Source organism: Benincasa hispida, chromosome 11, assembly GCF_027475165.1.
Source record: "Benincasa hispida cultivar pf3 chromosome 11, pf3_genome.v1.1, whole genome shotgun sequence".
NCBI lineage: Eukaryota > Viridiplantae > Streptophyta > Magnoliopsida > Cucurbitales > Cucurbitaceae > Benincasa > Benincasa hispida.
In genome coordinates, this window is record NC_143488.1 from 35,273,556 (window position 1) to 35,345,644 (window position 72,089).

The following is a 72,089-nucleotide window of genomic DNA, read 5'->3' on the forward strand; positions in this document are numbered from 1 at the left end:
AATGGAAACAAATAGAGGAAAGAGATTTGCTAACCCTGTTTATAAATGAAAGATACCAACTGACAAAGTTATAGAGAAGAATTCTGTTCTATACATGAAGCCTCATTTACTGCCTTTAAAAAGGATTCAAATCAAGAAGGCCCTTTGAAATGGATGAAGTGTTCTTCACCGTGATCAAACAAACAGATCTGTCAGTTAGAATTTGTCAACCCCTTTTTGCTTAAGGTACTCTTTGGCCTCAACAATGTCCTACAAAAGGAATTCAAGGTGAGATGTCTGCACATCTTTCAGTCTTAATATTAATAGATATAGAAATTCAAACATTCCACACACATGGAGAGAGAGGACAATTTGTTTTTAAGTACGACAAGTGGAGTCCAGGGAAATTTAAACCTCCAGCCTCAAAGGAGACACTACATACCAAACACTACATACCAATTACCTTGAACTATACTCACATGGTAAGATAGGACAATTTGTTGTATGATATAGAAGTGCCAAGTGAGAGCATTTCAATCTTAGATAGTGTTTTGGGCGTTGAGTTAAATTTTGAAGTTTGGAGACTGGAGTTAATATGTTGGGAGTTAAGAAGTCCGCGTTTAGGGTGCAGAGTTATTTAGTTAAAGTTTTTTTATAAATGTGCAAAGTTCAATAGGTAACCTCTTGAAGTTGATGAAGTTGAGTTATTTAACACAAATTATGAAGTCAATGAACCAAACACTCTCTTAAAAATGCCTTGGATATGGAAACTCAAAGAATACTCGAAAGAAAAGGAGACAGAGAGAGAGGCTATTTGTCGTATGATACTAAAGTGCAAAAGTGAGAAAAAAAGGGACGCAGTACCTTCTGTAGCAACAGTCCTTCTCTAGGGCAAGTTGGAAATGTCATGAGACCGATTCCAACCATCAATAGACCATAGCATCCTAGGGAGACAATAAAATAGATGGGTAGCTGGAGTGACAAGAAACGCAAAGCAAGCACCATTGAGTGTGTAAAACGATGAAAATAAATATGAAGGATTTAAGAAAACAATGACTGGAATGCTAACTCACCAACCAAGCATGGCCATGTGGTAATATAGATGTCTGCAAGAGGCCAATCCACAGAGCTGATACGGCCACTAGTAATGTCAAAATCTTGACTATATGCTTCATTGGTTGATGGTGAGAAAAGTTGCCCAAATCTCAATCTCAAACAAGTAGAGAGCAATTACATATGTCAAAATGGATCGTTATTCTTGACTAACTAGATCAGAAACTGAGCAGCTAACTTCCTTTCATGGCTAAATATGGATTCTCCACAACTTAGTTTATTCCTTTAAAAGTCCACTTAGGGCAACACACACAATGTAGATCACCAATTATAGCAGGCTTTTACGTTATTGATGATAAAAGATTTAGAAGGCTAAATCATTATAACACACAATTCAAACATAAGACTAAAAAAGCCCAATATAAAATTAATATATATAGAACAATATTAAGATCATGAGTTTTTCTGAAGCTTGTAGGATTTTCTTTGAAAAACAAGTTGACACCAATGTTATGCCACAATATAAAACTTTTTTTTTTCTTTTGTGTTCAACAACATATAGGATTGGGGGATTCAAACCTCACATGCTTAAAACCAATTGCTAGCAGTGCAAAAAGCAACATAAACTTTAGATGCTTGAGAAGAAGAACCAAAAAAAAAAAAAAAAAAAAAGAAAAGAAAAGAGAGAGAGGCTCCTATGCTAAAGTCAGCAATTTCTCTTCATGTGAAACGCTGTGTTTAGACACAAGCCACTTGCTAACACTAAAATAAACGGCCACTAATCCTTTAAAATGTCATTGATATTTATTGTTCATGCTCACGCCCTCCTTCTCTCCGTTAATGGTTGATAGATAATAGATTACCACAAAAATGAAACAATATACAACATTCCATCGCACTAAGTGTTCTGAACTCAATGACCCACCTAAAGTCACAACCATCTAGTGCAGAAGACAATAACCATTAGTACATTTTTGTTCCATCTATGGAAAAAAAGAAGAAGTGAAAACTACTTTGCCGAACTATTAACCCCTAAAGTCTAGCAACTGGAATTAAAGAGGAAAATTATATTTCAAAACAATTTCGATTGCCATCAGAGGGGATTTCATAAAAATGTTATTTCACTGCTCAAAGTAGCATGTTCCATGAACTCAAAGCACTTGCGCAATGTCCCAACATCATTTGGCAATTCAGAGAACTACTGACCAAAAAAATGTAAACCCATTAAGAATGCTAAATGAAAACAACACTCGACATGCTTGACAGCACCAAGCCACCAATCACCTATGGATTATATCATTGTTATTTTCTTGTTGATCGACACATTTGAATCAAACTAGAAGATCAAGTGACAGAGGAAGAGACTAACGAGGGAAGAAAACTTACCAACCGTCGGCTGTAATAGGAAAGAACGGATCTAATGGAGATTGGCGGCCGGAAACCCAAAAACGACCGGAAAAAGATAAGAGAGCAGGCGGAGAATCGAGCGAGAGAAATGAAGAGCTGCGTAGAAGGAAAAAGAGAAACCCTAGCAGGAAAGAAAAACGTGAAAAAGGAGCCATTAAAAAGGGAATTTGGTACGGATGGGTCAACTTTGGAGGTACATTCAAAATTTGGTCTGTCTTTAAAAAACACTCGAATTTTAACTTTATGATGATATCGACCTGGTGTAAAATGTCCGCTTAGTCTTCAAAACTTTCAAGACATGTGCATATTCCATTTTCTCACTCGTTCATTTCGTTTCACATTCATTTCTCTCGTTCATTCATCTCGTTTTTGTAATTAATTTCCCGTCAGTTTGCATTTAATTAATAGCTATTGTATGATTTTCCAAATACTTCAAAAACCTCACAATTCTTTCAAATCAATTTAATAAAAAGTGTTGTGCATGCTAAGTCCCATTAAGATAACAATACATTTTGACCGAATCGGGTATCATTCGTTCTCATAAAATGTTCTCTCTTAAAAAAATCCACAACATTTAGCTGCAAAGTATCCCGAAAATACGAATTTATAACGTTCTAATTGCTGTTGAATCAACACATATAAGAAATTTCACACTCCAAGTAAGTATAAATATGCATTGCATTGTTTCTCTTTTACTTAAATCGTACGAGTCATGATAGGAACGATTTGTTTGAGAGTTGGTATTATGCTACTATAGATAGGCGAGAGGAAGAAACGAGAGAGAGGCTAGTCCAATATGAGGAAGAAAATACCTTGTACAATATATTAAAAGAGAAAAATGAACGAGAGTAAAAGAAACGAGAGGAAGAAGCGAGAGAAAGAAACGAGAGGAAGAAACAAAAGTTTTACAGAATCTAAAATTTTAAATTTACTCGTTTGTGTATTGAAGGATGGATGAGAAGCAATTGTGTTGTTCGATATGGAGGGTCATGGGATGAGAAGGAATAATGCTATAATGGAGGATGTTTGAAGGGCATCCTAATGCCAATGACATTAAAGTATAGTGAATTGAGAGATCGATTGTTTAACCTTATGCAAATTAATTCTCCAAAGTTCAACTTGATAATGAGGGTGAAATATAAGTTGGATTGTGAATGTCCTCCTGTATTTTTTTATGAAGGACCACGATGTTAAATTTCTACTTTTGGAGTTGGATCGTAACAGACCATCGATATTCATAAATGTTGAGAAAATCCATCAAGTGGCAGAACTTGATGACATAGAGGCAGAATGCGAACCAATGTGTGTGGGTGATATTAATAACGAACCAGATAATTTTCCATCGGTGGTGTCAATAGGAGACAACAACATGAATTCATGGGATTTGTATACTCATGGCCAAAAGTGGTGCCGTAATGAGAATGTTGTGAACGAGAATCTTGTGAAATGAGAATGTTGTGAATGAGAATGTTGTGATTGAGAACGTTGTGAATGAGAACAGTTTGAATGAGAATGTTGTGAATGAGAACCTTGTGAATGAGACTCCGGCCACTAAAAGGGGTGGTTCTGTCCTTATTCCGACCATGATTCTCCATAATGACTTTGGTCATTTTACTGGTAATGTGCATCGGAGGACTGAGGCAGTAAAAGAGAGTTGTCCTCCTGAAGTTCGACCGTCTGCGAGTATTGTGAGAAATGAAGACCTAATCATGCACCCGTAGCTTCCATCTGAATTGGATATTGAGGAAGGCCAAATTTTCTTTTGCAAGAACAATGTGAAAATGAGGTTGTCAATGTTGGCCATGAAGAATAATTTTGAGTTGCGTGTTAGGAAATCAAACAAAAAACTATATAATGTCTGATGTATCCACGAGATATGTAAGTGGGGAGTACGTGCAATTAGAATGGATGGTTGTGACATTTTCAAGATCAACAAATATACAGTTGCCCACACATGCTCGATTCAAGTCTTTAATCATGACCATAAGCAAGCTTTCTCTCGTTCTCTCTCCTTAACATTATATAGAAATGGAATCACGTGCAAGAAATGAAAAATGTAAACCATAGTTTGTACTAGTGTTACTTTAACCTTTGGAGGTGTAGAAAGGAGCAAATGAGATAGTTCACTAGTGGAAGAAGACAGTATGAAATTTCTTGGCGTCCGACAGTACAGAAATCAAATCACATGCAAGTTGCGGCGTTAGATTTCAACTGTACTAAGAGAGATAAAAATATCATACTAAGGGAGAGGAAAGAAGATGAAGTGAGAGGAATTAGGAAGTCTAAAATTTTAAATTTAAAACGTTCGATTTCATTTTATAAAGAACTTGATGAATGAAAGAGAGGAATGAGTGTGAAACGAGAAGAACGAGTGAGAAAATGAGATGCACACGCATCTTCAAACGTTTTGAGGACTAAACGGACATTTCACACGCGGCTGACATCATCAGAAGGCCAAAATTCGAGTGTTTTCGAAAGATGGGCCAAAACTCGAGGGGGCCTCAAAATTTGATCCATCCGTATGAAATTTTCCATTAAAAAGTTATTGATGTGATTTTTATTATTATTTAAAATAAGGGTAATTATTTTAAACGTAAACTGTAAAACAGTTAAAAATATTCTCAAGTATAGCAAAATGTTGCCATCTATCAATTGATAGACGACCACGATAGACTTTAGTGATAGAAGTCTATTGTACATTGACATTTTTACTATATTTGTAAATAAATGAGTTCATTTTTTTTTATTTAGAAACCGTCCTTAAAATAATAATAACATTTTAAGTTATGAAATTAATTTTAAAAAATTGTCTCTTTTGTCTAACATTAATTTTTACAATTACTTTTAATTTAAAATGAATTACAATTATTTAAAATAATAAAAAATATTTTAGAGAATTTTAAACATGTTCTTTAAAATCGAGAACCATAATGTACTCTTTGAAAATTCAAAGACTAAATACATATATTTTTTAAAAATTAGCTAATTAAAATGTTATATTTAAAAATTCAATCACCAAACACACAAATTCTTTGAAACTTTGGGAAAAAAAGCAATTTTCTTACTCTTGAAAATTGAAAAGCTTCAAGTAGAATTACAATAATACCCTCGTACCTTTCCATTTTCTTTTCTTCTTCTTTTTCTTCTATCATCATTTTTTCTTTTTTGCAACATGTGAAAATGGTATTCTTTGACTTCCTATAAAGATGGTATCTTGCATTACAAAGAGATTAAATAATATCCTTTTAATTTAAGGGGTTATTTGAGCACATGTCGTTATAATAGTGTCATAGTGTGTGATTATTATAGTTTGTATTTGTAGTTCAAACTATTTCAGTTTGAATTCAAATATGGAATACAAACGATTTTAATTTAGGTTTCAAAAGTTTATATTTGAGGTGTAAATTATTTTAGTCTAGGGACATGTCTAGTCTAGATTGATTAGAGAAAAAAGTACTTTTCAAAAAAATTATTTTTATTTAAACTATTTTGATTAAAAAAAAAAAAGAAAAACTATTTCAAATAGTAAAATTATTGAAAATATAGCAAAATTTTAGAACTATCAATGATAGACATTGATAGATTGATAGTTCTAAAATTTTGCTATATTTTGTAAATATTTTGATTCATTTTTCTATATTTAAAAACCATCCTTAAAAAAACTGTTTAAAAATATATTTTGGAAGTGTTTTTAACAACTATTTGAACGGTTGTCAAATATTTCATTTTTTTTAAAAAATGATTTATCTTCAAAATTAAACACTTGAAAAGTTAAATTAAATACACATAAGTTAGTGTTAGGAATGCAAATAATTTTAATATGAGTTTGGATTGCTAATTTATTTAACATGAAGATCTTAAGTATAAGTTTGGGGTTGTTTTGCCAACAAGAGCGTAGTTCAATTGACATAATGTTCATATTATCAACCTCGTGGTTTGAGGTTTGATTTCCCATTCTACACTTTAATTACACTACCTCTTAAAAAAAGTTTAGGGTTGTTTTTTACTTTTATTATTATTATTATACAATTAACTGATGATACCTTAAATTTCCTATTTGGTAAATGGAAATAAAATGATTTGTTCTACTAATTTATAAGAAAAGAAAGTTCGAGTTGCAGGGAAAATAGGGGACTGGCATGTGCTAATTTGAACTTCATTCCAGCTTTCCTATTTCATTATCTTTTCTTCTAAGGCTTGTCTTGAACTTTGCCATAATTAGTGACCCGTTTGATGAGCTAAGCCCTATTTAAGTGAGGATTAGGTTTTATTTGGTTGTGATTTAAAACAAACTTTTTGTCTTAATTACCTTGATGTGATATTTAACAATTATGATCGTTGAATTTGTCGCTTATTAAGGAGAGATAAGTCATTATACATACTAGAATTATTTTACCTTGAAATCTGTTGAGCTGTTTGAAGACCTGTAATAAAATGAGTTTGTAATGTAATGTAATCTAAAGTTCATGTTTGGATTGAGTGTTTTGGACCCGGTTTGTAATACCAAACTCATTTTGTTTCCACAATTTTCAACTCAATCCTCTTTCCCTCTGTTTTCACGCTTTTCGATTGCATTTCTGTTTCGTCTTTGATTTCTCACTCATTCTAATACCCCTCATATTTTCAATAATTCTGTTTACATTCCAACCTTCCAAATAGTCCATTTCATTTGAATTAATTATCTTTATGCTTAGCTATTGATTGCACGTATAAAGTATTTGCTTAAATTTCCATAAAAACAAGCCCCTACCTAAAACTTTCACCTTTTTAAATACTCTATACTTTGTCATCCTATATGCGATTTTGCTGTTTTTAAATACACCATAATTGTACATGAATAAGTGTATGCATGAATTAGTATAATGCTAAATGTTGATTTCATTAGTTCATCTAAAAATTTACACTTCATACGTTTTTTGAATTTTACGGTACACTTTGATATTTAAATTAATTGATCTTGTCTTGTATTAAAATTTATTCAATTTGATATTAAAATTTATTGATCTTATCCGATTTTAAGATTTAAATTAACTAATCTTATTTTTTGTACTAAAAGCAAAAAGTTAATCTCATCTTATTTTAAAATTTAGATTCCATTTGAGAATTTAAACTAGCTGATTTAGTACTCTTAAACAAACAAACAACTAGCTGATTTAGTTGTTGGGAGATTTGAAATACCATTTATGATTTAGGTGTTGAGTCCGCTTAGAGTTTAATTTAATATTAAAATATTTGTTTTGTCATTCTTAAAAAGGTTTCTTTTAATCCTTACTAGTTTGAGTGCAATGCATGTGTTACGTAAAGTTTAAAAAATAGAACTTTGTTGATGTCAAATTTTGGTCAAGAGAAAGCGCACTTGCCCTCCATATGACAATAATGATAAATTTGTAATTCAGGGAAGAGAGAACCTGCAAAACAAAGAAAAAAAAGACTCCAATGCTTAAGTCAGTAAGAGAATTATAGAATGAAGAAGAAGTTAGAAGATTAAAATAGCTCATAAGAGACATAAAAGGTGTATTCATAAGGAAACTTGACCTAGGTTGTTCTCTAGGATTTCGAATCGCCTTAGGATAATTTGATGACCTATAGGGCTAAAAGGAGGGCTTAGTTTTACGTTCAACTCAGGTTAGCCTCGGTCGAGCATCTTGTTTGGGCCATATATTAGGCCCAAAGCGTTCCCTCGAGTCGGGGCATGCATAGGCATTTGGGAAGGCTCGGCCTCGGCCAAGCAGGCTGGCTTGGGCCAGACCCAAGTCAACCCTCTTTTCCTTGGCCCATTTTGGTCCTCAGTTTCCCCTTTTGGCTCGTATCATGCTTCTTCTTGAGACATTTGTTGTTCCTAAATGTCAATTATACTCTTTGGTCCAAAATTACCCAAACAATTAGCCCTCACTCTCATGTTAGGTCTCGAGATTTGACTATTTGTTATGAATTAAACATTGTAGGCCTATGTTCGACTCGAGAACCGATGTCGTTAATTCAACTCCAAACCGAAACAAAAGAAAATTTGTATATATACCGAACTACTCCTATCACTATAAAGACATAGTAACAGTTGTAAGTCCAAGTCGATCCGCATGGAAGCACAATTTGTTTCGTTAAATTAATTTTCTAACTAGAGTGGTAAATGAGGGGTTTTGTGTGGAAGAGATATATGCATGAAATTAAAAATAAAAAGGTAAATGTAATCTAGAATAGAAGTCTATCTAATTTCTAGAGCAAGAGAGAGTTTCCTATGCAATTTCTTTCAATAGGCATCAATTAATTATACTGAATCTGTTAACCCCTCAACCTATTAGAAATCTAATAACCCATTAGCCAAATTTGATATTAAACCAAATTAGCCCTAATTCAATTTACAACTCTTCCTTCTTAGCGACATACAAGTTAAAATTGAATTGCATTACGAAAGGGTTCAATTGTTGAGACATACTACAAGTCGAAAAGCCATATCTTATAGCATGATTTATTTGAAAAATATTATATCAGAGCATACATGAGTCTGGTCAGAAAAGTCTAGACTTCACACATACGATCCTAATATGCGCAACTAAATCAATCAATATATGCATATGCTATGGCGATTTTGCAAACAAGAACTTTGATAAATTAATTTGTCAGATTAGTTTATAAAAATTTCATTAAGATTCAATCAAATCATCCCAAAGAGTATACAACAATTCAATTAAATAAATTAGAAAGCCTTTAAGAAATTAAACATTGGGGTTCTTGCTCAAAAGAAATTAGATAGGAGTTACCTCTTAATTCATAGACAAATTCGAGATATACATCTAATCCGTCGATTACAACTCAAAATAAAAAGGAAAACTAACCTAAAGATACTAAATTATAAAGGGAAATGAAGAAGAATAAAGGTTTACTTTGGCCTCCAAAATTCAGCATTTCTTTGACCTAAAACCGAAGGGAGGTATTTATAGAAATCTTCGCAACATTGCAACACTCGATAGAAAAGGGCCATGAGTGTCAGGGAAAACGTTGCAACGCTGAGTATTCTATCAAAAACTCGATACTCGATGCATGATGCTCCTTTACTCGATGTTGATGCTCGATTACTCGATAACATTTTACTCGATTATACTCGACGACCTTTTACTCGATGATAATCGATGTAGATGTGTTCAAAAACCCGGTAACCCGACCAACCTGAACTACCTAACCCATACCGCAAGGGTTGGGTTGGGTTGGGTTAAAAATATTAAAAAATATTAAATTCGGGTTGGATCTCGTGTTACCCCATTTCATGACCAGGTTAACCCGACCCGACCTGAATATATATATAAATAAAAGTTAAAAAAATAGTCAAATTAAAAAAAAACAGAACCGGTGACCCAACCCGGCCAACCCAAAAATTTTGGGTTGGGTTGGGTTGGGTTGACCCTCCAAAAAAGAATTAATAGGGTTCATTATTAGCCAACCCGAATTTTTGGGTTGGTCCACAAAAATCTTCCAACCTGGCCCAACCCGAACTATGTACACCCCTAACTCGATGGCTAGTTATACTCGAGGGCAATTTACTTGATTACTCGATAGTTGATTATAACTGATTATACTCGATGCCATTAATAAAAATATAGAATACTCGATGGAACTCGATGGCAATTTGGTAATTTCAACTCCTTTGAAACCCAGATGCTCAAATCAACTCCAAATTGCTTCAAATTAACCCCGATCGGCTCCAAATCGCCCATTCTACCTCTTGGTTGCTCGATACCTACAAAATAGAAAAATAAATACAAAAAATTCAATAACGAGCCCGAATTAAGCTAGGAATAATAACTCTTTTTGAAAGCTATCAACCTGACTTGAGAGTATAATCTCTTCTATCTTATGTTGCACCGATGACCCTGTAAAGTTAAGCTTCTGATCAATGTCCGTGTGAGGTACTCATAGATTGACCAATCAATCTTGTAAGATTCATATTGGGTACTTCTTTAGATCTTGTTAGAAAGATGAAAATCGATTTCTTTAAGATTTGTGGATTGTCTCGAGAAAGATGAATATTGATTCCTGAGAGGTGAAAAGGAAATCTTGTTAGAAAGATGAAAATCAATTTCTTTAAGATTTATGCACCATCAGAAAGATGAAAATTGATTTCTGAGAGGTGAGATGACAATCTTGTCAGAAAGATGAAAACCGATTTCCTTAAGATTTGTGCACCGTCTAGAGAAAAATGAAAATCGATTCCTAAGAGGTGGGAAGACAATGTTGCCAGAAAGATGAAAATCAATTTTTTTAAGATTTGTGCACCATCTCGAGAAAGATGAAAATCAATTTCCTTAAGATTTATGCATCGTCTTGAGAAAGATGGAAATAGATTCCTGAGAGGTGGGGTGACAATCTTGTAAAAAAGATGAAAATTGATTTCCTTAAAATTTATGCACCATCTCGAGAAAGATGAAAAAAGGTTTCTGAGAGGTGAATTGAATTCTCATGTAGCTTTTTATGCCTTTTATGGGTGCATATAACGGTCAAACAATAATGGGATCCGTTGAGCACATACTAGATGAAGGAGAAATTTCCTTGTGGTCGGCCTTGACCATCTTGTGGTCAGCCTCAGCCTTGTCCATCTTAGATCTAGCGTTTATTGTTGCTTCCTGTTATTATTTTTTGGGTAACACTGGCCTCAATAGCCCCCAGTTTTTTGTCAAGCTTAAGGTTATCTTAAAGAACTCAATTCATTTGTCATTCCTTGTTAAGGATGAGCTTTCAGATTGCAACCAAAACATTTGAATGCATGATGTGTAACTCCTAAAAGAGGATGAATCAATCTTTGCCTCGACCCCAATCATATAAACCCTAGAACTTGACTCCCTAAATAGCATGCTTAAAATTCATGAATGTTATGGTTGTTGTTATTGTTGTTGTAAAGTGTTTTAAAGTATGCCTAGTAAGTTAGTTTTATTTAGTTAAATAGGAGTAGTGAAAAAAAGAATTTTCCTAAGTGTTTAAGCTTCCAAAAAGAAGGAATCAAGTAGTTATTAAAAAAATGTTCTAAATGTTGGAAAAGGATGCTCTCGGGTCTAAAAGAGTATTTTTAACACTTAGCCAAAATTTTGAGTAGCTTTGTGATTGGAGAAGCTAGGTGTGGAGATTTGGTGTTGGCAAGCTTAGGCGATGAGCTTGGTGGGCGAGATTGATGTGAGGCTTCCCAAGGTGTAGCATGTGAGAGAAGGCCTAGGCGTGAAGGAAATGTTAGGCCAGGGAATTGGCATGAAGTAGGCGATGGCATGAAGTGGTAGGCGATGGCTTGGCGGTTAGTTCGGCGATGGAAGTGAGTTATGACTGTGAGACTTGGGCTGTGAAGTAAACCATCTTACATGTTGGTATATCGAGGAAAGAAGTTTATTAACTCTTATTAGTGGGCCAAGTGGCACAATTAGGAGCCTAAGACAAGGTTTAGTGGCATGAGGTGGAAATTAATTAGGCAAAGTAGCCATGCAAGGGCAAGTATAAATATAGGTTGGAAAAATGGAAATGGTTTTACCATTTTACATGTGCCAAAGAAGAGATTGTGCAACCAAAAGAAAGCTCAACCAATGAGAAAGAAAACCTAGGGCTGTCGAGAGGAAATTCCCACGGATTGATGGTTAAATCTCGAAGGAATTGAAGGGTGTTATAATATTTGGTTCATCTAGAGCAAGTTGTGAAGATTGATGACTTCTGAACTCATCACGAGGAATTAGAGGCTCAATTATTGAGGCAGCTGAACGGGTTGAAGAAGCTAGTAGGTGGACTAGGAAAGAGGGGGCAAGCGGTCACCCTAGGCGAGTGCCTATCGCACGCCCATGCCATTTGGCGAGCAATAGACCCATCATCTGTTAGAAGAGCAACCCATTGCCCAATGTCCGTGTGTGCCTTTGACGCCCAATTGTGGGTGTAGCTGCCGAGCACGCTTTCGACTTAAGCGCCTGTATACATGTTTTGCTGCCCATGAAGGGGCCATCTAGCAGCCTGTGTACACGTCTAAAGGACAATGTGTGTGACACAGCACTCGCCCATAGTGTTAGCATGCGCCATCTAGCCCGTTGGTGTTCCTATGATGCCGTGAGCCTAATTTTGACATAGTTTTGGATTCTTGGTGTGGGCAAGCTATTGTTAAGACCCGTAGACAATATTATGGACATAATCCACCAAGACACATTAGTGAGGGCCTTTAGGAAGAATATAGGGTCACTTGAATAAGAAAAGGAAAAAGTGACTTGTAAGGCTAAGTTAGTTAAGTCATTTAAGCTCAAGGTGAGCAAACATTGTTAACCTAAGGTTTCCTATTTATTATGACAAGCCAAATAGAGATTGGAAAGGCCTATAGACCTTTGAGAAGCCAACTTAAGACAATGAATGGCAATGTTTTACAAAAAGAGTTTCTTAAAATATTTTCTATGCATACTTATGAAGGATTTACTCTAAGCACTCAAACCATAGTTATGAGTGAATGAATGCCTTATTTAAGTCATATGTTGGATTTTACTATGATGATTCAAATACACTAATGTTGGTACAAGCATTCCTAATATTCATGAGTTTCTTTAATGTTATCTATTTAATGCTATGTTTTATGAGGAATGTTGAACTATTTTAAAAGCAAGATATTTTTTTTAATGTAAAGTACGATTTCAGTACCCTAGTTATGAAACCCCATACTGAAGGTAGTGAAGGTATCCGAGACCCTGATACTGAAGAAGACAAAGGTATTTAGGGTTTTCTTTCTTCCATGATGCTGAAGGAGACGAAGGTTTCCAGGGAAGGTCTTTGGGATCCACTTTAGCACACATGAAAACTTTGGCCCATGTGTTAGGATGTTATTAGCCTTTAGGGCATCTCTACATGCATGTATGATTATTATTGACGTTGTTGGTGATGTAAAAATTCCACCTCAACTAAGTTTATTGATGTTGGGAATATGAGCAAGGGGGGCTCCACCCAATTAAGGTTTAGTGGGTACAAACTTTATATGATTCTTTTAAGAGAAATGTGAAGAGCATGAAATGTTTACAATTTTTTGTTTTGAAATAGTCACTCACTGGGCATCCCATCTCACTTCTTCAAATATTTTTCCTCCCTAGGTAGCGGTCAAAGTCCTGAAGTCTAGCTTACAACTGCCAGTCTGCCACATGATAGTAGATCCTTGATAGACTTGAAGATTCCTTAAGTCTTAGTTATGTCCTTGATGGTTTTGAAGTTCATGTACATACTAGTTGGGAAGAGTAGAGTAACCCTAAGTTTGTGCGCACTCTGTTGTAAATATATGTAAATATGTACTGATGTGTTAAGCCCACTGGGAATGAGAATATCTTGTGTTTCACAAGTTTGAGTTGAGTCGCATGTACTATAACTTCCATATACTTGTTTATCAGGTGTTCTAGAAGCATGGAAACAGGTTACAGGTTCTAGTTGGGTAGTAGGTGTCATAAGAGGGTTGACATCTATTGTCTTCACGTCTCTTTCTAGATTAAAAAGATAGTTTGGGAGAGGGTGTGACAAACCATCTTAGGCTCGACCTCGACCATTTAGTATGTGACCTCGGCCATTTAGTATGCGACCTCGGCTGAGCTTGGTCTCAACTACCCATATATTGGTCGAGTGGCTTGTCGTTTATTTTGTTTAGCATTCTTTAGATGACATTGGCTTTAGCTTATTTGCTTTGGAAGCCCCTAGCTTTTTATCAGATTTGAAGTTATCTTATGAAATTAATTTGATACTTGCCTTGGAGATCTTATTCAATAGGAAGCATATTCCCCATAGCTCTTGTTTTTTGTTTGATAGGGAGGCATATCCTTTGTAATTTATGCTTTTTGTTTGATAAAGCATATCCCCTGTAAATCTACTTTTTGTTGGAAGCATATACCCTGTGTAGCCCCCTACACAAGAAACATTTTACTTAAAGAAAATGTTTGATTGAGTATGAAGTTTTAATATCTTGATGAAAAAAATTCTTCGTAAAATCAAGTTGATTTGAAGCTTGGTTGGTCGGCTCGGCCTCGGTCTCAGAAGGTTAGCATTGGCTGGTCAATTTTAGGTGGTGGCTTTTCTTTGATTTAAGCTTCACATGTTTGTCTTTTGGTTGTCTCGTCATTTTGCAAGGTTCTAATTGATTTGTGGTCTTTGGTGATGCTCCACGGCCTCAACCTCAACCTTATTTCTAGACCTTGAGCAACTCAACTTTCCATTGGTAAGATTAAGCCTCTGCCTCAGCTTTGAAAATTTAGGATTATCACAACTTTTAGACGTTAGGATGGGGCTGGTAGAGATTTTTAACCCTAATGTGCTTAAGGTCGGCTTTGGCCTCAATTACTTTCCATATTGCGTATAGTGTATTTAGACACATATGGATGGTGAAAATATTTTACTTTGATGCACTTAGGGTCGGTCTCTGTCAGCCCTCTATGAAATTTTGATCACAAATTCATATTCCATTAACAATTTTGAGCCTAAATCTCGACCTTAACTCTCTACTTTGATTTGGTCTCTTCAGCCTTAGCCTCTGCTCTTCATTCCAACCTGGTCTTCTTGGCCTTAGCATTGGTTGCCTCAGCCTTTACCCTTTGCTTCAACTTGGTCTCCTCGGCCACGATCTTAGTAGTCTCGACCTTTACTCTTTGCTTTAGTTTGGTCTCCTTAACCTCGACCTCAACCAAGGTCGTCTTTATTGGATTTTATGTCCTAAAACTCGCAGTTTGTAAAATGATAAATATTTTCTATAATCAATATACTTATTATTGATTTCATAAATTGTATGAAAGTCTAAATCCAATAAACTAAGACCCATGACTATTGTAAAAGTACTTGAACTTTATGTGGAGACATAAGAGTGGATCAGGTTCGAGTAAATAGTCAAAATCATCTATGGTACATGAATAAAGGTTGGGTATCTTATTCTGGTAACACCATTGGATGCGGCCTACTCTGTAGTTGCTACAAAGAGTTGTAAAGTGCTACATATGATGTGATCCTAATTCGTACATGTTATGACATGAGAAGTGGGGGCATCCTATACAATGAGTTTACATAAGATCAGAACCAAGAAATAAGTCACTCTTACTTTATAACGCTATTTACTGTATAAAACTGACTATTTCACTTAGATGGCCTAGGTAACTCGATCTTAATCCTAAGCTAACTATGAACTCATGTTTATTCAGGATTGCCCTTAGATTTGTATAGGTGAGGGTTGGCTCAACAACACCGGCTAAATAAGACTCCCATTTCAAGGGTAAGACAGATAGATAGCTGGGGACATAGGATGCAAGACGAAGTTCACACTTACCCAATTTAGGGATAGGAGAAAAGTTGTTCTCTCAAGTACTGAATCTAGGTATTGAATAAGGGGCCCCACCCTCTCACTAGGCTGAGAGAGTTTGGTTTAGTGATCGGATCACAAACCAGTTGTTCATTAGAGAATCAGTAGGAACTTAAGGAATAAGACGTAATCTCGGGGGTAAAACAGATATTTGACCCAGCCATTATTACGAACAACCTGTGAAGGGTCGACTTGCTGATTATGGTTAAATCATGTGGACATAATATATCTACAGTGAGGGGAGTGCAACTATGGGCTTTAGTAGAGTGACCCATTAGTTAACGAATGAGGATTAATCTGGTCTAATGAGTTTAGCCAATTAATCTCGGATCGTTGGAGCCTATGATCTGTAGGTCCGTGAGGTTCCCCTATTAACTCGTAACGGACTAGCTCTAGAATAGCGTGATGAGTTAGTTTGAAACGTTCAAATTAGAATTAAGGGAATTAGTAATTATATGAGATATAATTATGTGTTTAATTTGAGAATTAAACGGAATAGGAGAATTTATATATTTAAATATGATTTAAATATATAAAAATGGATTTGTGTAAAAATTAATTTAATATTTGACATTAAATTAATTAAGTTTTATTTAAAATTAATTTATGAAATTAATTTTATTTTTCAGTTTTAAAATCAAAATCAATTTTAAAATCAATTTTTGATTTTTGGGATAAAATTGAAAAAGAGAAAACAAAACACAAAATGGAAAAGATTGGTTTTCCATTATCCATCTTTCAAGTTGCTCACAAAAAATGCATTCGACTTTGCCTTGTCTTCTCCTTTGCATGAGCTACAACTCATGCAACTCTCTCCTTTGCATGTTGATATGCAATATAATGAAGAGTTTGGCATGAAATTCGGTGATGCAATCTATAGAGAATTTTAGAGAAAATTCGGGTTGAAGAAAGGGTTCTTCAACAAGATTACTACAATCAACATTTTTCCTTCATCCCTTGATTCAAGCTTGTTTTGAGTTCCACAACTCAATCTAGAGCACCAAGAGAATAGTGGGGAAGATCTTGAGGTGGTCTGCAACAAGATTTGGAGAAGGAGCTTTGAAGAAATTCTACAAGAGGTATGTCTTGAAACTCACTTGTTTTCTGTAAGAGCATGTTTTATATTTTGCCAAAATTAGTGAATTAAAGTGCTTAGATGATCCTTGTGCTTTCGCTGTTTCTGATACAATCCTACAGTCTTGGTTTTGGGTTGGACTGCTCAGCATAGTTTGTGTTGGGGTTGATGCCCTAAATCTCGTGGTTTCATAGTTTGTAAATCATTTGTACAACGAATTATTTATTTAATAAAATAAAATGTTATTTTATTTGACATCTAGTATGCGTTAACCTAAAATCAATAAACTAAGATTCTATATTATTTAGTGTAGCTTAAACATGTATGTAGTGGCATACAAGTGGATCATGTTTAAGTAATAACTTGAATGGTCTGTAGTAGATGGATAAAGCTGAGTACCTTATCCTGGTGACACTACGGTCCACTTTGTAATTGTTACAATTGTTGTATAGTATTACAAATAATATGATCCTGATATTTCATATGGAGACATGTGAGTGGAGATATTCTATACAAAGAGTTTGTATAAGACTGAACCATGAAATGATTAATCTCTCTTTATAACACCGTTACTTGAAGAGACTTGCATTTCATTAGGATGACCATAGGTGACTTGACCTTAATCTTTAGTGAGTTGTGAACTCCTGCCTATAAGGGCGGTCTTTTGATCTGTATGAGTGAGAGTGGCAAATATTTTGACTCAATATGCTTACCATTCTGGGGATTTGTCTAAGTGGAGAGCTGGGAACATAGCTACATAAGATGGTGTTCACTTCTTCCCTTTATTAGGGTAAGAAAATAAATTGTTCCCTTAAAGGCTAATTTCGAGTTTTGAACAATGGGGCTCCTCATTCTCTCACTGGCCAGAGAGGGATCTAGTTATAGTTGAACTATGACTAATTGTTCATTAGAGGAATCAGTAGTACTTAAGAAGTTAGATGTAACTACAGGACTAAACGATAATTTTGATCCAATTGTAGTTACGAGCAATTTGTGAAGAATCAACTTACTATTGATTGGTTATATCTAATGGACACGAAAATATATCTACAGTGCGAAGAGTGTAGTTGTTTGTCTTTAGTGGAGTGATCAGTAGATAATGAATGCTGATTAATTTAATTAAAGAATTTAATTAATTAACCTCGTATCATTGGAGCTTCTAATCTGTAGGTTCACAAGGTCCCTTACTAGCTTAATAAGGGTGTAATGAGAATCAATTAATCTTGGATTAATTTGAATTGTTCAAATTAATTAAAGAAAACTAATTGTATGGGATGCAATTAATATAATATATATTGATACATTATAATATAAAGTATATTGAAAGAAATAAATATTTGAACATGATTCAAATATTAGTTATATGAATGAGATTCATATAAAAACTGTAGGTTAAAATTAATATAAATATGATTCATAATAAAACTATAAGTTACATGAGAGAATATAAAGTTAGTTTATATTATATATGATATAATATAAACTATAGGTTATATTATAAGTGATATAATATATGGTTTATTTTAATTATACTAATTTTAATATAATTAAATCTAAAAGGGAGTTATTTTACGTGGTGAAAGGTGTTATGGAATAACTCCCCTCATCTTTCATATACAGGACAATTCATAGAGGAATAGAAATGAAGTAAGTTCATACGTGAAAAATAGAATTGAGAATTCTCTATGCATTTTCTTCCTCTATGTGTGGAACTCTCTAAAAAAATATTTCATTTCTCCCTCACACAAAATTAACAAGGCAAACCCACAACTCTGCTTTAATTATCACCTTGAGAATATTGAGGAAGACTTGGTGGTAGTGTCTAAGTGAAGCACTGATATTTTTATGTTCGTGGAAGAAGTGTTACTGAGGAAATTCCCTGTTCGTGATCACTAAGAAAGGAATACGTGAAGATTGATTTTGTTCAAGGGTAAGTGTTCTCTTTTCCTTTCCTCTACATTAGTAAGCATGCTTAGTTTTAATGTTTTTCATATTGTTCTTCTCTATTTTAACTAGTTCTAAAATCAAATTCATTAACACAAAGGCAATCATTTGCTTTCGCTACGGGAATTCCATTCCTTTAGTTGCTTCACAATTTTGGTCCATTGGTCCTTCTCTCATCTCCTTGGTAGAACACTTTCTTTTCCATAGATGACACCAACTGTTGATGTCAAATTTTGGTCAAGGGAAAGCGCACCTGATTTTTACGTGACAACAACAGTAAATTTGTAATTTGGGAAAGAGAGAACCTGCAAAACAAATAAAAATGGCTCGATGCCTAAGTCATTAAGAGAATTATGGAATGGAGAAGAAGTCATAAATTTAAGATACTTCATATGGAGACATAAGGGGTGTATTTATAAGGAAAGTTGACCTAGGTTGTTCATTAAGGGTTTCCGAATCGTCTTAAGATAATTTGATGACCTACCGGGCCAAGAAGCGGGCTCGATTTTATGTTCGGCTCGGATCGACATCGGTCGAGCATCTTATTTGGGCCATATCTCGGGCCTAAAGTGTTCTATCGAGCCGCGACATACGTAATGCATGCCCCATTAGGCATTTGGCAAGGCTCGACCTCGGCAGTCGAGCATGCTGGCTTAGGTCAGGCCCAAGTCAACCCTCTTTTTCTTGGCCCATCTTGGCCCTTAGTTTCCACTTTTAGCTCATATCATGCTTCTTCTTGAGATCTTTGTTGTTCCTAAATTGCAACTATACCATTTGGTCTAAAACCACACATAACAAACTTAATTATAAATTTTTATGACAATTATTTATTATTTAAAAAAAATACTTTTTTTGGATGCTTTGATTAGCTAAAATTTTAAAGATTAAATTTAAACCAAAATAATTTTCTAATTTTTTCATTTATTTGGATTGGGTTATTTGATTATTCTCTTTATTTTAAACTTTAATTACTTAATTTTAAACTTTAATTTAAACCAAGTATCGTTTTTTTTTTTTAAATTTCTTGATAATCTTATATATATATATTAAAATTAATTTGGATGATATAATTATCCTTTTAATTTCGAACTTTAATTAAACTAAAACATTATTTTTCTATTTTTGTATCAAATTTCATAATAATTATTTCTTGGTATTTGATTATCTTCTAATTTCATTTTTTTTAAATTCTAAAAAATATTATTTTTTTTCTATAAAAATATAATCCCAAACTTAATCTATTTTGATTCATATTTTTTTTAAATTTTAAACTTTATTTCAAACTTTTTAAAAAATTAAACAGAGAAAAAAGTACAAAATAATATAAAAGAAATAGTAAAAATTATTATAAATCTCTGAACTCATTGGTTGACATTTACAAAAATTAAAAAGTGAGAAAAAACTACAAAAATATAAAATAGTCAATCACTTTCTTCTCTATCATTGCCGATTTCTAAATTTCTTGAACCTTGAGAAATTTCATGAACCTCAAAAATAAAGTCTTCTTATCCATCATCTTCAATATGTGAGGCGTGTATAAAAAATTCTAGCAATCAAACCATATTTCTAACTAAAACCTATTACTACTGAAATTAAGCATGCTTTGGATGCAATTAAAGACATCTAAAATATACAGTGTGGGTGAACGAACATACGAGTATACGCGATTAAGTTGTCAGTTTAATCTAACTATATGCTCATTCTATAAATTTAATCAAAAATAGGAAAACAATAAGTAACAGAGAAGTCCAAGAAGGATACATCAAAATCTCATAAAATTCATAGAAATCGACCAATAAACCTCAAAATCAATGTTTGGGCTTTCAACTATTCATCGATTTCAAATCTCAATGCCAAAATCTACAATTAAATTTCAAAATACAAAGTAATCTCATGAGTTTTGGCCAAATTAGGCTAAAATTGAGCTTAGAGCTTTCAAAATCGGACTAACTCTCCTCTCCCTTAACCTAAAGTGGAAATAATTTCTTTTATACCAGTAACACACCTTGCAACGCTGAGGCAAATGTTGTAACACTTTTAATCGAAGCGTAACCCTCAAACGTTGCGACGTTGCCTGAGACGCTGCTTAAATCAACAGGCGTGCACACGTTACTTGTCATTCCGTCAAAGTCCAAAATGTTGCAACGATTCATGCAACGTCACAATGTTGCGTGAAACCCTTGCTACTGCCTTCTAGTGTAAAGGGCAGCGTAACGGACGATGTTGAAGCTCTGGGTGCATTTTGGTCATTTTGCCTCTTTAAAGCTTTGGGTGTCCAATTTCACTTCTAATAGCTTTAAATTAACCTCGAATGGCTTGTAATGGTCAATTCTACCTCCTAGGCACTCAAAATCCAAAAAATAACATATGTAACACATTAAATAGCAAATGGTCCTAAATTAAGTTAAGAAAAATAATACTTCTACGGTGCTATCAAACACTTCCAACTTAAACTTTACTCATCCTTTTACAATACAAACAAAATATAGACATGAATCTTATGTTGCAAATGATTGACTCGAAACCCAAAGTTGAAGATAACTAAGAATTCAGAAAGATAGGGCAATTCAAATGTATACAATCAATTAAGAAATTTAAAACTAATTCTCTATCTCTTATGTATGTGTGTTTTTAGCCAATCATATCTAGGTCTTTACAGCCCGGAAAGGTTTTATTCAACCTTCACCTCATTTTCCCCCATACTGGCTTGTAGGACTAATCATTAAACTTCCTAGACTCAAGTTAGCAATGTAAAACCTAAGGGAACGAAACTTTTTTTTTTAATTATTTTTTTTTGCCTTTTTCTTACTTACACAAAAGAGGAAGCCTTATCCAGACTACTCTACCTTCATTTTGGTTTGCCCACATGGGTTACGTTAAAGACATCCAACTACAAGCAACATATCCTTTAAAGGTGTCGAAGCTTACTCATTTCTCAAGGGCACTTTAGCACAGAGGGAAACTATGGGTGTCATAGCTGCCCTAGGTTAATCATATCCTTAAGAAAGAAGAGTAATCCCTTTAAAAAATATCAGACAAACTTACTTTACATTACAACATGCTTACCTCTTATTTACTCTAAAACAGGCTTTTACTTTACAAAGCAAGAGGTTGGCAAAAACTAAGCATGCATCACTAAGTTGAGCTTTAGTTACTTAACAATTATCACCTGGGCCTTTTGAGGTGATACAAGTATATAGATCAAATAACCTAATACTAAGCATTCAAAACCACAAATAAGACGGCTACATGCTCAAAATATGCTAGGGAATCAAGAAAAAATTTTAAATTTGGCCAAAAAGTCATGCATACATTTTTGTGAATCCTAAACAATGTGAATAAAGAGTTACCTAGAGCCTATCACAAAAATTCATCATCACATTACATGCAGTACAAAAATCACATCATCAGATAAGCCACAACGTTCGAGCTCAAGTGCTTAAGAACTTGTCAGACATGCATATACAACTTGTGCCCCCAACCTAAAACAATACATTGTCCTTAATGTATCTCTAATCTAAGTTCAATAAAAATAAAAGACAAGGGAAGAGTGTTGGGTTTTATTACCTAAAATTCGTGGTTTGTAAACAATAAAACTATTCAGAAAATTCAATAAGTTGTTATTGAATATATGAATTGCTTATTTCATTTTAAAAATACATCAAATAAACTAAAAGATCCATGACTATTACATGAGTACTTGAACTTTATGTGGAGTCATAAAAGTGGATCAGGTTCGAGTAAATAGTCAAAATGATCTATAGTATATGAATAAGGTTGGGTGCCTTATTCTGGTAACACTATTGGATGCAGTCCAATCTATAGTTGTTACAAGGAGTTGTAAAGTGCTACAGACGATGTGATCCTAATTCGTACAGGTTATGACATGAGGAGTGAGGGCGTCTTGTACAATGGGTTTGTACAAGATCGGACCACGAAATAAGCCACTCTTACTTTATAACGCTGTTTACTATTTAAGACTGACTATTTCAAAGCGATGACCTAGGTAACTTGACCTTAATCCTGAGCTAACTATGAACCCCTGTTTATTCGGGATTATCCTTAGATTTGCATAGGTGAGGGTTGACTCAACATCGTTGGCTCAATAAACCTCTATTTCGGGGGTAAAACTGGGTAGATAGCTAGAGACATAGGGTGTAAGATGAAATTCACTCCTACCCACTTTCAGGGATAGTAGAGAGGTTGTTCCCTTAAGTGCTGACTCCGGGTCTTGAATGAGGGGTTCTAACCTCTCATTTGCCCGAGAGGGACTCAGTTTAATGATTGGATCATAAATCAATTTTTCATTAGAGGATCAGTGGGACTTAAGGAATAAGAGGTAATCTCGGGGGTAAAACAACCATTTGACCGAGCCATTATTATGAATAACCTGTGAAGAGTTAACTTACTAATCATGGTTATATCGAGTGGACATAATATATCTACAAGGGGAGTGCAACTTTGGGCTTTAGTGGAGTGACCCAATAGTTAATGAAGGGGTTAATTCGGTGTAAAGATTTTAGCCAATTAATCTCAGATCGTTAGAGCCCATGATCTGTAGGTCCATGAGGTTCCCCTACTAGCTCATAAATGAATTAGCCTTAGAGTAGCGTGATAAGTTAATTTGAAACGTTCAAATTAGAATTAAGGGAATTAGTAATTATATGTGATATAATTACGCGTTTAATTTTGGAATTAAACGAAATTGGAGAATCAATTAAATATTTAAATATGATTTAAATATTAAATTCATGAATAGGGATTCATGATGGAGGAAGTTGTGTTAAATTAATTTAATATTTGATATTAAATTAATTAGAATTAATTAAAATTATTTAATTAATTATTCAATTATTAATTTTATTAGCAAATTAATTATTGAATGAATTTTGTAAAATTAATAAAGTTTTCAATTTTTGAAAAACAAAAATTGATTTTGGAAATTAATTTATAAATTCAAAAATTGAAAAAGATTAAAAATGGAAAAAGTGGGATTTCTCCACTTCCATTCCAACTTGTTCACCCATTTTCCACCATTTACTTGAGTCAAATTTTCAAGCATGAGCTGCTGTTCATGCAACAATCTTCTCTGCATAATAGTCTTGCAATAAATAGAGAAGATTGAAGTGGAAATTGAGCATGCAACTGATGCACTTAATAAGTTTTTGCTAAAGAACTTAAAGGTTGAAGAAGGTCTTCTTCCTTGGTGCAGTAGTGTCTTCTTCTCTAAATTTCCTTTATTCGAGCTTATTTTGAGTCCCACAACTCAATTTAAGGCACCAAGAGAATAGTAGGGAAGACTTGAGATAGTTCACAAGTTGATTTTGAGAAGATTTACAGTTGAAATCGAGATTCAAGTGGTTCTACAAAGATATGTTATGAAACTCTCTTATTAGTTTATGAGCATACTTAATTTAAAGCCAAAATTAATGAATTAGAATACTTATTGATCCGTTGTACTTCCGTCGCGTGTTCTCTGGTTCTAACAAACAAAATACCTCCCCTGTAGACATTTTCGTGCAAGACCTTAAGGTGACAATGTAGGCTCACCTTTCAAAATGATGCCCTTCTTCTTCTAGGGGGATCCCTACAAAAGAAAAACAAGAAGCCAATCTAAAAAGCAGTAAAGGAAAATAGTAAAATTTTCACCTGGCACCCTCTAAGAAGGGAAAATTTTTAACGTCAGTTGCTCGATGTGAACCGTCCTCCTTTCAAGGTACGAAGAAATTCTCATATTTCTTCAACCCTTCTTATTTGAATTGACATAACACTCCATGCTCATAAGAAACTCCATCTTTTGAAGGGCATTGGACAGGTCGAATTTTATTTGTTTAGAATATCGGGAAAAAAGGAAAAAGAAAGAATCAAAATATTCAAGGGACTCTTGCCAATCCAAAGTAGAACAATACTCTAAATACTCTTGAGAACAAAAAGAAGAAAACTAAAAAATATACGAAATATCAGAGGTTAGAACAGGATGAGGTTTTTCAACCTCTAACTCTATCACCTGGTATCGTTCAATGAAGGCTCATGTTATTTTTCTACCTCGACTATTGGGGCTGCCCATGGCATGGGCTCCTTGTCATCCTCCTTATCATCAAAGTACATTACCTCATGATGGGGCATTTCGGTAGTCTCAAGGTGAAAAAACTACAAAGGGAATTTCTCTAGCCTCTTAACTGATTCAACAATTTGAGCTGATAGGATAAACAAGAATACAACGGAAGCATTCATAATCAATAATCACTCTAATTACATTTAATTTGAGTTCTGTGAAGTATGCAAAACATATTATTCAGCAAGAGGGTTTCTAGAAGACAAACCTTTGAAAAATCCTCCAAATCCAAGTTGCTCTTCACGAAATCTCAGCTTCAAATCCTCAGTGAACCACCAAGAAATCTTCTCTACTATTCTCATTCTTGAATTTGAGTCATGGAATTCAAGATTGAAGTAAATTGTGTAGGGATTTAAGAGGGTTTCTACAAAAAACTAATTTTTGCAGTAGTTTTTAGGAAAGAATCAGCTTCATCATACCCTTCAATCTGAAATTGAAGTGTTTTTATCTCCATCCTTCATGCAATTGATGGTACTTAGTGAAGGAACTCTTATTCAAAAGTACCTACGAGTGGAAGCGGATCTTTCCAATTCATTGTGACAGAATTACCGCAAATACATTCAAAACATACTAATATGCATTCATAATGCTAAAGAGATCAAAAGAACATACCAGATGAAGATTTCTTCTTCATAGCAAGTCAAAAACCAAATCTCTATCTCGAACAATCACCACTTTGACAAAAGGAAACAGAGAAGACAACAGCACTCAGAGCCCTTCGTATTTTTGGAGTGAGAATCCAAAGTGTGGGCTTTTTTCGGATTTGGTAGAGGGAAGAAGGAAGAGAGACCATACATAACGATCAAGCAAGTGGGAGATGAGGTCGTCTATCGCATAGACAAGGTGCTTGTCGTTTAGGTGAAGTATACGATCATGTAGGAAAAAGTAAGTGATCGTCTAAACAATCGTGTAGGAAAAGGTAAGCGATCGTACAAACGATCGTGCAGGAAAATGGTGAGTGATTGTCCAAACGATCGTGTAGGAAAAACTAAGTGATCATCTATACGATCGTTTAGTAAATATCGGGAGCTAAATGATCGCTTAGGAAAAGGTAAACGATTGTTTAGTTAATAGCGCGTGACGGTGTAATCGGTAAGTAATCGTTTAGCAATATTGTATATGCAAGCGATTGTGCAGGCACTATCGTATAGGCACTGATTTTTAAACGATGACACTATCTTTAACACAATGTCCGTGCGCATATGACTCCTGCACGTTGTCAGCTATTTATAATGCACTCATCCGTTATTTTTTAACAGAAGAGACGTCATCCCATTGCCTTTATAACCGTCCAATGAATGTGATCTTATCATATTCATAACATATAAATTAATATCATATATTAATTATAATATTTTCCTCTACTAGATATAAATCATATTTATATCCAATTTCTTCTAAATTAATGTATCTCATACATAGAGTTAATTATATCATATTTAATTAACTCTTCAATTATATCATATATAATCGAACTCCCTCTTGTCAATTTGAACATTTCAAACTGACCCAAAAACTGATTCTCAACTTGTATCCAAGCTACCAAGGGGACTTTATAGACCTATGGCTCGAAGCTCCAACGGTTAGTGTATAGTTGACTAAACTCTTTAATCATGATATCCACCATCCGTTAACTGCCAGACATTCCACTAAAGACCGACAGTTGAACTCTTCTTGCCATAGATATATTTCTATGTCTATTGGATATAACCAATCATCAGTACGATGACCCTTCATAGATGCTCGTAATTATAGCAGGCCAATTTACCGTTTTGCCCCTGTAATTATATCTTCCTCCTTAAGTACTACTGATCCCTCTAATGAACAATACAACATAGTCCTACTATGTGTGAAAACCTCTCGGGCCATGAGAAGGTGCGCTGCACCACATCGTTTAAGCCCTGGGATCAGCCCTTAAGAGAGCAATCTATCTACTTGCCCCTACTTTGGGGAAGAAGTGAACTCCATCTTGTGAAGCTGAGTTTCTAGCTCCGAAATCAGATGAATCCCCAAAATGGTAGGTTTGAGTCAGCGTTCTGGCCACTTGCATCCATGCAAATTAAAGAACCGTCCTCAATGGCAGGAGTTCTCAACTCACTCAGGATTGAGGTCATGTTACCTATGGTCATCCTAGTGAAGTAAAGTCTTAGTCATGAACGGTGTTATATGAGAAGACATTAACACTACGAGGTCAAGTCTTATACTAACTCTTTGTATAGGACGCCTCGCTCGCATGTCCATTACACGAATGATCAGGATCAGACGATCTGTGACAAGTCACAACATTCGTAACAATTCCACAAAGCAGGCCGCCTCCGTAGTGTTACCAGGATAAGTTTTCCCTCCTATATCCATATACTACAGACTATTTTTGTTGTCACTTAAGACATGATCTACTTGTATGTCACTACATACATGCTTAAGTTACATAAAGACAACCATGGATATTAAGCTTATTGGTTTTTGGTAAAATATAAATCATCTAAATGTGCAAAGTCAAGTAGTGAAATAAATATCATTTATATTATACATCACAAGTGTTCGTACAAAGTTGTTTACAAACTATAAGACACGAGTCTTTAGGGCACAAATCCCAACAATCTCCCACTTGTCCTAAAGCAAAGTGAGGAGTACAAGTAAACAGGCATAAAACAATGAACTAGGGCATAAAATCCCAGTGCAACAAAATCTCCCACTTGCCCTAGTCCAGTCGCAGGTGGTCTCGTAGAGCCATGCTCTGAAGATGACCCTCAAACACTATAACCGTGAGAGCCTTCATAAACGGACCAGCAACGTTTTGCTCCGAGGAGATCTTCATGACAATCATGTCTCCTCGATGCACTATCATGTGGATCAACTTTAACATGGCAACAGGTGAGAAAGTCTCCTCATAGTCGACTCTCTCCACCTGGGTATAACCCTTTGCCACAAGTCGAACCTTGAAGGTTTGCACCTTCCCATCAGCCCCCCGTTTGCATTTGTAGATCTATTTACAACCTATAGGTCTTACCCCATCAGACTGATCTACAAGTTCCCATCCCGAGTTGAAGTACATCGACTCCATCTCGAGATTCATGGCTTTGACCCATTCATCCCGGTCAACATCCTCCATTGCCTTTTTATAGGACAACGGATCCTAACGTCGCCATCTGTCACCATAGCTAGGATTTTCGTGAAACCCAGATAGCGATCTGGCGGGTTCGTAACCCCCTCACTACATCAAGGTTCCCTCAACTCTTAAGGTGGAACCGACCTACCAGATGAACTATCATCAACAATTCTGGTTGATGAAGCAGGTTTTTCAACAACTCTTGTTGAAGTTTTAGTAGTTTCTTTGGAAAGCTCACTTAACACGACTTTACTACGTGGACTATGCTCCCTGATATAATCTTCCTCCAGGAAAGTAGCGTTCGTGGAAACAAACACCTTGTTTTCAGATGGATCATAAAAGTAGCATCCTCGTGTACCATTGGGGTAGCCTACAAAGAGGCACAACCTCGATTGTGATTCCAACATCTTGGGATTTGCCTCAAGCATATGTGCTGGGCAACCCCATAATCGAAAGTGACGTAAACTAGCTTTACGCCCGTTCCACAACTCCAGAGGTGTTCTTGCAACACTCTTAGAAGGAACACAGTTGAGAATGTATACCGCAGTCTCTACTGCGAAACCCCAAAACGAGTTTAGCAAGGAAGCGTAACTCATCATCGAACAAACCATGTCCAACAAGGTTCTGTTTCTCCTCTCTGCTACACCATTTTGTTGAGGTGTACTCGGTGCCGAGAGTTGGGAAACGATTCCATGTTTTAATAAATAGTTCTAGAACTCAGAATCCAAAAACTCTCCACCTCAATCTGATCGAAGTGTTTTTATTCGTCTATCCAAAGCATTCTCAATTTTGGCCTTAAATAATTTGAACTTTTCAAAAGATCCAGACTTTCGTTGCATCAGATAGACATACCCATATCTCGAGTAATCATCAGTAAAATTGATAAAGTACTCATAGCCTCCTCGATAACCTTTTCCTAATTCAAGAGGCTCTTTGGCTCGATAACCTTTTCCAGTAAAAAGTCGTTTAGTCATCTTACCTTTAAGGCAAGATTCACACACTGGTAAAGAATTTTCCTCTAACTCACTTAGAAGGCCATTCTTTACCAATCTCTCAATCGTACTGAGATTGATGTGCCTTAATCGAAGGTGCCAAAGTCGGGCACTTTCTTTTGGAGAAACTCATTGGCGTTTAGATTGAGTTACGTCAGATTTAAACATCTCTATGTTATGGAGGGAACTTAAGGCTAAAGGTCTTAGCACATACAAGTTATTTTCCAGTTTAGCTGTACAAATTTCAACACCATCCTTACGAATAAACATTTTATTCAATTTAAAAGAAATAGTGTAATTGTATTGTAATAGACACTTTACAAAAATAAGGTTCCTTTTTAGTTCAGGAACTACAAAGACATCTTTTAATATAAGAAACCTATTATGTAAAGTAAAGTGCATGTCTTCCACTGCCATAGCTGAGATGATGTACCCGGTGCCTACTCGCAACGTCATCTCACCAGCCTCCAATTGTTGCTAGGATCCAATCCCTTGAAAAGAAGAACATATATGATTAGTGGCGCCAAAATCTACTATCCAAGCAAAATCATCATTCTCCATTAAACAAGTTTCTAATACAAGAAAATCATATTTACCTTTGTCTGCCTTGGCCTTAGCTTTGGCAGCCTTCTTTTCTTTCAGATAACGAGGACAATTCCTCTTCCAGTGTCCATCCTGGTTACAGTGGAAACATTTTTGTTTTTCAACCAGCGGTGGACGCTTCTTCTAGGCGACAGGTGACAGGTTAGCAGGCGCATTCCCTTTCCCTTTACCACCCTTCTTCTCTTCCCCTTTCTAGAGTTAGAAGTTGAAGGTGTAGACTTTGTTTCTGAGGTCGAACCACGATAAAACTTTTTAGAGGACGAGCCAACATTTACCTCACCTCCCTTTTTCTTCTTACTTTTCAGCAAGGATTGGTAAGTCTGCAACTCGTTGAGGAGAGTGGTAAGGGAGTAGTCCACTTTGTTAAGAATCGTTTTGCCAACAAAGTGGAGGAAGCTCTCCGGTAATGAATGCAGGATAATGCTAACCTGACTGCCCTCATCAATTTTAGACTCATTCATCTCCGCCACGTTAAAGTGGACCATCATATTCAGCACGTGTTCACCAATAGAGGTGCCTTCCTTCATTTTAGAGCTGAAGATGTGTTTCAGAGCCTCATGCTTGAGCTATCCAGATGGCTACTGAACATTCCCTGCAGGGACTCCATGATCTCACGAGCTGAGACCATGGACTCGTGTTTCTTGGCCAACACGTCACTAAGATTGGCCAGAATATAGGTCGGGCCTTCTCGTTTACCCGTGTTCAGTGTTCGTACGCCGTTCGAACATTTTGAGTAGCGTTCTGAGGTGGAATAGGAGGACATTCCTCCGTAAGGACAAACTTCAGATCCTCGATGATGAGTATCGTCGTGAGCATATATTTCCAACTTGAATAGTTTTGGCCATTCAGTTTTTCGGCGCTAAGTAAATTGATAGTGGCTGATGCCATTAAAAAACCATTGCTAAAAAAACGAATAACCTTTTATAAGACTTTGCAAAAACCACAGTTTTTAATTAACCAATTAATTTTAGCAAAACAAATTCCAAGTACCCTAAGTGAAAAGACTTTTATTTTGCAATGATGCCCCAACGAGGCAGGATAAACGTCACCGGTGGAGTGATCGGATGTCCCTTCACTGGGATGAGACATTCTCAACCATTAGGCAGAACCAACTTTTGGAACTAAACTTAATAGCCACCATTTGTTCGGTTCAGAATAGTTAACCCTTAACAATCCTGCGTAAGTGTAACCCCTCGTTTTTGTCCCCAGAGTCCCGCCCTAATGCGCTCACCATAGGGAAAAAAGCAGATTAGGACAAGAGACTAAGTAACTTTATCCTCTTACAAGAGATTAAATAAAGAAATGCGCAAAACAACCATCCTATAGGGGGATACACCCAGAGTGCCACGAGGTGATGTGCCAAAACTTTATTTAATCCAACGAAGGAGACCGAGGGATATGTTGTCGCACTTCTTGCTCCCACTTACTATGAACATTCTCTCCATCCACCTTGATATTGACCTACCCAAACACCATCCGTTTGGGAGACACGCCAAAGGCGCCTTGAGGTCGAGGGTAGATCTCATGGTGTGGACTATGAGGGAGAAATGCGAGAGATGAAAATGAAGCATCAAATGCCCCAAGAACTTCCTACTGAACGTTCTACCTAGGGATTTATTAACCTAGACAATCTGGCTATTGATGATGATCTAAGTCATTTATAAAGTTTGCTAAAAAACAACTTTTGTCTTTGAAATTTTAAAAAAAAATCCAAGTAGTTACATTAAAGTCTTTAATGGATTGGCCTTAATTTGCATGCATGCATCAAATCTATCTAAATTACCTTTTCAGGTAGGTTCTCAGGTAGGGGTGTTCCATTGCCGTTATCTTAAATACCCCAGTCTAGACAGAACCCGCCTTTGACAAAAGGTCTATTATAGGTAGACTTGCTACATATTAATCTTTTACTAATTATTTTAGTTCTAATTTCATTTTATAACCATTTATAAAATAAACAACTAAAACACTCAGACCACATAATGAAGTATTTATAACGCTTATAAATATAACGTTAAATAAGTAAAGCATACATAAATATAACCCTTACATTCAATGATGCATGAACATGCACTTATGTAAATTAAATCATGCTTCTCTAAAATAGAACAATTACAATAAAGAGATGATGCATGACCAATGCATAACCTAAGGTGGGATTTACTATATGTGCATACCATATGACATATTAAAAAAATATATACATCGCATGTAATAAATAGAGGATTAATGGACCGGGATGAGCCTTTACAAAAACCAGAATGAAATAACCCTATCTATTACATTTTTCATCGAGCAATCTGGTTCATAGGTGAACCGGGTTTTGAACCATCAGGAAGACTCCATCATATAGTAAACATTGTAGGTAGATGATTGTCCAATGCGCACTAGACGATAGAAGCAAAATTAAACGATCGCGTAGACGACAACGAGGCTGCGAAGCCTGATCATCTATGTGATCGCTTAACGCGGCAACAGGTAAACGATTTACCTTGCATTACTAAGCAATCGTTTAGTCAGTTACTAAGCGATGAAGCTTACTAACCAAAACGATCGTCTATTCGATCACTTAACGCGGCGATAGGTAAACGGTTTACCTTGCGTTACTAAGCGATCATTTAGTCAATTACTAAGCGGTAAAGCTTACTGACCAAAACGATCTTCTATTGTGCGCGCGCGTTAAGCGATACGTGAGCCTCTCATCGTCCATACGACTCGATGTTCAGCAATCGTGTAACCGATCGTTGACACGATGCGATCAACCTTTGATCGCATACCCCATCGTCTAACTAATGTGATCAACAACGATGGTGGTGTCCGCATACCCCATCGTCGTACCAAGAATACCAAGGTAGCTATTGTGGTGGTGTCCGCACTCAACTCGACTGAGTTCGAGGTTTTGGAGGCCGTTCATTGGGTTCGTGATCTTGGAGATTGTTGAGTTCGAGTTTGCTATTGATCGTGCGGTGTTGCAGCTGTTGTGTTCGAACGTTCCTGTGTTGCCATCTTGGAGATTGATCATTTTTTTATCCCTTATAGATTGATTATATATATATGTAATATTTGTTCCTCAATTACTATTTTTTTTATCCCTTACAGATGTGATCATTTCATAAACATCTACTTCACTAATTAAACAAAAACAATAAACTAGGATCGCACAAAAAAAAAGTGGTCATTCTAATGAATAATAGATATGTTTTAAATTTATCATAAAAAAGTAAAAACTTTCTAAATTTTGTCTCTACAAATGCTATCTTCTTGGAAGAAGACCACATCAAGGATCATAAACCACGAAGTAAGCTTGTTTTACATATGATCTCTAGTGAGACTGAGACTACTGAGGGTTCAACAAAAGTTTTTGATTAGACTGACAGGTTAACAAGAGTTGTTGAGGTCGATACATCTATTCAACCAGCTCAAGAGTTGAGACTGCCTCAACGTAGTAGGAGGGTTATGAACCCCCCGATCGCTACATGGGTTTAACTGAAGCCTAGAACGTCATTTCTAATAATGGGGTCAAGGATCCATTGTCTTTTAAGCAAGCAATAGAGGATGTTGACAAGGATGAGTGGATTAAACCCATAAAACATGAGATGGAGTCTTTGTACTTCAATCAAGTCTGGGAGCTTGTGGATCAACCTGACGGGGTAAAACCTATAGGGTGTAAGTAGATCTATAAGTGAAAGTGAGGTGTAGATGGAAAGGTAAAAATCTTTAAGGCTAGACTCGTGGCAAAGGGTTATACCTAGGTCGAGGGAGTGGACTATGAGGAAACTTTCTCACCTGTTGTCATGCTAAAATCTATCAGGATACTCTTGTCCATAGCCACATTTTATGATTATGAGATATGACAAATGGACGTCAAGACTGCCTTTCTTAATGGTAATCTTGAGGAGACCATCTATATGGCTCAACCAAAGGGGTTCGTAGTTCCAAATCAAGAGCAAAAACGCAAGCTTAATAGGTCCATTTATGGGCTGAAACAAGCATCTAGATTGTGGAACATTAGATTTGACAGTGCATCAAATCATTTGGCTTTGATCAGAATATTGATGACTCTTGTGTTTACAAGAAGATTATCAATAACTCAGTAGCTTTCCTGATACTGTATGTGGATGATATCTTACTCATTAGGAATGATATAGGGTTTTTAACTGATATTAAAAAGTGGCTAGCTTTGCAATTCCAAATGAAAGATTTGGGTGAGGCAAGTATGTTCTAGGGATCCAGATCATTCGGGATCATAAGAACAAGAGGTTAGCTCTATCTCAAGCATCGTACATTGATCAAATGTTGATCAGGTATAGGATGCAGGATTCTAAGAGGGGTTTGTTATCCTTCAGGCATGGAATCGTTTTGTCTAAGGATCAATGTCCTAAGACACCTCAAGAGGTTGAGGAGATGAGATAGATTCCCTATGCTTCAGTTGTTGGAAGCTTAATGTATGCAATGTTGTGTACCAGACCCGACATTTGCTATGCAGTAGGATTGTTAGTCATTATAGTCCAATCCAGGATTAGATCACTGGACTGTGAAACCCGGATTTCCATTTTTCCTATTTAAGTAGTTAATCTAAGTGTAAGTTAAATTCTATGTTAAAGAGAAGGAAAATTCTAATTGTTTAAATAGATTCGTTTAGTAGCTTTGAGATAATCCTTGACTAGTGAAAATTTGGTTAAGTATGATGCCAAAAAGAACCATGCGTTGGAAGCTAAGAAAGAAATGGCTAAGTATTTAACAATGCGTTGGCCTCGTGCTAAGCGTTGGTGTTGTGCCATGTGTTGGCCATGAACATTTGAGAGGTTATTTGGGCGTTGAAAGAGGCTAAAGTATGGTCGAGAGGAAAGGCTATCCGGGGACAAGTATGCGGCAGCCAACGTCTTGAGAGGTTAGCAATGTATGCGGTAGCCTCAAGTTACGCGGACATGGGCGCTGGGCATTGGAGTTGCGCACGCTGGATGATTGTGTAGTAAATGAACAGTGCTACACGATGAGGTAGATGATCGTGTAGCAAATGAATGGTGTTACACAATGGGGTATGCGATTATCTAGTAAGTGAGCGGCACTACACGATGAGGTAGGCGATCGTGTAGGCAGACGCTGGACGATCGTGTAGCAAATGCGTGGAGCTAAGCGATGCGGTGTTAGACGATGCGAAGAGTCGCGCTAAACGCGCTATGCGATGAATGATAGCGCTATGCAATGGACGATAGTGTTAAGTGATAGGGCATTGGCACTGCACGATCGACGTCAATGCTAAACGATGGGCGTTAGCGCTACACGATAGACTTCTAAGCAATGAGCATTGTGCAATAGACGTAGATGCTAGGCGATGACGTTAAGCGATAGGCGGATGCGTTAGATGATGGGCGTCAACGTTACACGATGAGCAAGAGCTGTGCAGTAGGCTGTGTGCTATGCGATGGTGCTATGCGACAGCAATACTAGACGATGAGCTAGGCGCTAGGACAAGTCATGGTGGACGCATGGTGAAATGTCTTTGCATTGCTGAAGCTGGCGGTACGTAAGGCTAGTGAGGTTAGTTTGCATTGGTCTTGAGCAAGAGACTAAGGACGTTGGTAAACAACAAGGACATGCTAGCTTTGGTCATAGGGGATGCATTAGCAAGAGACTAGGCGATAGTAAGCTATACCATGAGGCATTGAGTTGAGACTTAGTCTACCCCAAAGGTTGTTATGCGTTGGTGATGTGCTATATGCCAAGGACATCTGAGACATACGAGCGTATAGGACAAGGCTTGAGCAAATAGTATGCGTTGGAAGAGTGTTGGTCATAATCCTAGTTGAGCGCATAGGCCAAAGGTAAAGCCATGCGAGAAAAAAGAGACATGCGGCCATGCACGACCAAGTAATTTGAGGTTGGATGGAGCATTTAAGGTCCGATGGGCGCATAGGCCATGCGAGGGTGCGATTTGCCAAGATTGCTTGCAACCATAAGGATGTGGAATACGCCAATGGTGATCATCCGAACATGTGGCTTGTTGGGGAGAAATCGTGGGCCTCAAACCAGTGAGGTGGATGCATAAAATGACATGCAAATTTGAGCGTTATGTGTTGGCTAAGGCAGAGGAAGACGCCTTGGGTTGCGATGGCATGAAGGTTGCATTAATAGTGTGGGAAAAAGACACTTGGACATCCGGCCAAGTAGGAGGTGTCAGCCTTTAAGAGATTTTGGACGCCTATAAATAGGGCCAAGGACTTTTCTTCAGATTATAACTCAAAATCTCTTCAAAGTACATTAGGAAGAGTTATGAGGGCTGAGAGGGAGGAAACTATGTGTTGATGAAGGAATGCATGCATTGGTAGCAAGACCATGCGTTGGTCATGAAGTTCCAAGAGGAGGAGATGTTGTTGGACAGTGAAGTCTGGAAGTAGCATCAACTTGGCACGAGGAGTTCTCCTAGAATACTCGTGCGTTTGGAATGATTTCAAAGCCACCTGAAAGATCTGAGAGTATAGTTATCATGGTAGAGCTGCTGGAGAAGAAGCTCCAAGGAATTGGGCTGGAGAATGAGGAAAAGAAAAAATGTTCGAGCTATCAGGTAAGCTTAGGCCAGTCTTGATGTTTTGGTGATTCCGGCCAAACCATGAAAATTTTTGAGCTAAGATTTTAGGGTAAGCTTCCTGAGACAATTTATAACATGTTTACAGAAGAAAGTATCTTAATATAGGGTCTAGAACTATGTGTAATCTAAGCTGATAATTGAATCTGGAATTTAGGATTCAAAAGGGAAACCAAGGAAACCTAAGGAACTTCAGAGTGGAAAGTTCCTAACCAACCAAGGTGAGTGGTTGTTCCATCATTTGTACGGTTGATTTCTATATATATATATGATTATATATATAGGTTGTATTTGAAATATTGGCATGATCGGGAAATATGTTTGTTTGGATATTTGGTTTGTGTTGTTGTCACAATGCGTGTATATTTGCATTAGGAAATGGGATTCATACCCGAGATATTGTTAGCATGCTTGGTGGGACGCTTGGCTGAGATTGTCAGCGTACTCAAACGTGTCTAACAAGAAATGTCGACATGTGCATAGTCGACAGGTTATAAGGTATTGAGCCTGAGTCCACGTTGGTTATCACGGGTTATTCACGGAGAATACCCAGGAAAAATACATAATCATGCCAGGGTATTTCTAGCTGACAGGCTGGGGAGATTACATTTTGCTATGTGATTGTTGTTGATTATGGAATTGTTTTCTCAAAGATGAATTTCTAAAATAAAACTTATGTTTGTTTAAAGTTGCCACTCACTGAGCTTTGTAGCTCATGTTTTCCATGTTTTATGTCTTCTCCACCCCTCCCCCCTACCCCCCAAGTAGCGAAGGTTGAGGAGTTCCAGAGTGCTGCTGAGGTCAAGGTCTACCACAAACCATAGTCACACTTCCGGCATTAAGAGTGGTTGTTGTAAACTTTGTAGTAAAGTCTTGGAGTTATATACACATTTCATTGTAGTAATAAAATGGGCCTACTTAATCAGTTGTTGTTATCTCCTTGACTTAAAGTTTACTGAGTATAGTAAAAAGATTCAGATGGGCAGTAGGTATCACAAAAGGGTGGTATCTGCGGCCCCTCATGCCTCTTCTCGGGCTCAGAAGTGCGAGCTCGGGGCAGAGTATGACAGAACAACGGTTAAGATGATCCTCAAGTATCTTCGGGGAATGAGGGACTACATGCTCGTGTATGGAGATAAGAATTTGATCCTTACAGGATACACAGACTTTGACTTTCAGACTGATAGAGATTCTCGTAAATTGACATCGGAGTTAGTGTTCACTCTGAATGGAGAGGCTATAGTGTGGCGACGCATCAAGCAAGAATGCATCACAGACTCCTCTATGGAAGACGAATATGTAGCCGCTTATGAAATAGCTAAAGATGCTGTTTGGCTGAGGAAATTCTTTACAGATTTGGAAGTTGTTCCAAATATGGATTTGTTGATCACTCTTTATTGTGATAAAAGCAGGGTTGTGGCAAATTCAAAGGAGCCTTAGAGTCATCGTCGAGGCAAGCATATAGAGCGAAAATACCACTTGATCGGGGAGATTATGCATCGTGGTGATGTGATTGTCACAAAGATCGTGTCAGAGCACAACATTGCTAATCCATTTACAAAGGCTTTCACGGCTAAAGTGTTCGAGGGTCACCTGGAGAGTCTGGGTCTACAGGACATGTGACATCTTATCTAGGGAAAGTGGGAGATGATACTGGGGTATAGAATATGCCCTAGTTTATTGTATATTGTACTTGTATTTATCTTTTATTGTACATTAATCTCTCGAGGCATTAGGACAAGTGGATGATTGTTGAGATTGGTGTCCTAATTCTCCTAGAGTCTCGTAGTTTGTAAATTGACACATTGTTATGAATAAAATAAAAGTTATTTTATTTGGCATTTACTCATATCTAATAAACAAAGCTCCATGGTTATTGTATGTAAATTTAAACATGTATATGAGATATACAAGTGGATCATGCCTTAAGTGATAACCTAAAAAGGTCTGTAGGATAAGGATTAAGGAGGGATACCTGATCCTGGTGACACTACGGATATGACCCACTTTGTAGAGGTTTGCAAGTATTATGAACTGCTACAAATGGTTGATCCTGACCATTCATGTGGAGACATGCGAGCGGGGGTGTCCTATACAAATAGTTTGTATAAGACCAGACCACGAGATGATTAGTTTCTTTATATAACGCTATTGATACTTAAGACTTACATCTCACCTAAACGATCATAGGTGATATGACCTCAATCCCGAGTATTCTGGGAACTCCTGCCTTTGAGGGTAGTTCTTTGATTAGTATGGGTGAGAGTGGCCAGATTGCCAACTCAACATGCCTACTTTTTTGGGGATTTGTTTGATTTGAGGGCTGGGAACTCAGTTACACAAGATGAAATTTACTCCTTCCCCGAAGCAGGGGTAAGTAGATAGATTGCTCCCTTAAGGGCTAATTCCGGGTCTTGAACATAGTGGCCACAACTTCTCTTTGGAAGAGAGGACTCAGTCATAGTAGGACTATGACTTATGTTCATTAGAGGGATCAGTGGTATTTAAGGAGTTAGATGTAACTATAGGGGTATAACGGTTATTGGCCCAGTTGTACGAGCTATCTGTGAAGGGTTATCACGCTGTTGATTGGTTGATATGGACACAAAATATATCTATAGTAAAAAGAGAGCAACTGTCGATTTTTAGTGGAGTGCCTGACAGTTAACGGATGGTGGATTCCGTGACTAAAGAGTTTAGTCAGTTATTCACGTACCATTGGAGCTTCAAGCTACAGGTCCATAAGGTCCCCTTGGTAGCTCAATGGATTCAAGTTAAGAATCAGTTCTTGGTGTTGATTTGAAATGTTCAAATTGACAAGAGGTAATTCGATTATATATGATATGATCGGTGTGATGTATGAGATACATCAAGTGGATGATTAATGTAAATGAGATTTACCTTAAGTACCATGAAATAGAAAAAGAGCTATGATTCATATGTTTCATGAGTGAAATATTAAAACTATAGGTTATAAATATAATATGGTAAATTGGTTATCATATATATTTATAATAATATTAATTATTGGATAATTATCTCTTTTTCTCTAATAACCAATTGAGTGGGAGCTTATTGGTGGTTTTCATGGTAACCGTGAGATAAAAGAAAAAATGTTTTCCTAAATTTAGTATGATTTTTGCAAGAGGTGTAATTTTTGAAAAAAACTCACGAATCGCTATCAAGTTAGAATTGTTTTCACTAAACGATAGCTGAAAGAGAGACTAAACGATCGTGGGGGTGATACTATATGATAGTTCACTCAGATGATCGTAGATAAACGATCGCGGGGCTTTTGCTATACAATAGCTTGCCTTCTTCTAAACGATTGAGCACTTATCTATAGACTCTTATCATCTCTCACTTACTCAATTGTCTATATGATTGTTATTCCTCCGGTCTCTTCCTTTAACCAAGTCTACACAGGACCTACACTTCTGGATTCTCACATCGAGAATACCAAGGTAGCTATTGTGGTGGTATCCACACTCAACTCGACTGAGTTCGAGGTTTTGGAGGCTGTTCGTTGAGTTCGTGATCTTGGAGATCATTGAGTTCGAGTTTGCTGTTGATCGTGCAGTGTTGCAGTCGTTGTGTTCGAGCGTTCGTGTGTTGCCATCTTGGAGACTGATCATTTTTTTATCCCTTACAGACTGATTATATATATATATGTAATATTTGTTCCTCAATTACTAATTTTTTTTATCCCTTACAGATGTGATCATTTCAAAAACATCTACTTAACTAATCAACAAAAACAATCAACTAGGATCGCATAAAAAAAGAGGTCATTCTAATGAATAATAGATATGTTTTAAATTTATCATAAAAGAGTAAAGACTTTCTAAATTTTATTTTATAATTTACTAAATTTAATATATTTATAAAATAATATAGAATGTGTACCATAAAAATGACACTTTGGGGAGATCTTGTTGAATATGAAGGACAAGGGATATAATCTATCTATCATCCAATTTCAAATAAATAAACAAACAAATAAATAAATAAATAATGATTTTGCAGGTGATTATATATATATATATAGAGAGAGAGAGTTATCATGAAACACATAACAACGCCGCAATGCTAAGTCTTTATAGGCAAATAAGTCTTTCTACATCTTTTTTTCACTTGAGCGTTCCGTTTGACCCAAATTATCTTTATCGTCTTGGCCGATTTTGCATTCAAAAGGTCTCGAAGGCTTCCTTTGCTCATTTTATGTTTGTGGATGCAAATTGCATGGTCAGGCTTTTCTTAACCAGGTATGAAGGAAAATTGTTACGGGTTTAGTTTTGTAGGGAAGACATAATATTAGAAGCTTTCATTAACACTATACAATCTTCCACTCCAATCTATCTTTACCTTCACTTTATCTCACTCTCATTTCCATCAGGTTAATCGAAGCTTCAGAGATTTTTTTTTAATATATATATATATATATATATAAAAGTTGACTTGAAAAAGTTTGAACTTACCTTTAAATATGTTAGATAATATAAGATACCTTCACCCATCAACTTAAGCTTTTAGATTAATAAGTGATTTAACATAGAATTAAAGTAGTTGATCTAGAAGGTCTTGTATTCAAACCTAGTCATATTATTTCCTCCTCTCGATAAAATGTGAAATACAAATCTAAAGAGAAAATGATTTAGTATCACCTTAAACACATAAAGAACAAAGGAAAACTATTTCACTAATTACCAATTAAATTCAATACAACAAGCTCTTATTAAATGCATATGATTGCTCCCCGCGCTATATTATAGCGGTCAAATTTTTAGATCTCACATAAGGAAAACTCATATAGTAAATAGATTGTAATGATATATGTCAAATTCGTTGCTTTTTATTGTTAATATGTTTGCTTTCAATCTTCGAGCTTTACTAATCTTGTTCTAGTCGATCAAATTTTAATTACTCAAAACTAATGTACACTCAACTAGTCAAACTTGTGTTTAAATTTTATTTGTCCATTGAGATATCCATTATTAGTTGTTATTTTGATGATAAACAAAGGTTCGTATGTGCAAATATTTGATAAACAAAGTAAATTAGATTTTATTCATTAATCTATCATTTTTTTAATCTTTTAAAATTGTGTTTGGTTTCTCATAATTTTCATCTTTTCTGACTAAACATAGTCATATAATCAAATACCATTAAAAAATAAGTTTTTCTTAAAAAAGATCCCTTTTAATTTTCAAAACTTTGATTGGATATATGAACAAAAAGAAAAAAAAAATCAAATTGTTACCTCAAGTATTATATTCTACACAAACTTAAATTCACATTACATAATTAATTAAATTTTAAAATATGATGTATAAATTTTATTTTATTTTATTTTATTACGTAAAATTTGATTTTTTGTAATTGTTCATATATAATAAAATAAGATGTGTCATCAACAACCGATCTTAGCTCAGTTGGTAGAGCGGAGGACTGTAGTTTGAGATTTCAAATAGTCATCCTTAGGTCGCTGGTTCGAATCCGGCAGGTCGGATTTTTATTTTCATTTAAGATATTTTAAAATTATTATTATTCCTTATCCAAACGTATTCGATATTCCTCCCTTTTTCTTTAGAAAAAAAAAAAAAAGTACTTTATTCCATTTTCTCACTTTTTATTTTTCTTTATATTTCCATTTCATCTTTCTCTGTCCATGAAACTCTCTGTTTCCTTTTTGCAGACCTCAGAGAGCTCAACAATGGAGTTTTTTCACTCTCTCATCTTTACCTTCCACATTCTCACCTCCATTTCTATCTCTGCCCACCGCTCCGCCGCCGTTTCCCCTCCCTGCCGGACTACATGCGGCACCCTCAGCATCAAGTACCCGTTTGGCACCGGCTACGGTTGCGGTTCTCCGCGATTTTCCTCACAGGTCACTTGCTCCTCCGACGACCGCTTTCTCCTCAACACTCATACCGGAAATTATCCAATAACATCAATTTCATACTCCGACTCTACCGTCGTAATCTCGCCGCCGTCCATGTCGACCTGCTCTAAAATGCACGAATCATCGCAAACCCTAGGAATCGATTGGACTGGCCCCTTCCAACTCGGCTCATCGGCTTTCCTCCTCCTCGATTGCAAATCTCCCTCTGTTTCCCTCTCGATTCGAGGCTCTGGTGTGTGTGATTTGTCATACGCTCACCTCTGCGCTTCGATCTACTCTTGTCCGTCCGTCGTCGATCTCGGGCTGCCGCTGTTCCCGCCGACGAATTCCTGCTGCGTGTACTCACCAGCGAACTTCGACGGCAAGGGAGAACTAGACCTGCGGGAGCTCAAGTGCGGGGGATTTTCATCGATTGTGTCGTTAGGAGAGTACGAGACAAATCCGATGCGGTGGGAGTATGGAGTGGAATTGAAGTACGGATATGGAGCGTTGGAGAATAGTGTGATGGAAAGTAAATGCAAAGGATGTGAGATGAGCGGCGGCGCGTGTGGATTTACTCCGCCGGAGAATTTGTTTGTTTGTGTGTGTGAAAGAGGGTTCAATACGACGACGGATTGCAAAAGTAATGATCTCACTCAGGAGTTCTTCTGGAGCTCTGCTTCCTCTCCGGTTGCCGTTTGGTTTTGTAAGTTGCCTCGCCGCCACTCATATCTCTTCTCTATTTTTAATATTCTGATAGTACCATTAGTTGAGCTAGTTTTTTAAAGGGTTAAATTACAAATTTACCGTGCATCTATTTTTAAATATAGAAAAATGAATAAAAATATTTACAAAACATATTAAAATTTTAGAACTATCAATGATTGTCGTTGATAATTATCAGTGTCTATCAGTAATAGAAGTCTTGTCTATCAACGTTTATCATTTATAGTTTCGAAATGTTGTTATATTTTATAAATATTTCCAGCAGTTTCACCATTTAAAATAATTTCTTTTTAGCATATGACCTTAAAAAATTACTTTGGTGAGGTTTATGTTGCACTATCTTTGTGCGATACTGGTTCAATAAATATGTGCAATGTGTCATATATTTTTTCAAAAAATTCAAATTGTTAATTTTTTTAGGTCTAACATGGAGGGATGTATGGAATTTTTTTTTAGAATATTTTTTCAAGTGTTTAATTTAAAAAATAAAATATTTTAAAAAAATATTAGAGTGTTTGGTAACCATTTGAAGTGTATTTTCAATCATTTTTATCAAAAGTGTTTAAATAAAAATGGTTTTTTTTTTTAAAAAATAATTTTTTCTTAAATCCATCCGACGGGTCCTAAGTCTATTGAAAAATTTAAAAATTTTAAAAGATAATTATTCTATCGTGATGAATATAAATTTAAGATTAAAATATATTTTAGTTTCTATTAGGGTTCTCTTTATAAATTATGAAAATAAATTCACATATTATTTTTTCTTGCTTAAAAGATATTATTATTAATTAAAATTTAATGAAAAAGGCTAAGAAAATACATTTTAGTTCATAAACTTTGAGTATAGTTTTCATTTGGTCTATATATTTTGAAATGTTACCTTTTTAGAAGTTTTAAGTTTGGTTTTCATTTGATTTCTAGTTTTCAAAGTGTTATACTTTCACCTTTGAATTTTGAGTTTAGTTTCCATTGGTTCATAAATTTCTAGAATGTTTGTTTTTAGTCATTGGTATTAATTTTCAACTAATTTATTAAAAATAATTATAGTGTGAATTTTTACTCAACTTTAATAGTGATAGAAAATTAATGAAAACTAATCTTATTATTTTTAGTTAATTAATAGACTATTAACACACATGATTATTAAAAGTGGACATCATTAAAAACTCGAGGTAAAAGAGTATTTTCATAAAACTTATAAAAATAAAGGAAACTAAACAACTTAAGAGTAAAAGTGTAACCATATAGACTAAATAGAAAATAAACTCAAAATTCGGAATAAGAGTATAACATTTTAAAATAGATGTGGCGCTAAAGTAAGTCCAACCTCGACCCCAACTTTATATATGTTTTATATTAGTAACATATATAATTCAAAACTATTATGATAATTGCCTTATGTTTTAAATTAGTAACATATATAGTTTCAAATTTTTCTTGCTGCTGAATTTTTGCTCAAAAAAATTTTCTTTTTTCATTTGCTTAAATTAAATGTAAGTTAAAAAAAAATCTTTAAATTTTCGATCTCCTATCCATGTTAAAATATATCAAGCTCATCTTAACTTAAACTTCTAGCTGTCACTATTTAAAACCTACTAAATGTTATTTCTATTTTTATCTTAAACTTTCAAAAATGTCTAATCGATTCTTGAACTCTCAATTTCATGTCAAATAGGTCAATAAATTTTAATAAGTGTCAAATTCTTGTACTTTCAATTTATGTTCATTCAATTCTCCAAAATAATAATAATAAAAAAAGTATATAATAGATCTTTTAAGACTTTCAACTTTCTTTAAAATTCTAAATTTTATATTTAATAGATCAAGAATTCGTGTCTCTATTGAACATAAAATTTAAAATTTAGAATTTAATTAGACAAAATTCAATTTTATTTTTAGTAGATTAATTACCATTTTTTTATAGAATATATTATAGACTTTTAAAAAAATTTTAAAGATCAAATAAATACAAATTTAAAAGTTTAGAAACTATATATGTTTATTATGAAACAAACTAAACTTAATTTAAGTTTACAAAAACTTCAATTATATAAGAATATTTGGAAAATGTGTACTAATTAATAAATGGGTAATTTTGCAGGGAGTAGATGGTTTCTACTTTTGGTGGCATTCCTTCTCTTTCATTGCGGCAGCTTCGTGTAGAGAGACTCGGAGAGGTCTCATTTAAATTATTTTGACGTGACATACTGAAATTTACCAAAAACCTTATGTAAATAAAATTTGTAGGTCTTTGTCTTTCATGGTGACACTTTGCACAATTTGATTATTATAGTTCTTTTATTTGATTTTTAAACTTATTAGTTTTATGAACATCCGATATTTTATTGGTTAAAATATGTAGTAGCTAGAAGGATTTGAACTCTAGTGAAGCGCGCGCACCCCCAACCAAGAATTGAGTTTCTGACCACGGAAGCAAAGACAAACATTTAAGAAAAGTTGCAAAACCTATAGAAATGTGTAATATGAGAGCTGCCACTTTGCTCATTTGTAGATCTGTGGTTACTAGGACTTCGACGTCGTTAACAAATCCCTAAGAACCAAAAAAATTATAATATAGAATCTAATTCTATTACTATAGAGACGTATCAATAGCGGTAAGTCTGGGTCGATCTGCAGGAAGACACGATATTTATTTCGTTAAGTTAAGTTAATAGTTATGTGGAGGGGGGTAAATGTAATTAGGGATAAGAGATTCTATAAACCCCGAAACCTAGTTTTCCTACTTAAATATGTTAATAAATATGTTGAGTAGATTTAAATATGAGTTAATGATATATTGTAGGGAAAATTTGAGGAATTAGGAAAATAAAGGAAGAAAATTCTAAGTGTTGAAAGTTATGGCTCTCTGGGAGCTTTGAGTTTGGCCTTACCAAGTAAAAATTTGGCTAAGTATGGGAATTAGGCCTGGAAGCCATGTGCATTGATGAAAGGTTTCCATGGGCGATGGCCTTGTCATTGGAGGTTAGGTGAGCACTTGGAAAGATTGGCCGTGATGGTTAAGTGTTGGACGCATGAGGACACCATGCGTTGGTAAGGGACGTGCAATAGCCAAGGGTTGTAGAGGTTAGTGTTGTATACGACAAGGCAAGTGCGTTGGGTGCGCGACATGAGCGAGGCAACTAGGCGTTGAAGCTAGGCGTGTGCGCTGACCAGTGTGCGGGCGGTGAGACTACATGTTGGCCATGATCCTATGTGAGGAAAGGTGGAGGTGCGCCTAGTCATGTGTCGAGTGGTAGGCGAGCGCGACATGAAGGCCTTATGCACTGGAAAGCTGTGTGTGTGCTTGGGTATGCATTGGTGGCGTTGGCGCAAGGCACGTGAAGCATGCTGTGAAACCCAAACCTGAAAATGAAGAAGGAAAATACTTAAGTATTGGAAACTTGGCTCTCGAGTGTTTATAATTAGCCTAGCAAGTAGAAATTTTGGCTAAGTGTTAGCCGTGAAAATGGTGGCCAAGCATCAAGTAAACAATAGGCAAGTATCAAATAAACTAGGTAAGCATCGCGTAAGCACTAGGTGAGCATCGAGTAAGAACCATGCATGATCGAGGAAGGAATCGTGCATCGAGTATGCATGATTGATGAAGGGATTGTGCATCGAGTATGCGTGAGCGAGGAAAGGCCATCGTGCATTGAGTAAAGGCCATTGTACATCGAGTGAAAGCCATCGTGCATTGAGTAAAAGCCATCGTGCATCGAGGAAAGGCCATCCTACATTGAGTAAGGGCCATCGTGCATTGAGTAAAGGCCCAGACGCGAGCGAGGAAGCGCTCGGTTGTGCGCAAGGCACTAAACGCAGGGGAAGTGAGCGTGCATTGAGGTGTGCGACTGATGGGCTATGTGATGCCAAAGACCATCCGATGAGTTGGAGCTATGCGATGAGGCTGTGAGCCATGTGATAAGGCTGAAGCTATGTGATGAGGCTATGAGCTATGCAATGAGACTAAGTTGATGTGTACGGCAAGAGGCCTTAGGCAAAGGGTTTGTACAAGCGTTGCCACACAAGGGCGATGGTATGCGTTGAAGAAATATGTGCCAACCATGGGGCTAAGCGTTGAAAGAATAAGGCGGCCATTGGACTATGCGTTGGTCTTGAGAAATTAGTTGGACGCAAGGTGGGTCATGGCAAAGGTTATGAGTCCAAGTGAGGCCAAGTGTGGTTAGGCATCCAAGGAAGCTATGCGTTGACAAAGGGGATGCGTCCAGGAGGGGAAGTGTGTGTTGAGATTGATAATTCTTGGATGTTAAGGAAAAAAATGATAGTAAGATAAACTAGGTGGTTCAACCAAGTGAAATCTTAGCCAAACCAAGTAGGTGGTGGAAGTATACATGTATAGGACAAAGATGGAGAAGACACCTCAAAGTAGGATGTGGTAGGGAAGTAGGTGGTGGCAAAGTAAGGAGAAGACACTCCAAAAGTTTAGAAGAAGGAGGTGCCATGCATTGAGAGCCTTAAAGGATGATGAGGATGGTCTCCTAAAGGCCTATAAATAGCATCCCAAAGCTTCACTTCAGCTCATAACATAAATTCCTTTCAAAGAAAGTTAGGAAGAATAATTGAGAGCGAGTTTTGGGGAAGGCCTTGCGTTGATCAAGAAGAGCATGCGTTGATAAAAAAGACAGAAGGTGCAGGTGCTGTTCGGGCGTTGAGGGCAGACTGTAACACCAAGTTCAAATGAGAAGTTCTCCCAAACTACTCGTGCAAATCAAGTGATTCTTGAGCCAAAATCTCAAAAGTTGAGTTTAGTTTATGTATGAGGGCTGCTATAATAAAATTATAAGTTAAGGGCTGTCAAAATTAAAGGAAACCGAGAGGTGTTCACAGAATTGGGGACAGCGGGGCAAAGTAGAGGAATCTTGAGATTTTGAGCTCTTGCAGTGGATTTTGAAGCTCAAATTTTAAGGTAAGTAAGTTAAGACATTTCTAAACATATTTGTAGAAGGAAGTGTCTCAAAATAAGATCTGGAATAATGAGTAATCTGAACTTCACATGAATCTGGAAATTAGGGTTCAAAAAGAAAACCAAGGGAAACCAGGGAACTTGGAAAGAGAGAAAGGATTCCAACAAAACACGATGTGACCTAAATGCTTTATGAATGTTTTATGAATGTTTTATATATGCATATAAATTTGTTCTCTAAATGAAAGACTAACCTTAGGTTAGTCACCTTACAATGAGTTATCAATAATGTTATGAGCATGCATTAGAAGAGGAAGTTCTCATGAATGCTAGGTGTTATGACACTATGTTCTAGTAAGTCTTCCTATGGAAAGACTTCTTTATGATGTATGAACAGCTCAATACTAAAGTACTAGGAGAAGATATCTGAGCTATGTTTTAGTTATGATCCTGGAAGATAGGATGCAGTATAGCTCTATGAGCACATAGGACAAGTTCAAAGGTTAGGATAAAGGGTTGAGCAAAAGGGACTCTCTCTTAGACAAGGCTGGGATAACGGGTTGAGCAAAAGGGTCTCACCTTTAAAAGAAGAATAGTGTGAAGGGCTGAGCAAAAAGGTCTCTCCCTCAAATATAGATTAGTTAAAAACTGATGGCAAAAGGGTTCACACCTTAGTCTAAATTATGTTGGGAGTTGAGCAAAAGGGTCTCTCTATTAGCTAATGATGTGCTTAGACATGATATGTTAGAATATTGTATGAAAGCTAGGTTGATGAATGGAGATGAACAAAAGGGTTCTCTCCTAACTGAGGACCAGGACAACTATGCCTTCAAGATGATAAGTTTTAAGTTAAATAGTCTTGATTGCTTGATCAGTACTCAGTTCCAATTCTTAGCTTCTAGCCTATGCATGAGTTTTATGTTATGTTTTAACTAAATCACTCATTGGGCTTCTTGAAGCTCATTCTTTGCTTCCATATTTTTCTTCCCAAGTAGCGAAAGAGAGAAGTTTCAGGGTGCTGCTAAGGTCAAGGTCTGCCACGCCACAGCCACACTTCCAGATTTAAGTTGTTGTTATAAATAGTTGTAGCTAAGAGTCTGGAGATTGTATAAACATTATACTGTTTGTAATAAAATAAGTTTAGCCAAACAGTTGTTGCTTATTTATTTGGCTTTGAGTTTAGTAGGCGAAAAAGGTTAAGATGGGTAGTAGGTATCACAGAAGAGTGGTATCTACCGTCCTCACGTCGCCTTCTGGGTGTAGAAGACTAAAGGAACTCGATTTACAAGATCCATGAACGAAAGCGGATCGTCCAAATCCCATTTTTATTGAAAAGAAACATTTACAGTAAAACATACAGATTATGCATCTTAACAAAAGTTACAGCATGCTTTTGAACAAGAAATAGAGTTAAGAGATTATACCATTGAAGAAAACTTCTTCACGTTAATCCCTCGAACAATCATGAACTCCTCGAACAGCAACGAACTCTCCAAACAACAATAGAACACGAAGCAAAAGTGATGAAGACACTACCACTTCGGGACCTCGATATTTTCAGGGTGAGAACCCAAGAATGGTGGGCTCTGACTATTTTGGTTAGGAGGGAGTTTGTGAGTTTGGGGGAGGAAGACGATTGAAGAAGAAAAACATTATCGCATAGAGAATTCTTCAATTGTGTGGAGTTCAAACTCTATCGTATAGGCTCTGAACAAATCTTCTAATCTTGTCTCACCAATCGTGTAGCTCACACATTTGGAATAAATAAATTTTTTTTTTATTTGTTCCATTATGACATAAAAACCAACTAACCTCCCACTAAGGTGGTTAGAGAGAGAAAAAAAGGGATTAATTATCCAAATAATCAATAACATAAATAAATATGATAACCAACTTATCATATTATATTTATAACCTATAGTTTTAATATTGCATCATATACAATATAAACTATAGTTCTTTTTTTATTTTTTTTATTTTATGACTTTTAATATAAATCATATTTATATTAAATTAACAACTATTTAAATCTCATTCAAATATTTACTCCTCTAATTAAACTATAGTGTATCAAATACATTATATCAATTATATCATATATAATTTAATTAATTTAATTATATTATATATAATTAAATTCCCTCTTATTAATTTGAACAATTCAAATTAACCCAAAAACTGATTCTCAACTAAATTCTTCTAAGCTACCAAGGGAACCTTATGGACTTGTAGCTTGAAGCTCTAATGGTACGTGAATAATTAATTAAACTCTTTAATTACATTATCCACCATCCGTTAACTGTCGGGCACTCCACTAAAGACCGACAGCTGCACTCTTTGCACTACAAATATATTTTTGTGTCCATTGGATATAACCAATCAATAGTACGATGACCCTTCACAAATTGCTCATAAGTACAACTGGGCCAAATTACCGTTTTGCGCCTGTAGTTACCTCTAACTTCTTAAGTACCACCAATTCCTCTAATGAATAATAGCTCATAGTCCCACTATAACTAAACCCCTCTCTGGCCAGAAGAAGGTGTGGCGTCACATTGTTCAAGACTCGGAATTAGCTCTTAAGGGAGCAATTTATCTACTTACTCCTGCATCGGGGAAGGAGTGAATTCCATCTTGTGTAGCTAAGTTCTCAGCTCCCCAATTAGACGAATCCCCAAAATGGTAAGCTTGTTGAGTCGGCGATCTGGCCACTTTCACCCATACAAATCAAAGGATCGCCATCATAGGCAGGAGTTCATAACTCACTCAGGATTAAGATCATGTTACCTATGGTCATCCTAGTGAAATGAAAGTTTCTATTATGAATGACGTTACATAATGAGACTAAGTATTTGGTGGTCCGGTCTTATACAAACTCTTTTGTATAGAATATCCCCGCTCACATGTCTAATATATGAATAATCAGGATCATATCATTTGTAGCACTTTACAACATGTGTAACATCTACAGAGCAAGCCATACTCATAGTGTCACCAGGATAAGGTACCCAGCCTTATCCATATACTATAGACCATTTAGGTTATCACTTAAACATGATCCACCTGTATGTTTCCATATACATGTTTAAATTACAACGATAACCTTGGATGTTAGTTTATTGTTTTGTGGTTAATGCAACTAAAATATCATATATTTCATAGACATAGTGAATAAAATATCAAATATTATTAATCACATGCAAGTTTGTTCATACAAGGTTTACAAACTATAGGACCCTACGAGATTTAGGACATCAACCCCAACAATCTCCCACTTGTCCTAAACTAGTAGGGTGTACAAGAAATGAAATTACAAATACACAAAACAATAAACTAGGGCATAACATGCCCAGTACAAGATTTTTCCACTTGCCCTAATCCAACCGTGGTCTGTTCGATAGACCCATACTTTACAGGTGACCTTTAAACATTGTAGCCTTGAGGGCCTTTGTAAACGGATCAACAATGTTATACACTAAAGCTATCTTCGTGACAATCATATCCCCTCGATGCATAATCTCTGGGATCAGATGATACTTTCACTCTATGTGCTTGTCGCGCTTATGACTCCTAGGCTCACGGGAATTAGCCATAACACCACTATTATCACAATAAATTGTGATAGACTTTGACATGTCTGGAACAACTTCCAGATTAGTCAGGAATTTCCTGAGCGAAACGACCTCCTTAGTAGCTTTACAAGCTGCCACATACTCAGCCTCCATGGTAGAGTCTGCGATGCACCCCTGTTTGGTGCTTCGTCATACTACAACCCCTTCGTTAAGAGTGAACACTGATCCTAAAGTAGATTTTTGAGAATTCCTATCAGTTTGAAAATCAGAGTCTGTGTATCCTGTAAGGATCAAATCCTTAGAACCATACACAAGCATGCAGTCCTTCATTCTCTATAGATACTTGAGGATGTTCTTAATGGTTGTTCAGTGATCATATCCTGAATTAGATTAATATCTACTGACTATCCTCACTATTTAGCAGATGTCAGGTCTAGTACATAACATCGCATATATAAAACTGCCCACGACCGATGCATATGGGACCTGTCTCATATCCTTAACCTCTTGAGGTGTCTTAGGACACTGTTTCTTAGACAAAGCAACTCTGTGCCTAAAAGGCAATAAGCCCCTCTTGGAGTTCTACATTGAATATTTGATCAATATCTTGTCAATATACGATGCCTGAGACAGTGCTAGCATTTTCTTCTTTCGATCTCGAAAGATCTGAATACCAAGAACAAACTGAACTTCTCCTAAATCTTTCATTTGGAATTAGGTCACTAGCCAGTTCTTAACTGTAGTTAGTAAGCCTAAATCATTCCCAATGAGTAGGATATCGTCTACATACAAACTAGAAAAACTATTGAACTGTTGATGATCTTCTTGTATACACAAGACTCATCAACATTCTGATCAAAGCCATAAGATTTGATCGTTATATCAAACCTTATATCCCAAGATCGAGATTCCTGTTTCAGTCCATAAATGGACCGATTAAGCTTGCAAACCTTTTGCTCTTGACCTTGGACTATGAATCCCTGCAGCTGCACCATATAAATGGTCTCCTCAAGATTGCTATTCAGAAAATCAGTCTTGACATCCATTTTCCATATTTCATAGTCATAAAATGAGGCACTAGATAGAAGGATCCGGATAGACTTCAGTAGGGCAACAGACGAGAAAGTCTCTTCATAGTCGACTCCCTTTACCTGGGTATAACCCTTTACCACCAGTCTAGCCTTGAAGGTCTGCACCTTCCCATCAGCACCCTGTTTCCTCTTGTAGAACCATTTACAACCTATAGGTTTAACCCCATCACGTTGATCTACCAAATCCCAAATTGAATTGAAGTACATAGACTGTGAAACCCAGATTTCCATTTTTCCTATTTAAGCAGGTGATTAAGGGAATTAACTAAGTATGAGTTAGATCCTAAGTTAAAGAATAGGAAATTTCTAAGTGATTAAAAGGATTTTTTAAATAGCTTTGAAAATAAGCCATAACTAGTGAAATTTGGCTAAGTATAACCATGCGTTGGAAGCCAAGGAGAAAAATGACTAAGTGTTTGACAATGCGTTGGTCTGGTGCCATGGGTTAGCCATGAAGTTTTGAGAGGTTACTTGAGCATTGAGAGAGGCTGAAGTATGGCCAAGAACAACACATACGGTGCGATGGATGCGGCAGTGTTATGCGAGGCATGCAGTGATGCTACGGAAGGGTATGCGGTGATGCTACGCATGCGGCGATGTGAAGGTGTGCGGCCAAAGGTATGCGACCGAAGGTATGCATCGATGGTATACGACAACACTCTTGAGAGGTTAGAACAACGCATGTGGTAGCCTCAAGTTGCGCGAACAAGGGCGCTGGGCGTTGGAGTTACGCATGCTGGTTGTTCATGAAGGCATGTGGCGATAGAGGCATGCGACGATAGAGGCATGCGGTGATGGAGGCATGCAGCGATAGGGGTATGTGGCGATGGATCATCGATGTCATACAACGGTGCTATACGTCGGTGCTATGCGTCGATGCTGTGCGGCAACGCTATGTGTTGATGTCATGCAGCGATACTATGCATTGGTGTCATGCAGCGGTGCTATGCGTTGGTGGCATGCGGCGGTGCTACGCGATGGATGCGGCAACACTATGCGATGGTGAGCTATGCCATGAGGTGTTGAGTTGAGAACCAAGTCGACCTAAAGGTTGTTATGTTTTGGTGATGTGCTATGTGCCAAGGACATTCAAGGTATATGGATGCATAGGACAAGGCTTGAGAAAATAGTATGCAGTGGAAGAGGGTCGGTCATAATCCTAGTTGAACACATATGAAGTTGGATGGACGCACATGAAGGATGAATACATATGAAGGATGGACACATTCAAGGTCGTCATCCAGACATGTGGCTTGTTAAGAAGAAGTCTTAGACCTTAAGCATATGAGGTGGATGCACAAGAAGACATGCAAACTTGAAGGCTATGCATTGGTAAAAGGGGAGCAAGACACCTTGGCTTGCGCTGACGTAAGATTGCGGCAATAGTTTAAGGAAAAGACATTTGGACATGAGGCCAAGTAGGAGGTGTCGGCCTTAGAGAGATCTTGGACGCCTATAAATAGGGCCAAGGACTTCAGAGAAGAACTCAAGTTCTCTTCAAAGGACATAAAGAAGAGTGTATGAGGACTAATTGGGAGGATACTATCCGTTGATAGTAAGACCATGCGTTGGTTAAGAGGTTCCAAGAGGGGAAGATGCTGTCGGACAGAAAGGACAGGAAGTAGCATCAAATTAGGACGAGGATTTCTCCAAGAATACTCGTGTGTTTGGAGTGATTCTAAAGCCATCTGAAAGCTAAAAGAGTCTAGTTTTCAAGGTAGGGTTCCGGAGAAGAAGATCCAAGGAATCGAGCTGGAGAATGAGGAAAAGACAAAAGGGTCGAGCTGTCGGGTAAGCTGGGCCAGTCTTGATGTTTTAAAGATTCCGGCCAAACCACGAGAAGTTCTGAGCTAATATATTGAGGTAAGCTTTCTGAGACATTTTAGAGCATATTTGTAGAAGAAAGTATCTCGAGATAAAACATAGAACTATGAGTAATCTGAGCTTTAACTTCAATCTGGAATTTAGGGTTCAAGAGGAGCCCGAGAAGACCAAGGAACTTCTAGAGAGAAAGATTCCTAAACGACCAAGGTAAGTGGTACTTTCCTTTACGTCTTAAAATATATCTTTTAGAGTAAATTGTATATTCTTATGTAATGAATGAGTACCTAGCATGAGAATGAGATTATATGATCGGGATGGTCAGGGGGTCAATAGACCTAGTTCCTGGGCTCGAAAGCAAAACCTCACGGGATGGTCAGGGGACCGATAGGTCTAGTTCTTGAGCCTGTGGGAGGATCCTCGTATGAGATGGTCAGAGGGTTGACGAGCCTAGCTTCTGAGCCCATGCGCAGGGAGCTATGTGCACATAGGAGACATAGGGGAAACGCAAAAGAGTAAGCGTTGTATTAGTAACAGTTAACTATCTACCGTGTGTGTAGGTAGACAACATACTCATTCTAAGTAGTTATCAGTTTAGCTATCTACAATGCGTGTAGATAGAGTTGAGACCAGACTCATTCAAGGCAGAGGTTTGAATGTAATCTCGTATTTATGATATGTTTGTTTTTATGAGTTGAAATAGACTCTAGAAGTTCTTTACCACTCACTGAGCTTTGTGAAGCTCATTATGTTAATTCATGTTTTTCTTCCCACGTAGTGAAAGGTGAGGAGTTCCAGGGTGCTGCTAAGGTCAAAGTCTGACACAAGCCACAGTTACACTTTCGGAGGTTTTTACAGTTGTTGTAAACTTTGTAATTAAGTCTTGGAGTTGTATAAACGTTAAATTGTTGTAATAAAATGGGCCTACTTAATCAGCTGTTGTCTATCTCCTTGGCTTAAAGTTTACTGAGAGTAAAAAGGTTCAGTTGGATAGTAGGTATCACAAAATAGTGATATCTGCGGTCCCTCATGCCTTTCCTCGGGCTTAGGAGTGCGGGCTCGGGACGGGGTGTGATATAGACTCCATTTCGAGATCCATGGCTTTGATCCATTCATCTCTATCAACACCCTCCATTGCCTTCTTGTAAGACAATGGATCCTCAATCTTGCCATCAGCTACCATAACTAGGATTTCAGTTAAACCCGTATAGCGAATTGGTAAGTTTGCAACCCTCCCACTACGTTGAGGTTCCCTCAACACTTGAGGTGGATTTGACCTACTAGATGAATCTACTTCAACAACTCTTGTTGAGGTATCATGCTCTTCAATAACTCTTGTTGAAGATTCAAAAGTTTCTTTGGAAAGCTCATTCAACACGATTTTGTTTCAAGGTCTGTGATCCCTTATGTGGTCCTCAAGAAAAGTAGCATTTGTCGATACAAATACTTTGTTTTCTTTAGAATCATAGAAATAACCACCTCTCGTTTCCTTGGGTAGCCTACAAATAGACATAACCTTTAACGTGGTTCCAGTTTCTTAGGATTAGCCTCAAGCACATGTGCTGGACAACCCCAGATTATGAAATGACGTAAAATAGCTTTACGACCATTTCATAACTCCAAAGGTGTTTTGGAAACACTCTTGGAGGGAATGCAATTTAGGATATAAGCTGCAGTCTCTATTGTATAACCCCAAAACGAGTCAGGCAAGGAAGCGTAACTCATCATAAACCAAACTATCCAATGGGGTTTGATTTCTCCTCTTTGATACACCATTCTGCTGAGGTGTACTAGGTGCTGAGAGTTGGGCAACTATTCCATGTTCTATCAAATAGTTCTGGAAAGATGAATCCAAAAATTCTCCACCTCGAACAAATCGAGGTGTTTTAACCATTCGATTTAATGCGTTTTCAACTTCGGCCTTGAATTCTTTGAACTTTTCAAAAGACGTAGACTTCTGTTTCGTTAAATAAACGTACCCATACCTCGAATAATCATTTGTGAAAGTGATGAAATATTCATAACCTCCCATGGCTCTTACATTCATCGAACCACAAATGTCTGAATGCACTAGCTATAGAGCATCTTTGGCCCTATGATCTTTTCCTGTAGCACCCACATTTTTTTATTAATGTAATTTTAGTAATTTTTATTATTTGAGGGTTGGAATTTTGGACTTCAAGTGTAATTGCAGGAAACAAATGGGTTTAATGTTGAAATTATTCAATTTGAAAATTAATGGTAGGAGTTAATTTCATTTTTGGGGAAGAAAGGAAGTTAATAAAATAAAGTGGAATAAGGAAAAGAATAAAATAAAGTTTAATATTCCCTTTTAAGGTTTTAAGTTATTATTATTATTTTTTTTTTTTATAAAAACAAAATTTTCCCTTCTCCTTCTTCCTCACGCCGTATGCTCCTCTCGTGAAAACCTTCACCGCCGAACCTCCCAGCAACCGTGCTTTCCACTGAGCCCAACGCTGACGAGCAGTCGCCGATCCAAAGCCTCCTCAATACGTTGCTAGACAGACTTGAAACCCAGCCGCATGTTAGCTTCGCTCGACATCGTCTGTCAGATCCGTTGGAGTCGCGCCGGCCTTTATGTGCGAACTAGCCCAGTCGAGCGACGCTGCCGCTTTGAGCTTCAATTCCAGCCACTGCCTTCATGCCTAGCCATCACACCATTTCTTCTAGCAGTCACTCGATGCCGCCCAACCCTATTTGGTTGAGACCGAGCTTCTCGTCCAGCCCCCCGCCAGAGCCCAGCTACCGATCTCCGCCGTTTACTGCCTTCCTTCGCTGCCGTTCATCGAATTTCGGTTAGTGTTGGTAAGTTTTGGGTAAGAGCGGTTGAGTTTTGGAAAGTTCTTGGTTGCCCATTAAATTTTGGATTCCTTTTTGGTTGATGCCGATTATATTTGGAATTTAGATCCAAGATTGGAATACTTCGGAGTGCGCGACGTGCTGTCCAGCAGATTCGAGTTCGTTTGGCAAGTAGTTTGGTAAGCATCGTGATCCTTGTTGTTGGTTGTTGGGCGCCTATTGACTGTTGGACTAAATGATAGTTTAATTTTATGTATTTTGAAGGTTCCAAGTCGTCGTCCATTGGGTTTTAACATCTGCTAAGAGAGGATTTTGGAGTCGAATCTTGCGAGTGTTTGTTGATCAAATTTCATTTGGGTAAGTTAATTGGTGATCGTTGGATTAAATTTGTATATTTGGGTCTTGGTTCTAAAGACTGAAATTTAGTATTATGTCTGTATTAGAGGACTTAATTCAAGATTTATTTTGTTGGAGATCGTTAGCTTGGATTAATATCTGAATTTGACTTGAGGTAAGTAATCTTACTATTGGAACTGCCCACGGGCCAGGGACTAGATATATGCCACCGTGATAGATGAATATTATAACAGAACGATAGCATGATAGATGGATAGTATAGTATGACCGATATATGTGCTTGTATGAGAATCTGAAAAATTTATTTGTGCACGTAGATACTTGCATGCTAGTAAGAGGTGATACTTGATTCACTGAGGTTGTATTTGATTTGAGGATATTGAGGCATATATGCATGTTGTATAGCCATGATGTTGAGGTGTTTATGTATGTTATAGAACCATATTGTGATAATTGTGATGTTGAGACTGTGATAATGTCTTTACTGATTAGTTAGATGCCCACTAGATATTGTGTTTCCTTCGGGATTCACCAGATGTTGTGGTTCCTTCGAGATTCACAAGATATTGTGATTAGTTAGATGCCCACTAGATATTGTGTTTCCTTCGGGATTCACCAGATATTGTGGTTCCTTCGGGATTCACCAGATATTGTGTTTCCTTCGGGATTCACCAGATATTGTGTTTCCTTCGAGATTCACTAGAGATTGTGTTTCCTTCGGGATTCACCAGGGGTTGTGTTTCCTTTGGGATTCACCAGGGGTTGTGTTTCCTTCGGGATTCACGAGGGGGTTTGTTTCCTTCGAGATTCACCAAGGGTTTGTGTTTCCTTCGGGATTCACCAGAGGTAGTAGGCATACTTAACTACAGTAGGATAAAAATCAGTTTTTCATGTATGTATGTGTCCCATGAGGACTAGAGTAGTTTTTATGTTCTACCACGGGTAGGCATCTATAGGACATAGATGCCTAGCCTGACCCCTAGTAGTGGGATTACTTACTGAGTATTTTATACTCATCTTTTCTCATGTTGTTGTTTCAGGTAAAGGTAGAGATGTACCGACGATTGACAAGCGGAATTTGTGATCGAGCCATTGGAACCAGTTTTATGCTTCCGCTCATGATATTTAGATTTCTTTCTATGTTTTTTTTTTCAACTTTCAGTTTTGCTGTTTGAAACTTACTATTAAGAATTGTTTTTAAACTTATTATTATCATTTATGATTTATGGGTACCCTATTATTTGTTTTTAATATTTGAATTTAATGAAGGGCTTTTGAACTTACTTTATTTATTTAGCATTTATTTCACCATAAAAGGATGTCGTTTTAAGTTCCATGCATACATGTATTTGTAACGGCCTAACTTAAGTCCTAGGGGGTCGGGTCGTTACAGTTGGTATCAGAGCTCATGTTTTGGGCTCTGTAGACTGACTTACTACGTAAGTCTAGGTAGTCTTTGTGGCCCAGTAACAGATTCTTCTTCATCGCCAGGTATGTCGTACTAATAAAAGTTTTTCAGTGCATATATGATATTAGTGATGTAATGTTTTAGTAGCATGATTTCTGAGAAGGACCCAGAGGTAGATAGCTAATTTATGAGTTCATGACATGACATGGCAGCTAAACTTAAAGCAAGAAAGACTGTTAGAGGAGGGGTGTAGGAAGAGGGAGCTGAGAGTAGCCAAACTGTCCCGACAACTCCAAATCCACCTATGACCCAAGTCGATGAGAAGATAATGGAAGCCAGAATTAGTATAGCTGTTGCATCCTCCCTAATGAAAAAACTGCAGAAGCTGATCCGTAAAATGATGGCAGGCCAGACTACCCAGGACTAGGCTCTGGAAGAATTGATGCCACCTGAGCAGTTACAGTAGACCCGACTGCAAGATAGAGACATGCAGGGCCTGTCCCTTTGAGGTTAAACTTCTGAGGGATATCAGAAAGTTTGACCCTCACTCCTTCGATGGATCGTTGGGGGACCCCACCAAAGCAGAGATGTGGTTGTCATCTATCAAGACAATTTTCCGTTTTATGAGGTCCCGGAAGAGCATAAGCTCCAATGTGCAGTTTTCATGTTGACTGGCAACACAACAATCTGGTGGCATTCAACAGAGAAAATGATTGATACTGGTGGGGAACTTGCAACCTGGTTGCAATTTAAGGAGCGTTTTTATGAGAAGTATTTTTCGGCCAACACCCGGTACAACAAGCAAGCAGAATTCTTGAACTTAAAATAGGGAGTTATGTCGGTGGAGGAATATGAGCAGGAATTTGATAAGCTAGCTCACTTTGCTTTTGAACTAGTAGCCACCGAGGCAGCGAGGACAAAAAGATTCATTCAAGGTTTGAGGAGCGGACTGTAAGGTTTGGTACATGCCTTGGACGTCTAGACGTATGTTGCGACACTGCAGGCCACCGTGAGGATTGATGCTGACTCCCAGGCGGGAGAAGAGTACTGGAGGTCGCTCGGGGTTGGGACCTCTGCAGGTTAGAAAAGGAAGGCTGAGCCCAAGGCTTCTAAGCATCAGTAGAAGGCTCATTTCAGGGAGGCCCGAGTCGTCAGCAGCAATAGGGTAGGGTGTTTTCTACCACTCGGCGTGAGGCCGAGAAGTCAGGCACAGTGGTGACAGGTATGCTTCCCATTTGGGGCACCATGCTTTAGTTTTGTTTGACTCTGGCTCTTCACACTCGTCTATATCTTTCGTATTTGTAAGGCATGCCATGTTAGAGTCAGAACCTTTGCCCTTTGCACTGTTTGTTTCCACTCCATCAGGAGAAATCATGTTAGCTACAAAAAGGATAAAAGCATGTCAGGTAGAGATAATAATTCACGTATTAGATGTGACCTTGATAATTTTAGATATGCTTGATTTTTATGTGATATTGGGCATGGATTGGTTAGCTGCTAATCATGCCAGCATAGATTTCTCCCGTAAGGAGCAGTTTTAAGTTTAAAGGGGTTGGGACCATGGTCCTACCTAGAGTGATTTTAGCATTAAAGGTCAGTAGACTGTTTGACCAAGGGGCCTAGGGCTTTATGGCCAATGTGGTTAACACTAGAGAGGCTGAAGTCACCTTGACTTCAGAGCCAGTAGTGAGAGATTTTCTAGACATTTTTCTAGAGGATCTTTCCGAACTGCCCCCATAGTGGGAGATAGATTTTTCTATTGAGTTGGAGTCCGGCACAACCCCTATTTCGAAGGCTCCATACAGGATGGCACCAACGGAGTTGAGGGAACTGAAGGTCCAACTGCAGGAGTTGTTGGACAAGGGTTTCATACGCCTTAGTGTGTCCCCATGGGGTGCACCTATTTTGTTTGTGAAAAAGAAGGATGGATCGTTGCGTCTGTGCATTAATTACAGAAAGCTGAACAAAGTGACCGTCAAGAACAAGTATCCCCTCCTCAGGATTGATGACTTGTTCGACCAGTTGCAGGGAGCTACGGTGTTCTCAAAGATTGATCTCCAGTCAGGATACCATTAACTAAGAATAAAGGACAGTGACATATCTAAGACAGCTTTCGTTCGAGGTATGGGCATTATGAGTTCATAGTGATGTCGTTCGGCCTAACGAATTCCCCATCAATGTTCATGGATCTGATGAATAGGGTGTTCAAGGAATTCCTCGACACCTTTGTGATTTTTTTTATTGATGACATCTTGGTTTATTCCAAGACAGAGGCCGAGCATGAGGAGCATTACGGAAAGTTTTGGAGATGTTGAGGGCCAATAAGCTGTATGCTATGTTTTCTAAATCTAAATTTTGGTTGCGATAAGTGTCCTTCATGTAGTATCGAAGGAAGGTGTTTCTATGGATCCTGCAAAGATTGAGGTAGTTACGAGTTAGGCTCGTCCAACCATAGTTAGTGAGGTGCGCAGTTTCCTGGGGTTAGTCGGCTACTCTAGACGATTTGTAAAGGACTTCTCTTGCATAGCAGCCCCATTGACTCAGTTGACTGGAAGGGAGCCCTTTTCGTTTGGAATGAGGCTTGTGAGAACAGTTTCCAAGATCTCAAGCAGAGGTTAGTTTCAGCCCCAGTTCTTATAGTACCAGATGGATTAGGTGGTTTTGTCATTTACAGTGACGCATCCAAGAAGGGGTTAGGATGCGTATTGATGCAGCAGGCAGAGTAGTTGCTTACGCTTCACGTCAGTTAAAGAAGCATGAGCAGAATTATCCCACACATGACTTGGAATTAGCAGCAGTGGTTTTCGCTCTCAAGATCTAGAGGCACTACTTATATGGATAGAAGATACAAATCTTCACCGACCACAAGAGTTTAAAGTACTTTTTCACTTAGAAGGAGTTGAACATGAGGCAAAGAAGGTGGTTAGAGCTGGTGAAGGATTATGTTGTACCACCCAGGAAAGGAAACTGTAATCGCAGATGCCCTAAGTAGAAAGGTGGCTCATTCAGCAGCCTTCAGCATAGACAGACTCATTTGTTCAAGAAGCTAGAGAGGGCAGAAATTGTAGTGGCAGTGGGGAAGGTTAGGACACAGTTAACGTAGTTTTCAGTGTAACCGAGTCTAAGATGGAGAATTATTGATGCGCAGCGTTGTGACCCTTATCTGGAGGAGAGAGTTCGTAGGGTGGAGTCAGACCAGGATGGCGATTCTCGGTATCAGCGAAAGGTGGTCTCCTCTATCAGAGACGTTTGTGCGTGCCAACAGATAATGATATTAAGAATGAGTTGTTGTCAGAGGCTCACAATTTCTTATTTTTGATTCATCCCGGCAGCATCAAGATGTATCAGGACTTGAAACGTTATTACTAGTGGAATGATATGAAAAGAGAGATTGCGGAGTTCGTCAATAAGTGGTTGGTGTGCCAACAGGTGAAAGCCCCAAGGTAGATGCCAGCAGGCTTGTTACAGCCATTGAGTGTGCCAGAATGGAAGTGGGAGCATGTGTCTATGGTCTTCATCGTGGGGTTGCCACAGATAAACGGTAATTTGGGTTGTGGAAGACAGGCTTACAAAATTAGCACATTTCATGCCTAGAAAGTCCACCTTTTCAACAAATAAGTGGGCACGGTCATACATGAAGGAGGTGGTGAGATTGCACAGAGTGCCAGTGTCCATCGTGTTGGACAGAGACCCTCGTTTTACGTCTAACTTCTGGAAGAGTCTTCAGGCAACTTTGGGGACCTGGTTGGATTTTAGTATAGCTTTTCACCCACAGACTGATGGGCAGACACAGCGATTGAATCAAATATGGGAAGATGTGTTGCGTGCCTATGCCATAGAGTTTTCAGGAAGCTGGGATGCTCACTTGCATTTGATGGAGTTTGCTTATAATAACAGCTACCAGTCCACTGTTGGGATGTCACCATTTGAGGCCCTATATAGGAAGAGTTACAGGTATCCTGTGTGTTGGGATGAGGTAGGAGAGAGGAAATTGCTAGGACCTGAACTAGTGCAGATCACGAATGAGGCAATACAGAAGATCAAGGCTTGTATACAAATAACTCAGAGCAGACAGAAGAGCTATGTCGATGTGAGACGTAAGGACCTGGAATTTGAGACTGGTGTTAAAGTGTTCTTAAGTGGCACCCATGAAAGGTATTCTGAGGTTTGGCAGGAAAGAGAAGTGGAGTCTGAGATTCATTGGACCTTTCGAGGTCTTGGAACGTGTAAACCTTGAATTTTACGTTTCCTATATAAGGATGTTTAGTCGAGGATGTCATATTAATTATTTGATAAATGAAAATTTACGGCGTAGTTACAGGGAAATTACAAATGAAGGGAAAAAAAAGAAGAAGAAAGAAAAGATTAGAGAGGAAGTAGTTGGGTTTAAGCACTAAGTGCTGGATGAGGTGGCATTTGACCTTTGAATATGGGAGGCGGCAGGAAGTATAAAAAGAAGAGAAAATTCAGAAGCTCGGTTTTGGCAAATGAATTGAGCAAATTAAGTGAGATTGGTGCAATTTGAAAGCTGGAAGAATCTAGTTTTTGAGGTTGTTTTGTCAGAGAATGATCTCATAAGGAGAAGAACAAAAAGTGAAGAATTTACAGAAGGGGCAGATTCTCGGAATAATCAGAGCCTGGGGTGAAGATTGGAAACTCCAAGCCAAAGTACAAATAATTTGGGCCTAAGATTTTAAGATAAGAAAATTAACTCAATTCTAAAAAATTTGGTAGAAGAAAGTTTCTTAAAAAGAGTCCTGGATTTTAAGTTATGAATTTTTGAATTTGAAATAAGAAATCGATGCGTAAATAGGCAGGCTCTTGGGAAGATTAAGCAAGCAGTTCACCATAGTAAGTGAGAGCGAGAGCGAGATAAGAAAATGAGCGAGATAAGGAAGAGGTTCGATCTCGCTAAGGATGAAAACCTCGCTGGAAAGTGGAAAATCTCGCTGGGAAGTCGCAAATCTCGCTGGAAAATAAAAAATCTCGCTAGAAGTGGTAAACCTCGCTTATGAGGGTGATCTCGCTCATGATGATCATCTTGCTAGTAATGCTGATTTTGTTGATGAAAGTTTCATTAGTAAGCGAACTATCTAAAGCATTTTGCCGAGAATTCTAAGGAATCTAATCGGGAATTATGTCCTTTCAGGCCAAGAGGAGCTAGGAGAGGCATATAATCCGTTAAGAGCCCCGACGAGCTGTGAGTGACTAAAATGAACTTAATGCTTTCAATACTTATGCATAAAAGACCATGTAAGTTACAGTGATGATGATGAATTTATACTTCCTCAAGCAACAAATGTTTAATGAATAACATAGCGTATCTTCTCCAGCTTGTATATGTTCTAACACATGCCAAGGTATGTTGTGAATTCATTACAAAAGTAAGTTCCTATGTTGAAGCATGCGTTTTGGAGGAAGGCTATGATAGAATGAGTCTTTGTGTAAATGCCATACAATAAAGCTTAGTTTGATGCTAGAGAATAACCCGGTACTGAAAGACATAGAGAAGTTATCTGGGTAATAGTACCTAAGGTGCTGACGGTACTCTAACTCTACGTGCACGTAGGTAGTTCTGAATAAGTGGCCGAAGTATGGGTCTCTTAGGCCATATACTAGCAAAGGGAGGCCGAAGTATGGGTCTCTTGGCCGGTAACAGATGTTGGGAGCTAGAGCAATGTATGCTCGTTCTCAACTAAGGAATAATGATGTTTAATGTTGTTTAAGAATGGCCATCAATGTTTATGTTTAGAGGAAGTTGCTTGAGATGGTCATCGATATATTTACTTGTTCGTAATGATGTAATGCATGGTGTAATATGATTCTATAGTCACTCACTGGGCTACTAGCTCACAGATTTTCTATGTTTTCCTTTTCCAGGTAGCGGTCAGATTCCTCAAGGTTGATCCTGCTGCTGCTTGGCACTGAAAGGCCGTGCTTGTTAAGAAGAATTTAGGTAGATGGTCTATTTATGTACACATGTTTTGAGGGGGATAGGGCTTTGTTAGTGAAATGCTGGCCCAACTGTAAATATTTTACCTGTAGATGCTATGTCATGACTGTTTGCATGTGATTATAAACTTTTGTAGAACCTGATGGAGGCATGCTGTATGTGTACATTAATAATGTTTAACAAGTTGGTATTCAGGTTAGAGGGCTTAGGTGGGAAGTGCTGGCAATAAGGCTAGTAACTACCATCATCACATCTTCTTCTAGATCAAGAAGGTAATCTGGGAGGGGGTGTGAAAAGTTGGTCTCAGAGCATAAGGTTTTGAGAATGAGAGGGAAAGTTTATGCATAAGTCTATGTCCCTAAAGTGAGTCCCTAACATGTGTACATTGTAATAGGTGGAATGCTGGGGCAAAGTAGCAGATAGAGTAGGTAGATAGAAGGCAGGAATACTGACCCTACCATTGGAGGCCCAGAGGTTAGAAAGAACCCATCGGGAGGAAAGAAGAAGGAAAACAATCCAGTGGGCCAGGAAATGACGTATGAGAGAGAGTCTAGTACTCCCAGGCAAGGGCAGATTCCCAGCTAGAAGATATAGTTTTTGACAGGATAGCGCAAAGGTTAGCAGCCAGTGTAGGCTCAGTACGGGCCGACCTAGAGAAGAATTATGGCATTGAGAGGTTTAAAGCCCTTGAGGCTATGACATTCGAGGGTATAGCAGACCCAGCTGAAGCCAAGTTATGGCTGGATGTAGTTGAAAAATGTTTCAATGTCATGAGCTGTCTAGAGGATAGAAAGGTAAGATTAGCCACATTTCTATTGTAGAAAGGAGCAAAGAAATGGTGGAAGGTGGTATCTGCCAGACGAGCTAGTACATATGCAATGTTATGGTCTGAGTTCAGGAAGGCCTTTGAAGACAAGTATTACCCCAACTCGTTTCGAGATGCGAAAAGGGATGAGTTCCTCAGACTGACGCAGGGAACGATGTCAGTGGCAGAATATAAGCAGAAATTTACAGAATTATCCCAGTATGCTCTGTCGATTATTGCTGAGGAAAGAGATAGATGCAAAAAGTTTGAGCAAGGTTTGTGGAAAGAGATTAGAACTTTGGTGACATCTACGGCTAATTGGTTAGACTTTAACCAATTAGTAGAAACGGCGACACGAGTCGAGCAGAGTTTAGCAGATGATGAGTAGTTGGAAAGGGGCAGTGAGGCTATAATAGGACCGAAAGACAGGGGATCTAGACCCCCAGTTGCGAGTCAGACTAGTGGAAGTCAATTCAGGGGTACGAGTTGGCAGGGATCCAAGAAGAGGAAATCAATACCCTCGGTAAGGGCAGTCAGCCGACCAGAGATGCCACGAGCTGGTGAGTCGATAGGCAGCACAGATAGGAAATCGATGTGCCCTAGTTGTGGCAAGAGGCATCTTGAAGTATACTATAGTTGCAGAGGGGTATGTTTCCAATGCGGACAAGCAGGGCATTTCAAGAGAGACTATCCCCAGGTGAACAGGGAAGCCCCAACAGCACAACAGACAACCTCCTAGCCAATTAACCAACAAAAGGGCGCTGGAAATCGAGGTGAAAGGGTCAAGTGGTGCCAAACAGAAGGGTGTCGTACGTCGACCCCAGTAGTAAGGGCGAGTGTATGCCATGACACACCAGAGGCAGTGGATTCTTTAGATGTTGTGATCGGTTATGTCATATTATGTTGACAGTGTTCTTATGTTTTATTTAACCCTGGTGCCACACATTCATTTATATCCAGCATGTTTGCATCTAGTATAGATAGGTTGTTTGAGCTTATTCCTGAAGAGCTATATGTCTCTACCCCTGTGGGAGATGTGATAATAGTAGAGGAATGTTATAAACATTTGAAATGCTAATTAATGGTCAAGACTTTTATGTTGATTTACTTCCTTTGGATTTGTTAGAGTTTGATGTTATCCTAAGGATGGATTTCCTAAGTAAATACCGTGCTTCAGTGGACTGCTATAAGAAAGAAGTAGTATTCAGAAAATCAAATGGCCAGGATGCAATACTGGTAGGAAACAAAAGATTAACTTCGAGAAGTCTGATATCAGTAGTGAAGGCTAGGAAGCTGCTGAGTAAGGGATGTAAGGCCTATTTAGCTCATGTAGTGATTGCTCAAGGGAAAGAGCTAAACCCAGAAGGTGTCCCCATGGTAAATGAGTTTCGGGAGGTATTTCCTGAGAAATTATCGGGATTGTCATCCGATAGAGAAGTGGAGTTCACCATTGACTTAAATCCAGGAACAACTCCTATATCGCAGACACTGTATAGAATGGTGCCAACTGAGTTAAAAGAATTAAAGGTTCAACAGCAAGAGTTAATTGACAAGGGATACATTCAACCTAGTGTATCACCTTGGGGAGCTCCGATATTATTTGTAAAGAAGAAAGATGGTACACTTAGATTGTGTATCGACTATAGGCAACTGAATAAGGTAACGATTAAGAATAAATATCTGTTACCATGTATTGATGATTTGTTTGATCAGCCAAGAGGAGCCACGGTGTTTTCAAAGATAGATCTAAGATCGGGTTATCATCAATTAAAGGTGAAAGAAGCTGACATTCCTAAAACCTCATTTAGAACAAGATATAAACATTATGAATTTTTAGTAATGCCATTTGGACTGACAAATGCCCTTGCGGTATTCATGGACCTTATGAACAGGATATTTCATCCTTACTTGGACCGGTTCGTGATAGTATTCATTGATGATATATTGGTATATTTTGGCAGTAGGGAGGATCATATGACCCACCTGAGGATAGTATTACAGACACTGCGAGATAGGCAGTTGTATACTAAGTTTAGTAAATGTGATTTATGGTTAGATCAGGTTGTAATTCTCGGGCATTTTGTTTCAGCAGATGGTATTAGTGTAGATTCCCAGAAGACGAAAGCAATAGTTAAGTGGGAAAGACCCACGACTGTTTCAAAGATACGCAGTCTCCTAGGTTTGGCAGGTTATTACAGGAGGTTTATGGAGGGTTTTTCTAAGATAGCCCTTCCATTGACGAACTTGACCAGGAAAGGCGTGAGGTTTAAGTGGTCGTCGGAGTGCGAGCATAGTTTTCAGGAGCTGAAAAGAGGCTAATATCAGCGCCAGTGCTTACCTTGTTTGTTCTAGGTAAGGAATTTGAGATTTATTGTGACGTGTCCCGACAAGGATTGGGATGTGTGTTGATGCAGGATGGGAAAGTGATTGTATATGCATTTCGTCAAATTAAGAAGCACGAAAGCATTTATCCTACGTATGATCTAGAACTGGCAGCGGTTGTTTTGGCTTTAAAGTTGTGGAGACATTATTTATTTGGAGAGCGTTGCAAAATATTCACAGATCATAAGAGCTTAAAATATATTTTTGATAAAAAAGAGTTGAATCTGAGACAGAGAAGATGGATTGAGCTGATCAAAGATTATGACTGTTCCATCGTGTACCACCCTGGTAAGGCTAATGTTGTAGCGGATGTGCTAAGTACGAAATCCTCGGGATCCAGGGCCATTATTGGCTCAGAGAGGAATGCTATTGCAAGAATTCAGGAATTCTAAAACCGCCTTATCAGTGGGATAGTCAGGAGGATTGATAGCTACATTCTATGTAAGGCGTACCTTAGTAGAAGACCTTAAGCAGGATCAATTGAAAGACCCTGATCTTCAGAAGATTGTTGATGATGTAAGTAAGAGAATCAGAGTTGACTTTCAACTGAGAGCAGATAATGTACTAAAAAAGGAGGGAAGAATGTGTGTGCCTAATAAGCTACGGCTTAAGCAAGCCATTCTGGAAGAAGCACACAATTCAACTTATGCTATGCATCTAGGAAGCACCAAGATGTATAGAACTTTGAAGTGATCTTACTGGTGGCCTGGGATGAAGAGAGACATAGCAGAATATGTGGATCGATGTTTAGTCTGTAAACAGGTGAAACCTGAGAGACAAAGACCAGTGGGATTACTAAACCCACTCCCAGTGCCTGAGTGAAAATGGGAGCATGTGACAATGGAATTTCTGTTGGATTGCCTAGGACGCCCTCAGGATATGATGGCATTTGGGTGATAGTCAGTAGACTAACCAAGACGACCAAGTTTGTACCAGTAAAATTACTTTTTCACTAGACCGTCTAGCTAAGATTTATGTGGACAGGATAATCAGTCAATATGGAGCCTCAGTGTTGATAGTGTCAGACCGAGACTCGAGGTTTACTTCAAAATTTTGGCCTAATCTATAGAAGACTATGGGCACTAAATTGCATTTCAGTATGGATTTTCATCCACAAACAGATGGATAGTCGGAAAGAACTATACAGACACTGGAAGATATGTTAAGAGCTTACGTGTTACAATTCAAAGGAAGTTGGGATACGCAATTGCCATTGATTGAATTTGTGTACAACAATAGTTACCATTCTAGTATCGGAATGGCTCCCTACGAAGTGTTGTACGGCCGACCTTGCAGGACCCCAGTATGCTAGAATGAAGTCGGAGAACGACAATTATTGGGTCCAGAATTAGTTCAACAAACAATTGAGAATGTGAAGCTTATCAGGGATAATCTTAAAGCGGCTCGTGATAGATAGAAGAGCTATGCGGATAAACGAAGAAGAGAACTAGAATTTGAAGTCGGAGATCGGGTATTTCTTTGATTGTCCCCATGGAAAGGAATTCTTCGATTTGGGAGGAAAGGGAAGTTTAGTCCGCGATACATCAGACCATATGAAGTTGTGGAACGAGTTGGTCCAGCAGCATATAGGTTGCAGTTACCTATAGAGCTAACTTGTATTCATGACGTATTTCATGTGTCAATGTTAATGAAGTATGTGTTTGATCCTATGCATATACTAGCAGCACAACCAGTATAGCTCAAAGAAGATTGATCTTACGAGGAAGAGGCCGTCGAGATTTTAGACAGGAAAGACCAGGTACTCAGAAATAAGACGATTCCTTTAGTGAAGGTACTATAGCGTAATCATGGAATCAAGGAAGCAACTTGGGAACCTGAAGAGCAAATGAGAAAGACATATCCTCACTTTTCTAATGATATATCAGGTAAATTTCGAGGACAAAATTTCTTTTAAGGGGGTCGTAATTGTAAACCTCGAATTTTCCGTTTCCTATATAAGTATGTTTAGTTGAGGATGTCATATTAATTATTTGATAAGTGAAAATTTACGGCGTAGTTATAGGGAAATTACAAATGAACGGAAAAAAAAGAAGAAGAAAGAAAGGATTAGAGAGGAAGTAGTTGGGTTTAAGCACTAAGTGCTGGATGAGGTGGCAATTTGACCTTTGATCATGGGAGGCGGAAGGAAGTATAAAAATAATAGAAACTTCAGAAGCTTGGTTTTGGCAAATGAATTGAGAAAATTAAGTGAAATTGGTGCCATTTGAAATCTGGGAGAATCTAGTTTTTGAAACTATTTTGCCAGAGAATGATCTCACAAGGAGAAGAACAAAAAGTGAAGAATTTGCAGAAGGGGCAGATTCTAGGATTAATCAAAGCCTAGGGTGAAGATTGAAAGATCCAAGCCAAATTACAAAAATATTGGGGCTAAGATTTTAAGGTAAGAAATTTAACTCAATTCTAAACAAGTTTGTAGAAGGAAGTTTCTTGAAAAGAGTCCGATATTTTGAGTTATGAATTTTTTAAGTTGAAATAAGAAATTAGTGCGTAAACAGGCAGCTGCTTGAGAAGATTAAGCAAGCAACTCACCAAAGTGAGCAAGATAAGAAAATGAGCGAGAGCGAGATAAGAAAATGAGCGAGAGCGAGAGCGAGATAAGGAAGAGGTGGATCTCGCTAAGGATGAAAATCTCGCTGGTTTTGCGCTGAATCTCACTGGATAGTGGCAAATCTCGTGGGAAGTCGTAAATCTCGCTGGAAAGTGGCAAATCTCGTTGGGAAGTCGCAAATCTCGCTGGAAAGTTACAAATCTCGTTAGAAGTGGTAAATCTCGCTCATGAGGATAATCTTGCTCATGAGGATGATCTCGCTCATGAGGGTGATCTCGCTCATGATGATTATCTTGCTAGTAATGTTGATTTTTTTGATGAAAGTTTCATTAGTAAGCGAACTATCTGAAGCATTTTGCCGAGAATTCTAAGGAATCTAACCGGGAATTTCCTTTTAGGCCAAGAGGAGAGAGAGGCATATAATCCATTAAGAGCTTCGACGAGCTGTGAGTGACTAAAATGAACTTAATGCTTTCAATACTTATGCATAAAAGACCATGTAAGTTACAGTGATGTTGCTGATAAATTTATACTTCCTCAAGCAACAAATGTTTAATGAATAGCATAGCGTATCTTCTCCAGCTTGTATATGTTTTAACGCATGCCAAGGTATGTTGTGAATTCATTACAAAAGTTAAGTTCCTATGTTGAAGCATGCGTTTTAGAGGAAGGCTAGGATAGAATGAGTCTTTGTGTAAATGCCATGCAATAAAGCTTAGTTTGATGCTTGAGAATAACCCGGTACTGAAGGACATAGAGAAGGTATCTGGGTAATAGTACCTAAGGTGTTGATGGTACTTAGAAAACTCTACGTGAAAGTAGGTAGTTCTGAATGAGAGGCTGAAGTATGGGTCTCCTAGGCCATATACCAGCAAAGGGAGGCTGAAGTATGAGTCTCTTGGCTGGTAATAGACGTTGGGAGCTAGAGCGATGTATGCTCATTCTCAATTAAGCTGTGTCATGACTGTTTGCATGTGACTATATAAACTTTTGGAGAACCTGATGGAGACATGCTGTATGTGTACATTAATAATGTTTAACAGGTTAGTATTCAGGTTAGAGGGCTTAGGTGGGAAGTGCTAGCAGAAGGGCTACTAACTACTACCGTCACACCTTCTTCTAGATCAAGAGGGTAATCTGGGAAGGGGTGTGACAGAACGAGTTGGCCCCGTAGCTTACCGTTTGGCATTGCCCCCAGCACTGTCTTCAATTCATAATGTCTTCCATGTTTTGATGCTGAGGAAGTATGTGACAGACCCGTCCCATGTAGTTGGCTTCGAACCCTTGCAGTTGAATGACAACTTGAGCTACGAGGAGAAACCTGTAGAGATCCTCGCCAGAGAGGTAAAGACATTGCGCCGCAAGCAAATTGCATTTGTGAAAGTCCAGGGAGCAAGAGGATGAAATGAAGACCCTGTACCTGGAGCTTTTTCAGGAATGAACTTTCGAGGACGAAAGTTCTTTGAGCAGGGAAGAATGTAACACCCCGAATTTTTTTATTAATGTAATTTCAGTAATTTTTATTATTTGAGGCCATTTTTAGAATTTTGTACTTCAAGTGTATGTGGAAAATTAATGGGTTTGACGTTGAAATTTTTCAATTTG

General features: G+C 37.5%; 2 protein-coding genes and 1 non-coding gene across 3 annotated transcripts in view; 2 read left to right on the plus strand and 1 right to left on the minus strand.

The window, feature by feature from the left end:
* Nucleotides 1-2,565, minus strand: part of LOC120090329 (dolichol-phosphate mannose synthase subunit 3-like) — a 2,674-nt gene extending 109 nt beyond the window's left edge. The window contains exons 1-4 of the mRNA XM_039047909.2: nucleotides 2,419-2,565; nucleotides 1,053-1,189; nucleotides 844-951; nucleotides 1-249 (exon numbers count right to left, since the gene is read on the minus strand). The exon at nucleotides 1-249 is cut by the window's left edge and continues 109 nt beyond it. Coding sequence (XP_038903837.1) covers nucleotides 196-249; nucleotides 844-951; nucleotides 1,053-1,154 — 264 coding nt within the window. The 5' untranslated portion in view covers nucleotides 1,155-1,189; nucleotides 2,419-2,565 and the 3' untranslated portion in view covers nucleotides 1-195. The remainder of the gene's footprint in view (nucleotides 250-843; nucleotides 952-1,052; nucleotides 1,190-2,418) is intronic.
* A 39,030-nt stretch (nucleotides 2,566-41,595) lies between these two features.
* TRNAY-GUA (transfer RNA tyrosine (anticodon GUA)) lies at nucleotides 41,596-41,687 on the plus strand. The gene is given in 2 exon segments: nucleotides 41,596-41,632; nucleotides 41,652-41,687. It is a non-coding gene; the product is annotated as a tRNA-Tyr (tRNA).
* A 131-nt stretch (nucleotides 41,688-41,818) lies between these two features.
* Nucleotides 41,819-45,099, plus strand: LOC120090047 (uncharacterized). Its single transcript, XM_039047537.2, has 2 exons — nucleotides 41,819-42,765; nucleotides 44,887-45,099. The coding sequence occupies exons 1-2, from the start codon at nucleotides 41,847-41,849 to the stop codon at nucleotides 44,946-44,948; spliced, it is 981 nt and encodes a 326-aa protein (XP_038903465.1). The 5' UTR covers nucleotides 41,819-41,846; the 3' UTR covers nucleotides 44,949-45,099.
* The last annotated feature ends 26,990 nt before the right edge of the window (nucleotides 45,100-72,089 follow it).

Excerpts from the sequence above, each read along its gene's own strand:
- LOC120090047 (XM_039047537.2), top strand. The coding sequence starts at position 41,847 with ATGAAACTCTCTGTTTCCTTTTTGCAGACCTCAGAGAGCTCAACAATG. Across the intron at positions 42,766-44,886 it reads TCCGGTTGCCGTTTGGTTTT|GGAGTAGATGGTTTCTACTT; the intron begins GTAAGTTGCCTC and ends GTAATTTTGCAG.